Genomic DNA, 72,089 nt, shown 5'->3' with positions numbered 1-72,089 from the left:
TGGAACAAGTGCAAAGATGCTTTTATCTCTAAGTATTTTCCTCCCGCTAAGATCATCTCTCTTAGAAACGATATTATGAATTTTAAACAACTAGATCATGAACATGTTGCACAAGCTTGGGAGAGAATGAAATTAATAATACGTAATTACCCTACTCATGGTTTGAATTTGTGGATGATTATACAAAAAAAATTTGCTGGATTGAATTTTGCTTCTAGAAATCTTTTAGATTCGTCCGCGGGAGGCACTTTTATGGAAATCACTTTAGGAGATGCTACTAAACTCCTAGATAATATTATGGTTAATTATTCTCAATGGCACACTGAAAGATCCACTAATAAAAAAGTGCATGTGATAGAAGAAATTAATGTTTTGAGTGGAAAGATGGATGAACTTATGAAATTATTTGCTAATAAGAGTGTTTCATCCGATCCTAATGATATGCCTTTGTCTACTTTGATTGAGAATAATAATGAATCTATGGATGTGAATTTTGTTGGTAGGAACAATTTTGGTAACAACGCATATAGAGGAAATTTTAATCCTAGGCCTTATCCTAGTAATCCCTCTAATAATTATGGTAATTCCTACAACAATTCTGATGGAAATTATAATAAGATGCCCCCTTATTTTGAATCTAATATTAAAGAATTTATTTCTTCGCAAAACAATTTTAATGCTATGATTGAAGAAAAATTGCTTAAGATTGATGATTTGGCTAGGAACGTTGATAGAATTGCTCTTGATGTTGATTCTTTGAAACTTAGATCTATTCCACCTAAGCATGATATCAATGAGTCTCTCAAATCCATGAGAATTTCCATTAATGAGTGCAAAGAAAGAACCACTAGGACACGTGCTATGAAAGATGCCTTTATTAAAGCGTGTTCTTCTAGTTCCTATGAAAATAATGATGAAGATCTAAAAGTTATTGATGTGTCCCCTATTAAATCTTTGTTTTGCAATATTAATCTTGATAATGATGGGACTGAATATGATCTACCTTTACCTAGAAGGTGTTCTAAAAATTCGGAGTATTTAGATCTTGATGGTGAAATTGATAAAAGTGGGAATAAAAGAAATAAAACCCTAGATGATCCTAAACCCACTATATTGGATTTCAAGAAATTTAATTATGAAAATTTCTCTTTTATTGATTGTATTTCCTTTTTGCAATCCTTTCTAAAATCTCCTCATGCTTATAGTCAAAATAAAGCCTTTACCGAACATATCGTTGTTGCCTTGATGCAATCTTATGAAGAAAAACTTGAGTTGAAAGTTTCTATCCCTAGAAAAATTTATGATGAGTGGGAACCTACTATTAAAATTAAAATTAAAAATTATGAGTTTTATGCTTTGTGTGATTTGGGTGCTAGTGTCTCTACTATTCCCAAAACTTTGTGTGATTTGCTAGATTTCCGTGAATTTGGTGATTGCTCTCTAAACTTGCATCTTGCGGATTCCACTATTAAGAAACCTATGGGAAGAATGATGTTCTTATTGTTGCAAATAGGAATTATGTGCCCGTAGATTTTATCATTCTTGATATAGATTGCAATCCTTCTTGCCCTATTATTCTTGGTTGACCTTTCCTTAGAATGGTTGGTGCGATTATTGATATGAAGGAAGGGAATATTAGATTTCATTTTCCATTAAAAAAAGGTCATGGAACACTTCCCTAGAAATAAAATAAAATTACCATATGAATCTATCATGAGAGCCACTTATGGATTGCCTACCAAAGATGGCAATACCTAGATCTATTCTTGCTTCTTATGCCTAGCTAGGGGCGTTAAACAATAGCGCTTGTTGGGAGGCAACCCAATTTTATTTTTATTCCTTGTTATTTTGCTCCTGTTTAGTAATAAATAAATTATTTAGCCTCTGTTTTTGTTGTGTTTTTTGTGTTTAATTAGTGTTTGTGCCAAGTATAACCATTGGGAAGACTTGGGGAAAGTCTTGTTGAACTTGCTGTAAAAAACAGAAACTATAGCGCTCACGAGAACTGCTTTCATTTTTATTTGGAAAGTGATATTTAGTTAATTCTTTTCGCAGATGATTAATAGATAAATTACTCACGTCCAGAAATTTATTTTACAATTTTTGGGGTTCCAGATCTTGCTCTAGCTACAGATTACTACAGACTGTTCTGTTTTTGACAGATTCTGTTTTTCGTGTGTTGTTTGCTTATTTTGATGAATCTATGGCTAGTAAAATAGTTTATAATCCATAGAAAAGTTGGAATACAGTAGGTTTAACACCAATATAAATAAAGAATGATTTCATTACAGTACCTTGAAGTGGTCTTTTGTTTTCTTTCGCTAACGGAGCTCACGAGTTTTCTACTTTAAGTTTTGTGTTGTGAAGTTTCCAAGTTTTGGGTAAAGATTTGATGGATTATGGAACAAGTGGTGGCAAGAGACTAAGATTGGGGATTCCCATGGCACCCCCAAGATAATCTAAGGACACCTAAAATCCAAAGCTTGGGGATGCCCCGGAAGGCATCCCCTCTTTCGTCTACTTCTATCGGTAACTTTACTTGGAGCTATATTTTTATTCACCAGATGATATGTGTTTTGCTTGGAGTGTTTTTTATGATTTGATTATTTGCTTGTTAGTCTACCACAATCATACTTGCTGTACACAACTTTTGAGAGAGCCATACATAATTTGGAATTTGTTAGAATACTCTATGTGCTTCACTTATATCTTTTGAGCTTTATAGTTTTGCTCTAGTGCTTCACTTATATCTTTTAGAGCACGGTGGTGGATTTGTTTTATAGAAACTAATGCTTCACTTAGATTATTTTGAGAGTCTTAATAGCATGGTAATTTTCTTAAAATCCTAATATGCTTGGTATGCAAGATTAATAATAAAACTTTCTTATGAGTGTGTTGAATACTAAGAGAAGTTTGATGCTTGATGATTGTTTTGAGATATGGAGGTAATAATATCAAAGTCATGCTAGTTGAGTAGTTGTGAAATTGAGAAATACTTGTGTTGAGGTTTGCATGTCCCGTAGCATGCACGTATGGTAAACGTTATGCAACAAATTTGAAACATGAGGTGTTATTTGATTGTCTTCCTTATGAGTGGCGGTCGGGGACGAGCGATGGTCTTTTCCTACCAATCTATCCCCCTAGGAGCATGCACGTAGTGCCGAGGTTTTTGATGACTTGTAGATTTTTGCAATAAGTATGTGAGTTCTTTATGACTAATGTTGAGTCCATGGATTATACGCACTCTCACTCTTCCATCCTTGCTAGCCTCTTCGGTACCGTGCATTGCCCTTTCTCACATTGAGAGTTGGCGCAAACTTCGCCAGTACATCCAAACCCCGTGATATGATACACTCTTTCACACATAAACCTCCTTATATCTTCCTCAAAAAAGCCACCATACCTACCTATTATGGCATTTCCATAGCCATTCCGAGATATATTGCCATGCAACTTTCCATCATTCCGTTCATCATGACACATTCATCATTGTCATATTGCTTAGCATGATCATGTAGTTGACATAGTATTTGTGGCAAAGCCACCGTTCATAATTCTTTCATACATGTCACTCTTGGTTCATTGCATATCCCTGTACACCGCCGGAGGCATTCATATAGAGTCATCTTTGTTCTAGCATCGAGTTGTAATCATTGAGTTGTAAATAAATAGAAGTGTGATGACCATCATTATTAGAGCATTGTCCCAAGTGAGGAATAAAAAAAGGGAAGGCCATAAAAAAGAGAAGGCCCAAAAAAAGGAAAGGCCATAAAAAAAGAGAAGGCCCAAAAAAATGAGAGAAAAAGAGAGAAAGGACAATGTTACTATCCTTTTACCACACTTGTGCTTCAAAGTAGCACCATGATCTTCATAGTAGAGAGTCTCTCATAGTATCACTTCCATATACTAGTTGGAATTTTTCATTATAGAACTTGGCTTGTATATTCCAACAATGGGCCTCCTCAAGTGCCCTAGGTCTTCGTGAGCAAGCAAGTTGGATGCACACCTACTAATTTCTTTTGTTGAGCTTTCATACATTTATAGCTCTAGTGCATCTGTTGCATGGCAATCCCTACTCCTTGCATTAACATCAATCGGTGGGCATCTCCATACCCCATTAATTAGCCTCGTTGATGTGAGACTTTCTCCTTTTTTTGTCTTCTCCACATAACCCCCCTCATTATATTCTATTCCACCCATAGTGCTATGTCCATGGCTCGCGCTCATATATTGTGTCAAAGTTTATAGGTTTGAGATTACTAAAGTATGAAACAATTACTTGGCTTGTCATCGGGGTTGTGCATGATGAGAGCATTCTTGTGTGACGAAAATGAAACATGACTAAACTATATGATTTTTTAGGGATGAACTTTCTTTGGCCATGTTATTTGGAGAAGACATAATTGCTTAGTTAATATGCTTGAAGTATTATCATTTTTATGTCAATATGAACTTTTGTCTTGAATCTTTCGGATCTAAATATTCATACCACAATTAATAAGAATTACATTGAAATTATGCCAAGTAGCACTCCGCGTCAAAAATTCTGTTTTTATCATTTACCTACTCGAGGACGAGCAGGAATTAAGCTTGGGGATGCTTGATACGTCTCCAACGTATCTATAATTTTTGATTGCTCCATGCTATATTATCTACTGTTTTGGACGATATTGGGCTTTATTTTCCACTTTTATATTATTTTTGGGACTAACCTATTAACCGGAGGCCCAGCCCAGAATTGCTATTTTTTGCCTATTTCAGTGTTTCGGAGAAACAGGATATCAAACGGAGTCCAAACGGAATGAAACCTTCGGAAACGTGATTTTCTCATCAGATAAGATACAGGAGACTTGGACCCTCCGTCAAGAAAGCCACGAGGCGGCCACGAGGGTGGAGGGCGCCCCCCCCTAGGGCGCGCCCCCCTGCCTCGTGGGCCCCTCGAAGCTCCACCGACGTACTTCTTCCTCCCATATATATCCACGTACCCCCAAACGATCGAGGACGGAGCCAAAAACCTAATTCAACCACCGCAACTTTCTGTATCCACGAGATCCCATCTTGGGGTCTGTTCCGGAGCTCCGCCGGAGGGGGCATCGATCATGGAGGGCTTCTACATCATCATCCAAGCCCCTTCGATGAAGTGTGAATAGTTTTACTTCAGACCTACGGGTCCTTAGTTAGTAGCTAGATGGCTTCTTCTCTCTTTTTGGATCTCAATACAATGTTCTCCCCCTCTCTCATGGAGGTCTATTCGATGTAATCTTCTTTTTGCGGTGTGTTTGTTGAGACCGATGAATTGTGGGTTTATGATCAAGTCTATCTATGAATAATATTTGAATATTCTCTGAATTCTTTTACGTATGATTGGTTATCTTTGCAAGTCTCTTCGAATTATCAGTTTGGTTTGGCCTACTAGATTGGTTGTTCTTGCCATGGGAGAAGTGCTTAGCTTTGGGTTCGATCTTGCGGTGTCCTTTCCCAGTGACAGAAGGGGAAGCAAGGCACGTATTGTATCGTTGCCATCGAGGATAATAAGATGGGGTTTTTATCATATTGCATGAAACTATCCCTCTAGATCATGTCATCTTGCTTAAGGCGTTACTCTGTTTTTAACGTAATACTCTAGATGCATGCTGGATAGCGGTCAATGAGTGGAGTAATAGTAGTAGATGCAGGCAGGAGTCGGTCTACTTGTCTCGGACGTGATGCCTATATACATGATCATACCTAGATATTCTCATAACTATGCTCAATTCTGTCAATTCCTCAACAGTAATTTGTTCACCCACCGTAGAATACTTACGCTCTTGAGAGAAGCCACTAGTGAAACCTATGGCCCCCGGGTCTCTTTCTCATCATATCAATCTCCATTACTTTATTATTGCTTTGCTTTTACTTTGCTTTTACTTTTTACTTTGCATCTCTATACCAAAAATATTATTTATTTTCTCTATCAGATCTCACTTTCATAAGTGACCGTGAAGGGATTGACAACCCCTAAGCGCGTTGGTTGCATTGAGCTATTGTTTTTGTGTAGGTACAAGGGACTCGCGCATAGCCTCCTACTAGATTGATACCTTAGTTCTCAAAAACTGAGGGAAATACTTATGCTACTTTGCTGCATCATCCTCTCCTCTTTGGGGAAATCCAACGCAGTGCTCAAGAGGTAGCAACGTGGTGAGTACCCCCTAGTCTAGGACACCATCAGTAGCCCCCTGAACCGGTCTTCAAGTTAGGGACGCTCCTTGATTCTTCCGAACTGTTCTTCATCTTCGATCGTCGACCTTGAAAACTGGTTCAACAAATCTTCTCATCTTCGATCTTGAGGATCACCAAAGTGAATACGAAGAGTTTACACGTCAGGTATCCGAGGAGCCCCCTTAAGTTTCCGGCCTTTATCAATTCCTTGTTATTTTTATGCCACACCTCGGGTTTGAAGTTGTTCTCGGGAGGCAGTGTCCTCTTGCCTCCGAGCTCTAACGCCGGACTGCATTCGAGGTATCTTTTGCAGTCGAGCACCAATGTCGGACTGCTTCCGAGCTCCAACGCCGAAATGTATCCGAGGTCTAACGCCGGACTGTGTCCAAGCTCCAACGCCGGACTATATCCAAGATGTCATAGATCATCTTGGTCCAAAAAAGTTGAAGGAGTTTAGCCGAGCTTAATGCCGGAAATGCCCTCTATGGAGCTAGCCACTAGCGCCCGAGCTTTATGTCGGGCTGCTTCCAAGGTGGTGCACCACCCCGACCACGGGCTGATTTTTTTTGAATATTTTTAACTGGTGCAGTTTATTCTCTGTCGATGTATATCCAGTAGCCCTCAAGGTGTGTATCGGTCTAAAACCCGAGATGCACATTAAGGCAAGCATAAAACCGCTATTCCCAGTAGCCCCTGAGACTCAGGTCGATGCGCGAAATCGGCCTGAGGATCAACTCCTAGCTCGGCATCATACATAGGAATAAAAATGCAGTGTAATATATTAGAGATAATAGTGATCGGCGAATGGGCCCCTGAGAGAGGGTCGTGAGAAGTCACCGTGATATATTAGCTTGATGTTAGATAGGTCCAGATGGTACTTATTGTTGTCTGAAGACGCGTCTTCCCATAGTTTGATCAAGCCGAACACTGAGCCCTTTGAATTTTCTGCATTGAATAGGCCATGCAGTAGCCCCTGAGACACTGGTCGGGTGGCAACACCAGATCAGGGGATCGATGTGCCCCTTTAATATTTGTAAATAATGAGCGCAAAGCCCAGTAGCCCCCGAGCCTTAATGTGGGCATGGGTGGCCGAATTAAGGATCGATATCCAGAGTAAAATCACAGATTATGTGTAATGATTCTATGTATCCAAGTACTTTACATCATTATTCTGACTCCATTGCGACCGTTTATCAGTTGAAAGTGGCCCATTGTCGGCCTCTACCCCTTGGTAGATACTACGCATGGTGTTTCCACAATAACAAAACAACCCTTAGCCGACGTCTCGGTGCCCGAAGGCGGTTGTGTTAGCAGAAACGAGGCAATCAGATATGCGGGGTTTATAACTTTCGCTTAGTCATAGGAGCTTTAAACTAGGGAAGCTAGCTATGAGCCCCCGGTTAGTGTTCGGCGACATCCGAGGTCAAGCCGTAAACACTTCGGCCAATGTTGCCCGTCATTTTAACATAGTCATCGGATCGCTGACCAGTTTACGCCTATTGTGACAGTCAGTTTTCGGCTTTCTCCACTGAGGTGATCAACCATGCGAGCTGGAAGCACAATCGCAGTGGTTCTCCCTTTGCACACCTAGCCGAACAAAGCGGAACGTAGGAGGCAAGCACAGGAGTCGGGCAACCCAACTATTGATCGAAGACACAATTCGAAACCGATGCATATATAGTAGTGTCCGAGAATGTTTTTTGCCGAATCTCTAAAGGTGTCCGGCATTGCACTGCGATACTTATGCTGGAAACACACAAATAGTTAAAAAAGTGCCATAGGCTTGGAAAACCAAAAAGGTCAGTGAAAACCTGCCATCCAAACAAGATCAAGTGTTCGGTGCCAATCTGAAAATTGGACTTTAGAAAAAAAGTGCTTCTGTCGTGTTTTAACATGACACATCCTATCTAAAGACTTCAAGCGGGTCAGCCTACGGCTTCAACCTCCTATCCCAAAGGCAGAGTACTTCTCTTTAGGCCAGTTTAGCAAACTAAACTCTAGCGGCTTTGAGAGGAAAATTAGGCTCCCCGGCTAGTGACCACACACTCGTGTCGAAAAAAGGAGTGATAAATAATAATAATAATAATAATAATAATAATAATAATAATAATAATAATAACTTTGCAACAACTAAGAAGAAGAACACTTACTATAAAACGGCTCATATACATTTAAGAGCCCCCAAGTGACTTGGGTAAAAGAATTTTATGTATAATGATTGTATGTACCAAAGTACTTATATCATATCTGTGTTCACCAGAACTTTATACGCGTCTTAACCGACCGTCGGCTTCTCCCTCTTCGGTCAAGGGCCGAAAAATGTTATGTACTCCACCTGTCGAGAATATCGACGGTGTTTCCGATAACCAGGCAATCAAGCCATAAGGCTGTAACAGACAAAGCGCGCTTAGGGAATTATGCTATATTACTGACGAAGTGTAAGAAGCATCTTCGAAGAAAATAGTACCCCCACCGATACCTTTCTTCGGTGCTCATTATTACTATGAGACTTGTGCAATAGATTTTTTGTACTCATGAGTTCCGTTGTGTGCCGACCATAGTCGAAAACAATAAGAGCGCTAGCTTTCGGCTTCACCCAGTCTGAGGTCCGCCTCGGATGACCCGATCGTGACAATCGCAGAGGTGCCCCCTTTACTCCCTAGCGGAACATCGGGAACATAGGGGTAAACACAAGAGCGAGGCAACCCAGCTTGCAAATCGCTTAAGTCAATATGGTGCATATTGTGGCGTAGTACACGAACAAGGAACGAAGCCGTACAAGTATAATCATATGAAAGAGGAAAAGCTTCATAAAGGAAGCCCCCAAGTAAACGGGGTATTTGAATTTGTGTGTCACAAACAACGTTTTGACAAGGAGATTTTTTACAAGCAACTTTTTCCAAAAAGGTATAATGCTTGGTCGAACCGAACACAAGTTAAAAATTTAAAACTTTGAGCATGAAGGCAACTTAGCTGGTTAATGTGTTCGGTATTGATGACACTGTCCGAGCTTGATGCGGGACAAGGTTCCATTCCCCAAGCCAGTCCCAAGGTGGCGGAGCAAAGAGCTCGGCACTCCGAAGTGGTGACATAGCACGGTCAATGCAGGCCGGCAGAGTGATGCCGAAGTCCCCGGCATGGGGTAATGATATGTTGACGAAGCCCCCCGTCTAGCCGAGGTGGCATGGTATGTCAGTACGCCGGGTTGACGATATTGCCCAACCCAGATCATTTTCCTGTGCACAAAAAATGGTGCAAACCGGAGATAATAGTATAAAAAAATCATTGCATAATAAATAATTTATGCAAACTGAGCAATAAAAGAAATATGGCCTGGCGCCGAAGTCAATGTCGATGCCGGGCATCGGCGTGATGCAGTAAAGGCGTGGCAAAGTCTGAATTCACAGGTCGGTCCGAGTTCCGGATGCGGCGTTCGCCGGACTATATACGGGAACTGATCGAACCACCATGCAACCGTCGTTAATGTGGCCACCATTTGATAGATCTGCGTACATATGATGGACAAACCAGAGTAATAATTCCTTGGGAAAAATGAACCCAAACAAGCAAAAAAAATACTAGGATTAATAGCACCTGGTTTATTTGTTGTAGAAATCCGAAGAAAGGTGATTCCCAAAATTGGGACTCGATCCGCACACCCATTGCCTGATGGGCGATAAAGTGACGGCATGGCGATGCTGGCAAAGGTTGGCTTGCCGAGGCAAAGCCCTCGGTCCAGCTAACGTGACGAAGTTGGTCGGCTGGTGACGCCGAAGTCACCGGAGTATGTTGATGAAGAAATAGCCAAGTCCCCGGTCTAGCCGAGGTGACGGAGCAGGACGGTGAGGAGTAGTTGTAGCTTCCATGTCAGCCGAGGTGTTGAAGTAGTTCGGCGTGATGGACATTGGCTCGAAGAAGCAACGGTGCGGCCATGCCAACCCGGGTCGTAACTTGTGACGCGGCCAATGCTGGTTTGACGAAGTGACCATGCGGTGATGCCGGTGTGCCTGCTCCGTGTAATCCATGGGACGGCGATGTTGGTGATAATTTATCCTTCATGATGCCGAACTCTTGTTCGGCTTGCCGAGATGATGATCCGAAGAAGTTGAGCTCGGCTCAACAAAGCGACGACGTGTCTAGCGCAGGTCGGCAGCCTTGGGACAATATTGCCGGACTGGTTTGACACCAGCATGATGATGAAGATGACCTCAGGGGAGGCTTAAAAATTTACGGGCACGTGTTTAAAATGGCGCACAATACCCTAGAAGAGAATTCCTCTAAAAAGGTTGTCCACTATCACGTTCATAAAGAAACATGAATTCGGGTCAGATCCGTATTCACGCAGAAAACATATCCGAAAATTGGTCCACTCATCGAAAGGTTTCCGGAGTTTGAACCGTCGGATCGAGCTGAAATTCGGAGGGGTGGTAGATATGCGAATTCCGCAGTAGATGAACGGTTGGATCTTACAAAGGACCTCCGACCTGGGCTCTGGAGACCACGCCCTAAACTCGTCCAGATTCCCGTCCAGATTTGACAGGGCTCTGGTATATCGTAGATTGTCAGAGATTCCTCCATCGAAACTCGATGAAATTTTCCAGGGTTGTTGTAGACTCGACTCTGCACAATTTCACCGAAGCGATCGTTAAAACGACACTCGAGGAGGCGGTGGCGGCGGATACGCGTTCACTGTCTAGAAAAACAACACGGTCGCCCGAGGGCATTGTTGACGTTGAGCCCCCGGGCTCCATGGACGATTCATCCATGATCTTGATAGAGATCGGAGTTGGTGTTGATGAAGGACCTCGTCCGAACATGAAGATAGGAGGCAGAGCATAGTCCTCGGTCAAGCCAAGGTGACCAGTCGAGCCGGTAACAAAGATGTCGACATCGCAGTTAATCTACAGACGAGCCATCGATCCTTTTGCCGATCACACAGCGGAACTCTCAATGAAAGCACCAATGTCGGTGTCAAAACCGGCGGATCTCGAGTTGGGGGTCCCGAACTGTGCGTCTAAGGCGGATGGTAACAGGAAGTAGGGGACACGATGTTTACCCAGGTTCGGGCCCTCTTAATGGAGGTAATACCCTACGTCCTGCTTGATTGTTCTTGATGATATGAGTATTACAAGAGTTGATCTACCACGAGATCGTAGAAGCTAAACCCTAGAAGCTAGCCTATGGTATGATTGTTTGTATATCTATCGACTAGCCTGGCCCTGGCTTATAAAATGCAGCAGAGGCCTAGGATAACAAGAGTCCTAGCCGAATACGCCGGTGGGGAGGAGTCCTTGCCTTGATCGCCAAGTCTTGTGGAATCTTTCTTGTATGCGGCAGCTGTCCGAACTGGCCCATGAGTATATGGCCATGGGGGTCCTCGGCCCAATCTAACAGATCGGGAGATGACGTGGTGAGTACCCCCTAGTCTAGGACACCGTCAATAATACTTAAACACACTTGACCCAACGTACTGGTCCGTGAAGGAGGCGTTAGTGCGGCGAACTAGGCAATCGGACTATGCGGCTTTATCACCCTCACTTAGCCATAGGAGTTTTATAGTGAGAGTGCGGGCGCAGCCCCTAGTATTGCTCAATTATCCTAACTCAGGTGCTGTGAATGCCCGACTGGGTGGAGGCCGGCCTATCGCATAATGAGGAAAAAATCGCTAAAGATTTATCCTTCGTCACCGAATAGCTGACTAGCTCTCGCCGCATCATGGCAGTCAGTTTTCGGCTTTCTCTACTGAGGTGTTTGTCCGGGTGAACTAGAAACACAATCACGGTAGTTCTCCCATTACTACCCTAGCCGATCAGACAGAACGTAAGGTAGCAAGCACAGGAGCCGGGCAACCCAACTATTGACCAAAGACATGATTCAGAGCCAATGCATACAATGCTATATTCAGGATGCCGAATTGCACTATTAAAGTGTTCGGACTTTTTAATATTTAAAAGATGTACGCGGCTTAATAAAGCCCCTGGCGATTTAGGTCATACCAAGGTGTGCATGACAACCGGACAAAAACAGGGAAACATATGTTGAGAGATACGCCAATGCCATATAGGTTTGGGCAAAAAACTGTTTCCATAGTAGTCTGATTGATACGTCAAAACGTATTGATGAAAATAGTGCAATAAGCAACAAGGCTATTTTACATGCCGAACACAAGGGGAAGTCGTGCTTGCGTCCTGGAAGTGGACGGGGTGATCTTTAAGGATCCTTTAGGTACTCTGGCACGCATCTATGCTGCTTTTCTCCTCGGTGTATTGTCCTTCAAGAGGGTCACCGACCGGTGTTTTCACAATAGGCCACGGAAAGAGGCCTTGGTACCGTCGAAAGGGTGGTGTGCTTTGAGGGAACCTAAAAGAAAAATAAAATAAAAAAGGACGAAGAGGAATGTGAGTTTCCTGGTAGGGTCTAACCGTATTGCAGGCATTGTCCTTATTGTGCCTCCATCCTTTCCCATGGTATTTTTAGTGCGTAATTATGTACGCATGGTACATATGCCACAATTCGGTAGAGAATGAGATGGAGGCCGGATTGCTAATCGAGCTCCTGACGAGCTAGACTGTCGTACAATGGGGTAGTCCGGACTCGTTTGATAGTGTCCGAGGACTTGGCCGCCGACGTAATAGTTGGCTTGATGAGGCCACCCTGTACTTCCGCTTCCAGGGCCGCGGTGTGCTCCTTAGTGTGGAGGGAGCGCTCCATGTTTCCATTCACTGTTATAACGCCACGTGGTCCAGGCATCTCGAGTTTGAGATAGGCGTAGTGCGGGACTGCATTGAAACTAGTGAGCCTGGTTCGTCCGAGCAGTGCGTGGTAGCCACTGCGGAAGGGGGCGGTATCAAAGATCAAGTCCTCACTGCGGAAGTTGTCCGGCGAGCTGAAGACCACTTCTAATGTGATTGAGCCCGTGCAGTGGGCTTCTACACCGGGTATAACTCCTTTAAAGGTAGTTTTAGTGGGCTTGATTCTTGACGGATCAATACCCATCTTGTGGACTGTGTCCTGATAGAGCAGGTTAAGGCTGCTACCGCCGTCCATGAGGACTCGCGTAAGGTGGAATCCGTTGACGATTGGATCGAGGACTAATGTGGCCGAACCTCCGTGACGGATACTGGTCGGGTGGTCCCTGCGATTGAAGGTGATCGGACAGGCCGACCATGGGTTGAATTTTGGGGTGACTAGCTCTATCGCATAGGCGTCCCTTAGCGCGCGCTTGCGCTCCCTCTTGGGGATGTGGGTGATGTATATCATGTTCACCGTTTTGACTTCGGGGGGAAATTTCTTCTGACCCCCTGTTTTCTGTACGTGAGGTTCCTTGTCGTCATCCTCACTGGGCGACCCTTTCTCCTTATGTTCGGCATTTAACTTGTGGGCCTATTTGAAGACACAACAGCTTCTGTTGGTATGGTTGGCAGGCTTATTAGGAGTGTCGTGGATCTGGCAGGGTCGATCAAGTATTTGGTCCAGGCTTGACGAACCGTCTTTGTTTCATTTGAATGGCTTCTTCCGTTGACTGAATTTGGAGCCACTGAATCCGGCTTTGACTGTTGTATTATCTGTATCACCATTGTTGCTCCGATGGTTATGTTTGTTGCGTCGAGGCCTTCCATTGCCGTTTCAAGCTTCGGAAGTGCCGAGGTCACTGGTACTGTTACCGCTACGGGCTAGCCAGCTATCCTCGCCCGCGCAGAAGCGGGTCATTAGTGTTGTAAGGGCTGCCATGGACTACGGCTATTCTTGGCCGAGGTGTCGGGCGATCCATTCATCGCGGATGCTATGTTTGAAGGCCGCTAGGGCTTCGGCGTCCGGACAGTCGACAATCTGGCTCTTTTTAATTTGGAACCTGGTCCAGAATTTCCTGGCCGACTCTCCGGGCTGTTGGACTATATGGCTGAGGTCATCGGCATCCGGAGGCCGAACGTAAGTGCCTTGGAAGTTGTCTCTAAAGGCATCTTCCAAGTCTTCCCAGCTTCCAATAGAGTTTTCTGGGAGGCTGTTTAACCAGTGCCTAGCTGGCCCCTTAAGTTTTAGGGGAAGGTATTTGATGGCATGTAGATCATCACCACGAGCCATGTGAATGTGAAGAAGAAAATTTTCAATCCATACTGCGGGATCTGTTGTGCCATCGTATGATTCGATGTTCATGGGTTTAAACCCTTCAGGGAACTCGTGCTCCATTACCTCATTGGTGAAGCATAGTGGGTGTGTGGCGCTTCTGTATTGGGCCATGTCACGACGCAGTTCAGATGGAGTCCGTATGCGGTTTTCGGCCCGGGGTTGGCTATGCTTATCGCACCAGGCTCGATAGCCCTCCTCTCGCGCCGGAGCACGCCCCCGCGATCCGTAGATTGACCTTCCCTATTTTCCAGGTCCTCTCATAGGTCGTATGTGTATCCCTGAGCTGTTGTTTCTCTGCTTTTCCGGCGAGGTGGTGCGGGCTGGTGTTCGGCTTGAGTTGTCGTTCTGTCTCGGCCATGTGGTGGTCTATCGGGTCCGCCAGCCGTATTACGCACGGGTGGTATGGGCTCTAGTACCTCGTCGCCGAATTGGGGTAGCAGCTTGCGCTTTGGGTAACTCTTTTTCGGTCGCTCAAGGTCGTATTCTTCGGCTGCTAGGACATTAGTCCATCTGTCATTGAGCAGGTCTTGGTTAGCTTGAAGCTTCTGATGTTTCTTTTTTAGGCTTCTAGCCGTGGCTATTAGCCGGCGCTTGAAGCGCTCTTGTTCGAGGGGTTCCTCTGGCACGATAAAGTCTTCGTCGCCGAGGCTTATGTCGTCTTCGGAGAGTGGTAGATAGTTGTTGTCCTCTGAGTCGTTGTTCCTTGTTTGTTCGTCAGGGTCAACTTGCCCGTCCTCCCGATCGTCGTGTTCGATAGGGTTTTCTTGGTCTTCGGCGTTCTCCAGAGTATCATTGTCTACGGTGCCGGTATTGCTGTTCTTACCGCGACATGATTTAGAGTGGCACCGCTGGCGTTAACGTTCCGGCAGTATCTTAGGAGGTTCGTCCTCGACTGGGTTTTTCTCATCATCGTCGTCGTCGTTTTTAGGTGTATCCACCATGTATACGTCATACAAGGAGGTGGCCGTCCAACGTCCGGTGCCCGGCGGGTTTTGGGCCTGTTCCTCTCCGGCATCATCGTCCATACCGTCGATGTCTTCGAAGGCGTAGTCAAGCATGTCGATAAGTCCTTGACAGTGGCTATGAAGTGGGTGGTGGGTGGGAAGTAAAATTCCCTATTTCCAGCCCCTGGTCCGGGCTGGGCGTGGTTTAGAAGCGGTTCCTCTGTGATGACGAGGGATCGCATTAGGTCCAAAGCCTCGTTCAAGAGCGGGGTTTGGACATGGTCGAAAGTTTCTGGGCCGAGCTCACATGACGCGGGCCTCCAGGGTTCGGAAGTAGTATCCGGAGAATAGTCCGGCCTTGCAATGATTGTCGGAGACGCTGTTCTTTCGGTATTGAGCTCTAAGGCCGCAAAGAGTCTGGCGGGCTCTAGACTCCCGTCTTCGGACCTGATGACGTGCTCCGGATCTAAGGCCGGAGCGGTGGTTGAGGCCGCGAACCCGTGGTAGATCAAGTCTCCTCGGATATCAGCGACATAGTTCAGATTTCCAAAACTGATCTGGTGACCAGGTGCGTAGCTGTCGATCTGCTCCAGGTGGCCAACCGAGTTGGCACGCAGTGCAAAGCCGCCGAATACAGAGATCTGGCCGGGGAGAAAAATCCCCTTCGCGGTAGCATTGTTGTAGATGATTGATGGAGCCATTGAGCCTTTTAACGACGACACAGTGGAACTCTCAATGAAAGCACCAATGTCGGTGTCAAACCCGGCAGATCTCGGGTAGGGGGTCCCGAACTGTGCGTCTAAGGATCGATGGTAACAGGAGACAAGGGACACGATGTTTACCCAGGTTCGAGCCCTCTTGATGGAGGTAATACCCTGCGTCCTGCTTGATTGACTTTAATGCGTATAAGGGTTACAAGAGTTGATCTACCACGAGATCATAACGGCTAAACCCTAGATGTCTAGCCTGTATGATTATGATTGTGATTACCTCTACGGACTAAACCCTCCAGTTTATATAGACACCAGAGGGGGCTAGGGTTGTACAGAGTTGGTTTACAGAGAAAGGAATATTCATATCCGCATGCTAAGCTTGCCTGCCACGCCAAGGAGAGTCCCATCCGGACACGAGGGAAGGCCTTCTATCTTGTGTCTTCACAACCCATTTGTCCAGCCCATATCACGTAGCCCGGACACCCGAGGACCCCATAATCCAGGACTCCCTCAGCGAGCGTCGGGCTGCTAGCCACCGGTATAAGCGGGCGGGGCACCATATGGCGTAGGGGCAGTCCAGGGCATAGGCCACGCCTGGACCAACCCTGCCCATGGATTAGGAGATGGGCGCCATCCGGGCGGTGGTGGTGGTGCAGTTGATGAAGCCGGGGGCGGTGGTGGTGCAGTTGGTGGAGCCGGGGTGAAGCAGGAGTGGGCGTCGTGCGAAACTGCGGCAGCCGAGGGTTTTTGCCCCGGTAGTTGGGACTTGAACACCAGCCGGATGGTTGAGGAGGTGCTGTTGGTGGAGGTGGCGGTGGCGGCGTCGATGCAGATGGACGAGGAGAAGCAGTGAAGACCTGAGGACGGGAGTCCTTCGTAGTTAGGGCACGATCGGCCCGTTGGAGCATCGAGCGAACCTCGGCGAAGGAGGGACGCGGACGCATCATAGGGATGAAGGAGGCATGCTGCTCGAACTGCTCGTTGAGGCCGACGAGGAGGATGTTGATGAACCGGCGATCTTCGATCGGATCACCAAGTTCGTGGAGTTTATCCGCGATCGCCTTAAGGCATTGGCAGTAGACGCCGACTAGTGCATCACCTTGCACCGTATTCCGAAGCTCGGTGTGGAGGTTGTCGGCGCGAGCGTCGACGTTGTCCTGGAAGAGCCGACGAAGGGCCGCCCAAAGATCGGCGGCGAAGGCACCGTCACAGTGGACGAGATTGAAGATTTCTATGAAGACTCGCATGTAGATCCATTGAATAATGGCGAGATCATCCTTGACCCATTGCGGATCATGAAGTTGAGGAAGAGAGTCGTCGGCAACGTGAGAGCGGAGATTGCATCGCCCAATGTGAACGTCGAAGAGGTGACGCCAATGGTAGTAGTTGTGAGCAGCGAGGTCTAGGATTACAGGGATGTAGGGGCTAATATCAAAGAAGGTGTCGGTGAAGGAGATGGAAGGGGGTATTGATGGGGTAGAGATAGAGTAGAGGTAGAGGCGGAGGAGGCCGTATCCGCGGCGACCTTGGCGGCGATGATGACGGTGCGCCGCTCGAAGTAACTGGGCGGTGGCAGCGATGAAGGGCCTGACGGGTTAGCCATACCCTAGGATCATAAGGCTGATACCATGTAAAATTGTATTAAATAATTGTTGATGCAATATTGTGCCGGTACAAGAGGTATATATAAGAGCCAAGCCGCATCTGACCTAGCCCTATTACGAACCGAGTAAGAATCCTGATCATATCTCTACTCCTAATGAAGGAGTCCGTACGTCGTTTCGTTCGTTCGCTCACCCCCACCCTCCCTCGATAGATACCTCCACCAGATCCCATCCCCATCGATTTTTTATCTCCGCTGAAAAACCGGTACACATCAAACCAGGGAGAAAAACCCACGCTTTCCTAATCAAATCCCATTTTTATCTCCATTGAAAAACGGTAGGCATCATCCCAGGGAGGAAAAACCCACACTTTCCTAATTAGATCAATATATACTTCCACGCTTTCCTATAATCAAATCAAATCCGATTCGTTTCATTTGTTTCGTTCGCCTCCCCTTCTTCCGTCCATGTAGCGATAAAAGGAAACAAACTCAAAAGAATCCTAACAATAATTAGCCTGCCTTACAAAAAAACCCGAGAAACAATATTTGGCAGTGATTACATCCTAGAATAGCTGGCACAAGATATGGAAGCAATCACGTCCTAACAACCCCGCAAAAAAGCAACAATCAGCCTGATTTACTTCCTAAAACAGAAGACACCCCGTACTATTTGTTGTTTAAGTACAGGATAATCTCCTCAAATATCTCGGTCATATTGAGACTGTTATTTAAGTACGTACTATTTGTTACGGGCTTGGTCACTCAAGGACACCCCTGGATCAAGCGCTGCCCATCAAGCACAGCACAACGACAGATCATTGGGAGATCACACGAGGCACCTGTTGTGGAGATCACACGAGGTCACCTGTTGTGGCAATCACGAATTTATTGTCACCTAAGTCTGTTGTGGTCTATCTTCACATGGAGGACACATGTGCTTACAATCAACCAACCATGCAGTCTCGCTTTCATCGCCTCGAGGTGAGTTCAACTTTGACACCGGCTCTGCTATTCCCTTTTTGTCAAAGCAATCTAATTCTCTGGTTCCATGGTGTTGTTTCCCCGTGATCTTCATAGTACTGATACATGCAAGTGAATTATAAGCTTAGATGATGGCATTATTCATTTATATTTTTCACAAAAGAAAATGCATACCACTATGAAAATAGCCTCATAGTTTCTGCAATTCATGGTCAGATAGCTCTTATATCAAGTAATGGAAGCAATAACATTTGCTTATAAGATGTCACATGATAAGGGACAAGGAGTTCTCTACTTTCTAACAAACTGTGTATGTTTTGATTGGCAATTTGTATCTGAGCATGAAATAATCTTGACAATTGTTAGGTATGTTCCTATGTGAAACATCCACATACCAATGGATACAATGCTTCCCACAGCCAAGAGAGCATGTGGAAACATCAAACGGTATCACCCCTTCACACTGACATATTTTTATTTGTAGTATAGTTATCGATATATCTGGATTTATTAAATCCAACTATGCGCTGCGTATATTGATTCAAATCCAGACCTCGCAGCTAAGCGGAAGACCCCGTGTGTTGAATCCATTGCCATGCCTCTCCCAGATGCACATCTCTTATGAATCATCATGTTATGTTACTGAGGTTTCCATATGTCCTGTCTATATTTCTTAGTTACTTGTTAATCATGCTCTGTAGGATTCAGTTGTACTATATTCTTGGTTACATGTTAATCATGCTCTATATGAAAATGAAAATATTCCGAACAGGGTTCACAGCTAATGCAAACTTCAATTCGACACAGTTTCAATGAAAATGAAAATATTCATAACAGGGTTCCAATGTTATGTTCGAGCATCGATAATGTTAGCCTCTAACACGGCTTCATAAGGATCTATGTTACATAAACTGATTTTCTTTGTATGGACGTGTTGTCAACATGATTTATTTTCCCAGCTGTATTAAAGAAAATCAATGACAAAAGATATTCTGTCCAGGATCAACTGTGATACCTATGTCTATCCATTTTATTTCCTTCCTAATTTGAGTTTTTCCTTCCTAATAATGCCCACTAACTCTGCAATTATTGTTACAGGATCATCTTTCTATCCATTGTTGCATATCGACCTAATCCCACGCACAAAGGAGATCCGTATCCATTTTTGTAGCGAGAGTTAATTTCCATACGGCACACACTTGGTTTCAGATCGTAGCCCCGTTCTCCCGTTGATCTTTCCCCACCTCTGATACAGTCAGCGCAATGCCACACCGCTCAAGATTAACGGCACACAGACACCTACCGAAATGGGTTACAGTAAGTTGATTTATTTACTCATGTTTACCATTTATCATTACCATCATCATGTTTATCTGCATTGATTATTTCCAAAACACATCATGTTTACTATTCCAAAGCAGTGAATATTTGAGCCACGATGAAGAAACTGGAAGATAATATCCGGCTGGAAACCAATAGTACAAGAAGGAATGAATCATACCCATATAGAGACCATTGATCGGCATGCTCGACGACGACTCCATGGCCTTTGCGCTGCACGACTGTCGCTCCTCTCCACTCCACGTGTGTTTCCCTTTGGACGGCGGCAAGAGCAGCCTCCATCACCCAGCGACCGCACAGCGTCCGTCTCCTAGCCACCGTCTCCGCACATACCCCGTCTCCCGGCCACCGCGTCGTCACTGTATCGCGTGCAGCCTCCGTTTGCCGGCCACCGCACCTACCATTAATGGGCGGCGGCCCACGCATTCAGGGACGGCTTCCCGCGCATCCTCGACAAGCGGGGCGTGCAGAGCTCCGAGGAGCCAGCCGCAACGTCACATCAACCCAAACGTCGAGCGTGCCGACCATGCCGGCATGTAAATCGGCGCCGATGCCGACCACTATCTCCTTCCTTCCGTGAAAAGCGGCGAGATTGGGAGGACATTCTGCGTAGGGTTTCTATTGGAACCTTTTGTGCTCATCCGACGGCCGATCTGGGTCGTCCAGAAGGTCGAACATTGTGCACCGTGGGGTAACAGCGGTGGCGGGCCGAAGTTGGGCCAAATTGAATGGATGGCGGCCAACGTTATTTTAGCCCTTGGAACTTTTTTTTTGCGTGAGATCTCACGGCTGGGCCAAATGTTAGGCTGTGCGTTTTCTCTTGTTGAACTGGGCATTTTCGCCTATTCTTGTTTTTTTTGCTAATTTAGTCTTTCAACGTTGTCTTACACTAATATGGAAATAATGTTTACATTATCTGAAAATATTAACAGCAAGAAATTTATATTGCCATATGCTATTAATTTTATGGCAATTACTATGTATCATTTTAATATATCATAGATTAAAATCATTATTGATGTCACTGTACCAGAATTAATTTGGTACAAATGTGACTTATCTGAGATTAAAATGTAAATCATTTTTACAGTCTGCTATGAATTGTTTCAATTATAAAATTAATGATGTTGGGGTATATTAATAGCAAGTGCATTTCACTATTGTTGAAGGCTTTGTAAAATAGCATACTGCCAATGATATGGAATGATTGTATAATGTGGTGCTTACTTATATTTTCAAAATAAGAGAAACATTTTTTTCACACGATCTTCCTTGCAGATGAAGTCTCCGGCACGATCCAGTGAACATACTCCCTTCAAAGACACGTCAAACTCTATGAACACGAGTAATATTTATTGATCAAATGATGTGTAAGTATACTACATTCTGATGGGTGTCATCGATATTATACTAATGGAGGGAACCTATAGATGTGAAAGAACGTAAGCCGCAACATGCTACAGAATGATACACGCAAATGGATAATTTGTTTGCCAGTTCAAAACAAAGAAACGGCAGTTTCCTATTAGGCTCAACTTCGCCATGATGGTGAACGCCGATATTTACTTGCTCGAGCCAGTGTTTTCTCATGGGCAGTTGTGTGTTGCACTATCTACATCCATCGCTAGACAAAATGTCAGGATTCTTGCCATCCTGGGTTTTGGTAATAAGAAAAAGAACTCAGATGCAAAAAAAGTTCAAATTGCAGCAAAAACAAGAGATCCGATCGTCATGTTGATACGTACATGATGAACATCGTCTATAGAGAGATCCTTAATTACATCATAAGGGAGAAATTGGCACTTATACTACTCTATCTTTTTTATTATGTATAACTATGTTTTTAGAATAAAAATAGATAATTGTATGTTTTTTAATTTTGAGAGATTTATTTTGTGGTCACCTCCGTCATGGGGGCCATTTGTGTTTAATTTGCAACTTCATGTGTTATTGAGAGAAACAGAACCAGTTGTGATATCAAATAATTGTGCAATCATTTATGTTTTTTAGAATCTAAAGCTTTTTTTAGAATCATTAAAATGAGATTATTCAGTGATATGTCCATGATTTATACATGTACCATTGCCCGTGACAACGCACGGGCATTTTACTAGTTACAAGTTGTATTCTAACACAGCGAAAGAAAAGGGCCATGCCCGAGACGGAGGTTACGCACGCACAGAGGCGAGGGCTATTCCAAAAACTCAATGGCCCTGGATCGCAGCGGACTTCCACGCCGCCGGCCAGGCCGCCGTCCCTGCAACACTCTTGACAGAAAAGAAATCCAAAGAAGAGCGACATCAACTCAGGAATCTTCAATTCCATCTTCCAGACATCCCGTTCTATCCTCCCATGGAGCCATTAGCCTTCAGAATACCAAGAACGATGGAAGGATTAGGAATGAAATCAAAGATGGACAAGAAACAAGGTGCTTCCTTCTGATTTCTTTCCTGCACACAACAAATGCTACATGGAATCATTCCCTTCGGCGCTTACCTGGGATCTTCCTAGACGACGTCGGCTCTTCGCCAGACCACAACAGCCGACGGCGCTCGGTTTAGGCTTGCGACGGCGCTGCCACACATCGAGTCGCATCGCGACAATGGCATCAGCTTCCTCTGGCCTTGGCCCCGCGCTGGACCGGGACAACGGAACCACCATTTTCGCAGCCGCTCCACGACGCGGTCGCTGCCCGCGCGGAGGCACCCGAGGTCGTGGCTCCTAGACCGTCCTCCGCGGTGAAGCCCCCTGGCGCACGACGCGGCCACTGCATCTAACTCGGAGCAACTTCCTCCATGGCCTCGCCTGCCGAGGGAATTGTCCCGGCTTCCGGCCGGCGACACCTGGAGCGTGCGCGCTGCGGTGGCTCGTCCCTCCGGAGTCGATGACTTGCTCCATGCGCGTCAGCAAAGCAAGGCAAGGCGAGGCGACAGTCTCGCGGCTCCTTCGGGGGCGCACGCAGTGGCGTCCTTCGGCCTCGCCGCCCGCAAGGATGGCCCACAACCGTGACGCGGTATGGAAGACCGAGGCGACGACGCGGCCCTTGGCTCACATCCGCGCAGGCGGCGCCCGAGGCAACGGCCCTCGGCTGGCCCCCCGGCCCCGGAGCGGTGGCGCCCTCCGCGCGGCTCCCCGCAGCAGAGATGACGGCGCGCCGGGTTTTTCCCACTCCTCGCCGATGAGACGGTCGCCGGCAGCGGGGGTCGGGGGAGCGGTTGCTCCCGAGGAAGAAGAAACTGTCTCCTCCGCCTGCCTTATCCATCCACTCCTGGTGGTGGGCGGCTGGGCCGCCTGTAAGGCCGTATGGGCCAGAAGGCCCATGTGTTTTCGGTCCATTTTAAATCCTGGACGATTTTGCCAAATTAATCCTACATTTTTTTGATTAATTTCGCATTTTGTTCTATTAACAGCAGTTTAACTCTGTTTTAGACACTGTTAATTACAATACTTAAATTTCAGTACTGTAAATATGTTGAGTACTATGTATTCCATATAATATGTTAATGTAATATATCTCCATGTTTCTTACATGTTGAGATTAATTACATCTATTATTTACAATTGAGATTTTTTTTATCTCTTGCAAAGATAAATTCAGTACCTCTCTAGTATTGTTTCTCCGTTGAGTACAAGGTATTCCGGAATATTTCCTTGATGTATCTATTTCCATGTTCCCACATGTCGAGATTAATATGTCTATTTGCAATTGAGATTTCCAATTTCTTGCAAATACGGATGTAAAATTCAAGGTGATTTCTTCAAATTGATGCTTGAGATCACAAAGTAGTCATATGGATCTACTGGCTATGCAGATTATCGATGACTACTGGTAAAACCTATATTTTGTCGTTTCGACATTATGATTTCTTTACATAGTGCTCTCCCACACATTTTACTAAGTCATGACATAAGGCATCAGGCGTGAGTATCTACTGATTCCATCAGATTATACTCCCTATGCCGCAGATCTAATCTATTTTGGAGATTATCTTGATGGTGTCATACTTAACAATTTAAGATTCACACTAATGGTCTCAAGCCAATTTCTTGAAATACCCATTGATTTTGCTAAGTTCATTACAACATCAAACCATGATGGTCTTTAATTTATTGGTTGTAAATTAATTATCTTTGGTTTACCCATAGAGGTAGCATATGCCTATAGAGTTTGAGGTATTCGCCCTTAATGGCCACCACTGGTTTATCTGGGCTATGGACATCATGATTGCTCTTGTGTCTCGTGGGATAATGTGTGCAATCCTGGATTCACCTCTAGTCAGGATCACACCGCTAACAGAAAAATGATGTCTTATATATCATAAGGCATTAGATTCAGATCTCAGCATATGATTATTCTGTATTAGCAATTCCTGAGATACAATGAACCTCAAGGGCAAATGTTTAAATCTTACTTCAACCTTCAATCCAACATCACCAGCTGTGACGGGACCCTATGGCCAGGGAGAATGTGATGGTTGAATATGCCTCAACCGACATGTTTAGAGACTATTAATAGTCTTTCAATCTCCTGAGTGGTCAATATAATTAATGTCCATTTACGATGTTGTAACAACAACATATGTATTGTTGTCATCATATATTGTATATCACAATACATTGTATCAATATTTTGGTACAAATACATTTTTATGTATTCTATATATATATATCTCACAGTGATTTTCATATTGAGAATCTTCATGTCTATATATAGATTTCTATGAGAGTCAATTCGATGAAAAATGATGCGCCTTGTGGACATATGCACCACAAACTCTATACTCAGGGTCTCATGGAAGTCCAATGTTTCCACTCTCATTGAGAGAAAGGAGATATTTTAAAATCGCTAGACATGATGAGGTATTTGTTGGATCAACTCGAGTCATATTTACTATTCCTGTGGGTACTCGAGTAACATCGGGATGCTTTATTTCTTCCCAGGTTTAACTCGTACCCTACTAAACTATGGAAGTATCCGTCAAAATAGTTTCCATAGCGAAACTTATGATGGCAACAAAGAGAAATAACTTCTCTTTACCATATGAAATGGATATGGCAAGCACATTCTCTGTGTATCATTTGGATTGTACTACACATACGACACAACCCGTAGCACATGTTGCGTACGAGATAGCTTTCTAGAGTGTCTTGTACATGACAAATTTGGCATACTCGCCTTCGGTCATCTAGACATTGGGTTGAAACCGAAACTATCAGCAATTCCAATAGTTTATGATTATTATGATGCTAAATTCTAACAATATTTGGATTTTATGTGCACTACAAATGACACAAGGAAGCTAATTTTAAGTCCCGCACACCTTAAACTCTATGCTGAACCACTCAGACTCCTTGAATGCATCAAGTTGAGGTAAGTGGCTCTTCCCATTCATTGACTAGACTATTCAGGTATTCCATGGTTCTAAAAGACATATCTACATGATGGTCTGAAGTGTGTGCTTTATTCACATGAAACCATTGGCTCATTATTCTGACATCAATTTCAAGCAAATCGAATGGATAACATTGCAGAATTCTCCTTGAGTGCCTTCTCTATGGCCCTCAGATTGAAATTTAGCCAGTTGTCCTAATGTCTAGACTCAAAATGGTTTGATAGAATCCTATCCAAAGAGATAAGCTCATTGCATTATCTTTATTTTGGAATTGCAACTTACCAACTTTACGTCGGAGTCATGCAGTTTTACACGCTCATGACATAACTACATAATATTATTCCCCTCTATCGTTGATATATGGATATCTACCAAGTATTTCCTATCTGCGGTAATTCGGTTGCATACCGATATCACCACCCGGCGTACATCATTGGCCCCTCAATATGTGACGCCCCCGATCCGTGCACGACAGTGGGGTAGTAGTAGTCATCAGTGGTGTCGTCTGGCTCCTGGGATCCGTCATCTGGTTGCAACAATCAGATATGGGGGAAAAGAGGTAGCAAAGCAACCGTGAGTACTCATCCAAAGTACCCACAAGACTTACATCAGATCTAAACTAAGTATGCATCTATATTAAAGGAATGGGATGTATCTGTGGACTAAACTGCAGAATGCCAGAAGAGAAGGGGAAAGCCTAGCCTATCGAAGACTAGCATCTTCAAGCAGCTCCAAGCATCTTGCAACATTCAGAAGAGTATAGAATAGCAGTTTATATTTAGCAAACATGTTGTAACATTAGCGCCCAGAGATCACTTTGTCGAATCCCTACGAGGAAACGATCCCAGCGCCATCATATCCATTACATGCCTCAACATCCAGTATCCAGTTCTAGTTGTATCGATCGGGATACAACTCCGAGCATCCGTTACCATAGGACGGGCTATCGATAGATGTTTTCTTCCCTGCAGGGGTGCACCAACTTACCCACCACCCTCGATTAACTTCGGTCAGACACACTTTCCTGGGTCATACCCAGCCTCGGCCAAACGATACGCCGTAACCCGACCTAGGCTTAATAGAGAGGTCAAGCACGCCGGACTAAACCTATGCCCCCAGGGGTCTTGGGCCATCGCCCCGGGAACTCCTACACGTTGCGTGGGCGGCCGGTGAGTAGACCTAGCTACCTCCTTAAAAAGGCAGGTGCTTACACAGTCCAACCCGGCGTGCCCCGCTCAATCGCATGACGTCTAATAAGCTTCGGCTAATGCATACGACATAGAATGCCCATACTATGCCCACATGGTGGTTAGTGCTATCAGGCCAGAGGCCTCTCGGATCAAATATCCAAATTGTAGTGAATTAGGAACGCGCAGTAATAAGCAGAGACTCATGAAAGATGTGACCCCGTTGTCCCGTCTCGAGGACTTGCGGCAAGGGCTAAGAATGCCCGGTCATGCTCTGTAATTATCTCACGGGCACCTGCCAGGTCAACCCGACTCCACATCACTCGCAATTAAGCTCGCGCGGGTACCCCTCAGGGCCGACCCGTCTTTAGTAACATGGTCCAGTGTAAAGTCATAGTAACCATAGTAACTGTGTGTCTAACACCAAGGGCAACCCTGAGGAATCACCCTCGATGGAATTCCACCTGATGTTATGTTCAAGGTGAACGAAGGAGGAATCACCCTCGAGGTCCACTCTTGAGGAGTTGCAGACAGTGTCATTGTCGGGAGAGGAGAAGGAAGAATCACCCTCGATTACCATAACCGATGAACTAACCTACAAGGTTAACATCAGAAGTGATGATGAGGTATCACCCTCAGCACTTGATAGTAACCCAGTAGTGTCGAGCAACTAAGGGGAAAGTGATGTGCGGTGCCGGGGCCTGGTCTTCGATCCCGTTGATCGGATCTTCGAACATAAAGCAGGGCAACTGGGAAAAGGTGGGGGTCAATGATGGATCTCTAACCAACCTATACTAAGCAGTTTAGAATAAGCAGGTAAGGTATGAAAGCAGGTAACAAAAACAAGCTATGCATCAGAATAGGATCATACAAAAAGCAGTAGCAGTTCTAATGCAAGCTTGAGAGGGAAATAAATGGGCGATATCGAAATGCTCAAGGGGGGTTTGCTTGCCTGGAAGCTTTGCTGCAGAAGAAGGGTCGTCGACGAGGTAGTCAATCACAGGGGCAACATCGATCTCGGGGTCTACCGAAGAGAAGAGGGGAAGAAACAGTAAATACAGAGAAAACAGATGCAACACTAAGCATGACATGACGATATGCAGAACTAGGGTCGACCTAACGTAGTACTACATGTTGTAGACGAAGGGGATAAACTTCCAAGGATGAATTCCCGCGTTAGTCGGATTGCGGACAGAGGAAAAGAGGGGGAAAGTTCCATGTTCAAAATGCTAGGGGCATGTGACAGATGAACGGACCGTGGATTCGGATTCGTTGGATCTTTCTGAGAAACTTTCATGTAGAAAACACTTTCAACTGAGCTACGGTTTATTATCTACGATTTTCTAAAGATTTAAACATTTTTTGGAATTATTTAAATTAACGGAAATTCATTATGACATCAGCATTACGAGGGGATGACATCGGCAACAGACTCGCTGACCAGTTCAAACCTGACATGTGGGTCTAGTGGGACCCACATGTCATAGACACAGAGCTAACAGAGTTTCTAAAACTAACTAAACAAAGTTATTTAGCAGGTAGGCCCCACCTATCATAGGCTAATTAACTAAACTAATTATTTTTAATTAATAAAACATTTAATTAGCAGATTAAGCAGTGGGGCCCGCATGTCAGTGTCACATAGACGCCCAATCAGCACGTTGACTGGGTCAACACAATCAACGGGGCCTGCAGGGCCCGCTGGCAGTGACCCAGGGTGGCCCCAGGTGTCCCACGTTAGCGGCGGCCGGCGGCTCAACGCCGGCGACGCCAAACGCGGTGGCGCGGCATGGGACGACATCGCGTTTCGTCTACAGGCAGTCGTTTCACGCGCGAGAGGGCGCATTCGAACAAGCGGAGCTAGCCGCGTAGAACGGTGGCGGTTACGTGGCCGGATGTGGCCGGAAACGAGGCAGGCGACGAGCTACGGCGGCGGCGCATATGGGACCTCGACGGAAACGACACTACGAAGCTCGGCGGAGCGCGTGCGCGTGCTTGTTGTGCTCCTGGGAGAACCAGGAGCACGGTGCTGTGCTCAGGCGAGCGTGATAGTGCCTATGGCGACGGCCACGAGCTCGTCGGTGGCGGACATAATACGGGCGCGGTGGCAAGCTATCTACGGCACGCGAGCAAGCTAACGGAGAGGAGCAGGAGGTGGAGGAGCTCACCGCGTGGCTATGGAAAGCCTTCGAGAGCATAGTAGCAGCAGACGGTGGCCGGAGTGGAAGAATATTGGCGGCGGCCGAGACGGAAGGGGGCGGCTTGGTCTGTGCGTTGTGGAGCTCCTCGACTCCCGTTCGTGGACAGAGATGAAGTAGACGATGTCGGCGGAGACGAGGGACACGGCGGTGAGGCGAAGCGATGGCTATGGCCGCGTGTTTTACGACAGCGAGTCCATGACGACGCTCAGTAGCGGTGGATCTGGAGGGAGAGAGGGAAAGAGAGCCAGGGGCAAAGTGGGGGCGCTAGGGTTCGTCCGGGGCGGGGCGACCTAGTAGGTGCCGGGGAGCCGCCGAATGGCCGCCCCGTGGGCATTGGCGGCCACGGACGGCGCGCCCGCATCCACCCAGCCCCTAGTGAACAGAGGTAGGGGACGACAGGGATAAGTGGGCTAGGCTGCACTGTTGCGCGGCTGGGCCAAGTGCACAGTGCAGCCTGGCCTTTTCTTTTCCCCCTTTTTTTACATTTCTGTTTTTTTTTTACAGAAAGGGTTTTGTAAAATTTTAGGGGCCTAAATGATTTTTGTAAGATATGGGAATTGTCCACATAAATTCAATGCAATGTCTGGCACAACCACAAAAAGTTTGAGGGGCAACTGAATCCATTTAGATTTTTCACAAGTAAAATAGCATTTTAAAATGCTGAAAAGGCAGTTGTTTATATGCTATAGTCCATCTTGGCTTGGAGGTGATGATGTTTTCCTTAACAATCATCTGTTATGCAATTTTGACTAAATGATGAACTATTTTGCAGCAACTTCTCTGCAACTCCATATTTCACTTGCAAATTGAATTTGATTTGAAAGTGGAAATTTCAAAGGATATTTGAATCGAAGGTGATCAAGCACTGTTAAGTAAAATGATTAGCTTAATCATAAAATGTTACTGTAGCATGACACTGGGGGTGTTACAAATTTCCTCCACTACAAGAAATCTCGCCCCGAGATTTAAGTGGGGAAGTAAAGAGTAACTTCGGGAGAACTGACCCTCATAGGGTTAATTATCTCGTGAACAATTCAGGGAATGTGGCAGAAGTATCTCTCGAGTTGAAACTTAATAAAACATCGAGAGCAAAATATGAAGGTTCAATAGGAAGTTTCAAGCGAATGGACAAACGATCGATACTTGAACAGAGTGTGAGAAGGGGGTTCAGAGCATCGAGAATAGATCATCTCCTAAAGGGTGGCTCATGACAACACACAAAGCCAAGAGGAAATGATACTTCGGAATAAAGGATATACAGGAGAGTCAGGTTCCGATCCTGTGGAACTGTGAGCTATGGGCCCACCATGTCGGTTAAAAGTAGAAAGGGGGACGATAGCAAGGCATGTTAGATGATAGACTGTCAGTTATGTTCCCAACAACGTTGGTACCAAGGGCGAGGGACGAAGAGAACTATTTTCCTCCTCGTTGAACGAGGCGGACCAATAGGCAAAGTTCCCGTCCATCGGTGGTTACCGGAATGTCAACAGCAATAATAACAAGGTCTTACTGACAAATTGCACACCAAGGTGTTTACATAAGCAGGGAACTATTACTGCTTAGATCTCATAAACCACAAGAAAGGTTCAACAAAACAATGGAAAAGAAAAGGTGATCATTAGATTAATCAGAACATTGGAAAGGAAAATGTGTTTAAACACAAGTATTAGGAGTATATCCTCCACAAGAACAAGCGGAGCAGGATATACAAGATAGGACAGCATGCAGTTAACCACTACAGTAAAGGGGTGAGGAAATTCATGACGTTACCCATACAATGGTGTTTGGATAATCAATCATGAAACATTTAGCATTGTGCTTTGAATGCTCTTGTTGATGATCAGAGTACCACAGTCATGCTTCGGGATAGCATCGACTTGGTCATCAGGTAAAGGCCAGACTTTGGATTCGCAAAGGATCCATCAGAAACAATTTATAAATTAAGTCATACAATTTTAGCAAGAAAAATGATGAGGATAGGGCCCACAGGCTCAGTAACAATCCATCGAGGGGGCAAGGATGATATTTCTCATCATGAATTCGATTGATAACCTGGAAGAGCTCGGGATATTGATGATGATCACGACATATTTGTCGAGAGGTTTCATTTAGATGTAATCGATCGATGATGACATCAAGTCAAAGAAATGATGAAGCGAAAGGTTATTGGAACCATGGGTATGACACAAACTCGAAGTCAAGCTTGCTGTTCAAGGCGAAATGATATGATGAGGAAGATCGACGTAAGCTTAGCTCATCTCGAAAATTGTGCTTCGGAAAGGACCTGGTAGCACAATTAAAATTTAGCATGATAATGATATAACCGATCAGGCTAGGAATGACTTGAAGGATTATTAAACTCGTAAGCAACGAAAATTACTTGGAGTTATTGAATCGGAGTGAGGAATTGATTCACTTATCGGTTTCTCAAGTGACTAACAACTCAAAACCTGGGGAAATCTGAAATCGGTGAGAAGCAATACTAGAAGAAGACTCATAGAAAGAAACACGGTTCTTTGGTATTCTCGAGATACCGGAGGGTAATACTCGAAGGTAGACCGAAATAGAGGTTGTGGAGATGCATTTATTTGCAGAAGACAAGTGCTTTAACTTGTCCGAGAAATGGAATCAAAGGCGAACACTCATGGTCAGAACCACGGTTGCAAAGGATCAAATCCCAGATATAAGATGATCTTATACCATGGGGATAATTAATCTTAAGAGAAGCTTCCATGATAAGATCTACATCGTGTCCATGGGCATGAACACAAAGTTCAAGGTCGACTCCCACTTCTTCAATGCATATCATTTCATTTAATTCTCGCTTTCGATGAAGTTGTAGTGTTGAAATGTTATCTGGCAAAACACCAGAAGAGTAAGACTCGTTAAAACTCTTGGGTTCAAACGGATTATGGGAGGTGTCGTGGAGTTGTCACGACAGATGTCCTAGTGTGAGGACTTAGTCGTGAGGCCAACACATCTATGTGGTATCTTGAAAGGGGTTGAGCGGAATCGAGAGAGGCAACATAAGACAAGGATTTAGACAGCTTCGGGCCCCGGGAAACATCATCCGGTAATAGCCCTACGTGTTGTTTGTGGCTAGATCTCATTATGATCATGAGGAAGTCACCGTAAACCGGCTCTCCCAGTTAACCCTAACCCTTAAGATTGTTTCTTCTCACTTGTCCCTCTTTGGGAGCCCTGCCCCTCCTTATATAAGTTGAAGGGGCAGGTTACATGTAGAGTCCAACTCGGACTTAAGGCTTAACTATTATGACTTCTCTTCATGGGCTTCTTAACATCTTGGGCTTCATAACGTCTCGGGCTTCATAACTCCTGGCAACCCAGTTATCACTGTCTGCCGGGTTATAACTGGTGCCGGTTTAAGATGGTCTGCCGGTTTATGATTGTCTGCTGAGTTATCATCTGACTTGACTCCTGTCTTAACTGTCAGCCGGTTTAACAACCTGCCGGTTTACTGTCTGGGTTAATTGCCTGTTTTACCTGTCTGTCTTAACTATCAGCCGGTTTATCGTCTGACTTAACACCAACCGGTTTACCACCTGCCTTAACACCTGTTAGTTTACCACCTGCCATAACACCTGCCGGTTTACCACCCGCCGGTTTACCATCCGTCTTAGCCATCTATCTTAACTATCAGCCAGTTTACTAAGCCCCAGCCGGGTTATAACTCTGTCCGGATCATACCACAGGGTATATCCCCGACAGGAGGCGTAGGTTCAACCCATAGGGGCATCTTAGGAACCTATTCCACAAACTTCAGAAGTAAACAACACAAGCTCGAAAGCAGAGAATGGTTGACAAAAGGAGAGGATACAATTTACCAAAGGCATTATGTATCTGGGAAAGAACTTCACGAGGTTCTTTGAATATGAAGGACACTGTCGGATGGTAATCCAATAATGGATCCGGCGATCCACAATGGATCTCATGTGAGTATCGGTATTCAATCAGAAGAAGAGATAATGCAGAGGCATCAGATATTGGAAATATCTGATAATTCCAAAGCTTAAATGCAAAGGAATTATGATTTCCAATTCGGGGGATCAGAAGCAGATGCTCTGGTCAAAGATAAGCAAGTTGAAAAGACATAGATCGACAATCATTCAAGGTTTGATTTGCCAAGAACCAGCTCATGTCCGGAGTGGAGTCTGAGCCAGAAGGATAAATAATTACCAGGGAATAACTAATGAATGTGTGCATTCACGCACATGTCGAATCAGTAGGATAAGAATGACAATCTCACATGAGTTTAATGAATATTGTTAGACATATGGAATTAACCATAATGCAAGACGATAAGGAAGAACAGGAGCAATAGGCTACTGAGCATTATCGGAAGATCGAGTAGTATTCCAAAGAATTTGTGAAACACATGAACAACTGGGCACAAACGGATCCCCGGTAAGTGTGAGGAATTATTCATACATGTATTCATGCAGAAAAGGAGTTGCAAGGCAGCAGGCACAAAGGATTCTCGGAATATCCGAAGTATTTCAGGGTGTCTTGTAATAACAAGAACAATTGGAAACGAAGGTATGGACGACAAGTGTATGCATCTATCCTTAGGGATTTATCGGTGATTTGGAATTGCAACGCCGAAGGCACAAGGGTTTCGGGGAAACATCGGAGAGTATCTTCGATATCTTCTGGTGCAGCAAGCGATCATCTGGACTGAAGGGGATCTCCGGGAGAAGTATTTTCGAGAACCTAAAGTTAGATTTTAGCAAAATCATTTAACCTGAATAGAAGAGATATCAGAATCCCAGAGTATAGACAAGGAATAAAATATCCTAATACCACCCAATGGCGACGTGGGTCGGTAAGCCAAACAGCCATGTTCGTAAAAGTTTTTTGTAGTGACTAGACTCGACTTCGGCCAAGGAGTTGGAAGGGGGCTACCTATAGGCAGTCGGCTCTGATACCAACTTGTGATGCCCCCGTTTCAATCGTACACTAATCAAACACGCAAATGTGTATGGTCAAGAACAAGGACTCACGGGAAGATATCACAACACAACTATAGACACAAATCAAAATAATACAAGCTTTATATTACAAGCCAGGGGCCTCAAGCGCTCGAATACACAATAGTCAACGGAAGCAACAATATCTGAGTACATACATAAGTTAAACAAGTCTGGCTTAAGAAGGCTAGCACAAAAGCAACAACGATCGAGAAGGCGAGGCCTCTTGCCTCGGAGCCTCCTAACTACTCCAGGTCGTCAGCGGCCGTCACATAGTAGTAGGCACCCTCGGGGTAGTAGTAGTCATCAATGGTGTCGCCTGGCTCCTGGGATCCATCATCTGGTCGCAATAATTAGATATGGGGGAAAAGAGGTAGCAAAGCAACCGTGAGTACTCATCCAAAGTACTCGCAAGACTTACATCAGATCTAAACTAAGTATGCATCTATATCAAAGGAATGGGTTGTATCTGTGGACTAAATTGCAGAATGCCAGAAGAGAAGGGGAAAGCCTAGCCTATCGAAGACTAGCATCTTCAAGCAGCTCCAAGCATCTTGCAGCATTCAGAAGAGTATAGAATAGCAGTTTATATTTAGCAAACATGTTGTAACATTAGCGCCGAGAGCGCACTTCATCGACTCCCTGCGAGGAAACGATCCCAGAGCCATCATATCCATTACACGCCTCAGTGATACGTCTCCAACATATCTATAATTTTTTATTGTTCCATGCTATTATATTATCTGCTTTGGATGTTTAATGGGCTTTAATATGCTCTTTTATATTATTTTTGGGACTAAACTATTAACCGGAGGCCAAGTGCTAGTTTCTGGGTTTTTTCCTATTTTAGAGTTTCACGGAAAAGGAAACCAAACAGAGTCCAAACAGAATGAAACCTTCGCGGTGATCTTTCTTGGACCGAAAGCAAACCAGAAGACTTGGAGTTGAAGTCTGGAATGCCATGAGGCGGCCACGAGGCAGGAGGGCGCGCCCAGGGGGTAGGCGCGCCCCACACCCTCGTAGCTCCACCGACGTACTTCTTCGCCTATATATACTCTTATACCCTAGATCGACCACAGAGAGCCACGAAACCACTTTTCTACCGCCGCAACCTTCTGTACCCATGAGATCCCATCTTGGGGCCTTTTCCGGCGATCTGCCTGAGGGGGAATCGATCACGGAGGGCTTCTACATCAACATCATAGCCTCTCTGATGAATTGTGAGTAGTTTACCAAAGACCTTCGAGTCCATAGTTATTAGCTAGATGGCTTCTTCTCTATCTTTGATTCTCAATACAAAGTTCTCCTCGATGTTCTTGGAGATCTATTTGATGTAATACTCTTTTGCGGTGTGTTTGCCGAGATCCAGTGAATTGTGGGTTTATGAACAAGATTATGTATGAATATTATTTGGTTCTTCTCTGAATTATTATATGCATGATTTGATATCTTTACAAGTCTCTTCAAATTATCGGTTTAGTTTGGCCTACTAGATTGATCTTTCTTGCAATAGGAGAAGTGCTTAGCTTTGGGTTCAATCTTGCGGTGTCCTTTCCCAGTGATAGTAGGGGCATCAAGGCACGTATTGTATTGTTGCCATCGAGGATAAAAAGATGGGGTTTATATCATATTGCTTGAGTTTATCCCTCTACATCATGTCATCTTGCTTAAGGAGTTACTCTGTTCTTATGAACTTAATACTCCAGATGCATGTTGGATAGCAGTCGATGTGTGGAATAATAGTAGTAGATGCAGAATCGTTTCAATCTACTTGACACAGACGTGATGCCTATATTCATGAGCATTGCCTTAGATATTCTCATAACTATGCGCTTTTCTATCAATTGATCGGCAGTAATTTGTTCACCCACCGTAATACATGCTATCTTGAGAGAAGCCACTAGTGAAACCTATGGCCCCCGGGTCTCTTTCTTATTATATTGCATTTCTTTTATTTACATCGCATCTCATTTACTATTTTGCAATCTTTACTTTCCAATCTATACAACAAAAATACTAGAAATATTTACTTTACTATCTTTATCAGATCTCACTTTTGTGAGTGGCTATGAAGGGATTAACAACCCCTTTATCACGTTGGTTGCAAGGTTCTTGATTGTTTCTGCAGGTACTAGGTGACTTGTGCATTATCTCCTACTGGATTGATACTTTGGTTCTCAAAACTGAGGGAAATACTTACGCTACTTTGCTGCATCACCCTTTCCTCTTCAAAGGAAAACCAACGCATGCTCAAGAGGTAGCAAGAAGGATTTCTGGCATCGTTGCTGGGGAGATCTACGCCAAGTCAAGACGTACCAAGTACCCATCATAACTCTTCTCCCTCGCATTACATTGTTTGCCATTCGCCTCTCGTTTTCCTCTCCCCCACTTCTAAAACGATTTTCGAAAACCTTTGCCTTTTATTCGCCCCTTTTCTGTTCATCTCTTTTCACTTTCTTCTTGTGTGCTTGTGTGTTGGATTGCCTATTTGCTTTGATGGCTCTACCAAAAGGCGTTGATCCTCACCTTAGAAGGTTGGATGAAATTGAAAACAACATTAGAAGCTTTATGTCTTTGCAATTTGAGCATAATAATTTCTTCAGAAATGAGCTTAAAGAACAAAAAAGTTTTATGGAGTACATGAATAAAGAGCTCGATGATATGTCTAAAGAATTTTATGGTTTGAAATCTCAGTTTGCTCATCTTGAAAATTTAGTAGGCCAAATTTTTGATAAGCAAGCCACCTCAATTAATAAGATGGCCGCTAAACTGGAAGATCTACATGATAATAATGATGAAGATCTAAAAGTGATTTATGTGACTCCTATTAAATCTTTGTTTTCCAATATGAATCTTGATAAAGATGGGACTGGAGATGAGTCAACTTTAGTTAAAAGGCGTCCCAATGATTCGGAGTTTTTAGATCTTGATGCAAAAATAAATAAAAGTGGGATTGAAGAGGTCAAAACTTTACATAGCAATGAACCCACTATTTTGGATTTCAAGGAATTTAATTGTGATAAATGCTCTTTGATAGATTGTATTTCCTTGTTGCAATCCGTGTTAAATTCTCCTCATGCTTATAATCAAAATAAATCTTTTACTAAACATATCATTGATGCTTTAATGCAATCCTATGAAGAAAAACTTGAACTAGAAGTTTCTATCCCTAGAAAACTTTATGATGAGCGGGAACCTACTATTAAAATTAAGATTAAAGATTATGAATGCTATGCTTTGTATGATTTGGGTGCTAGTGTTTCCACGATTCCAAAAACTTTGTGTGATGTGCTAGGTTTCAGTGAAATTGATGATTGTTCTTTAAATTTGCATTTTGTGGATTCCACCATTAAGAAACCTATGGGAAGGATTAATGATGTTCTTATTGTTGCAAATAGGAATTATGTGCCCGTAGATTTCATTGTTCTTGACGTAGATTGCAATCCTACATGTCCTACTAGAAGAACGCCCGTGCGTTGCAACGGGGCCACATTAACTTTAAGAGTTTAATATTAGTATGCTCATACATATCAAGTGACATTGGCGACCTTTTTTACCATCAAATCCTCACACACACACTCTCTCCCTCCCTCTTCCTCACTCTCTCTCCCCTCCCCCCTCTCTCTCTAACACACACACACACATCCATCTTATTGGGTACGGGGCCATAATCCATCTATTTCACACACACACACGCTAGTGCATAACAATATGGATTATGTGTATTATATTTGCCACCACAACTGAGGGAATTAATTTCATGTAAATCGGCCAGCCACAGCTCCAAGAATACGTGGAAGAGGTGGCACTACAAGAAACTTGTTAATACATGACGGTCCTTGTCCGTCACGGACCAGCCAAAAACTGTCATGCGTGGCCCTCCATGACGGATTTAAAATCCGTCATGTATATCGCGTCATAATTTGACATTGTACCTTCCATGACGGTACTTGGCTGTCATGGATCTGCCACAGGCCGCCAAGCCCAAACTAGGACATGACGGAACAAACCATCACCGATTTACACGAGCTAGAAGGACATGACCTGACATGGCACCTACGTGTATCTGATGTGGAGGCCATGTGTATCTAACGTGGAGGCCAACACGACCGTGTATTAACGAGCCCAATTCCATTCCAATCAAACACATTAGCCATTTTTTAGTCCAACCTGTTTTCTCAATGCGTCACAATTTACAACAAGACCACCAAATCATATTCATTCAAAAAATAGCATTTGTACACAAGACAATATAGATTTCCAAAAATAGCATTTGTTCACAAGGCAATACAGATTTCCAACAATCTAGTATGGCTTCAAAAAGCAAACCTGAATATCAAACATCACAAGTATATCTAGAAAGAGCTATAAGCATTTTTTTGTAAGAAGTCGAGTAACATGAATTCATTGAAAATCCACTGGTAGCTAATTTTAATCTCCAACACTACACCACCAGTTCCAGGCAGCTATTCGGACCCAAGTAATTCCTGCTAAAAAATATTCAATCTCCAGTAACAAGGATAAACTTCGAAACCTGCATAGAATCGAAAACAAATACAAAATTATAATAAGTTATAACAGCCAGCTCCCATACAATACAATGTAGTCCATAGTTAACAAAACATGAAAATAGTAATACTGGAGGCATACTTTCTTCATCAATTAAAGGTAATTCTGTCAATAAACATGCTTTTTAAATGTCATGTAAAATAAAACAACTTGAAGAAAAGATCATTTTAGCCAATTAAATGAACCACTTATTGATCTATTATGCTAACAGTAAACTTCTTTTCAAAGAACAAATATTTGTGAGCATCATAATACTTCAGTTAAGCAAGATGAACCTAATGGTTAAATTTTATATATTCTGATGCTACAGACCATAACCTTCACATCTGGATTAACCACACTCACATCTGGATTAACCACACTGATATTTTGAGACTGAACAAATGCACTATATAGCAGATCAAACACTCTTAAATCTAAAGCATAAATAATATACCATCTATTAGTAATCTTAAAGAAAAACATGCAATCATCAATTCCATCGCTCGTTCAGATTGCAATACTGTGTATGCGTATTTTCGGAAATACAGTAGTAGAAAATCCATCACCTCTGTTGTAATAAGCGAAAAAACTAAGCATCAATTAAACTGTTGCTTGCAAACCCAAATAATTCAAGGGAAAATGGAAGGATTATTTGGACAATATTAAGAAGTCAGGCAATAAATGAATAATAAATCAAGGCTGTAATAAGTTCATTTCAAGGGTTTCACTTTGTTTCACCTATTTGAACGAAGCAGAAGCAATCAGACAAAGATTGGCATGCTAGAGAATCAATGAGTACAGCAGGATGAAGATATACTCTCATCCATGTTAGGAAGTAAAACGCAAAGTAAAAACTCCAGTCTTTGCATAAAATGCACCAGTCTAGCTTCTTGGCTTCTTGCATCAGCATTGTTTGCAACCATATTAATACAAAACTTAAAAGATTCAATTAGAAACGCAAAAGAACGAGGGAGGCACCTCCTCCTCCGCTGGCATCGAGTTGGTGCTTCTGCTGCGGAGATATCATAAACTGATGAGTATATGGCATGAGCAAAAGCACATGAAAAGAAAAATGAAATTTCTTGTGGAACTACAAACTATCCTGATTGTACTGCTGATGTACATTAGTACAGTGAGGCATATTTGTGGAACTGCTCCAACTAGTGATATCTGTTGGTTGTGCTACACCACGAATAGGTTTAGAAGCAAGAATGAGTGAACAAACAAAAAAAGGTGCTGCATTTTCACTCATACAATGCACTTAACATCCAAAAGGGATGGATTTACGTTGGAGTTTTATTTGAATTAGGTTAATGCATGCAGTTCATGGGGCTGTGGAGTTGCAGGCAGAATCCAGCTTGGATCTGGAGGGTAGAGAGAGAGAGAGCTCACTTGCACAAAGAGGATGGCAGGAGGAAGCAGCCACGAGTGATCCCCACCCCCATCCTTGGAGAGGCTCCTTTGGCCGCTGGTCGTGTGGTGTGAGGAGAAGGCCACCATCAGTCATCCATCGCCGGAGCAATCTGGTCACTCAAGTTTAAATAAATTTACTCTAAATGACCTAAACATTCCCATCAAGATATTGTACAGAAGATACATTCAATAGGTGATGACACATATATGCAATGCAACTTTCAGATTTACCATGAGATTCAGGAAGTAAAAATTATTGGGATAGTGGATCAAGTAATAACTTCCTGACACAAATTTCAAAGCATAAGCTGCTATACTTGTGTTTATTTAACTTGTAATAAAAGATCAAAACTACATGAGGAAATACAAATGCAACATATATTCTCTGGTTTACAATTGCATAGTCAACAACAACAAAAATTGTAGCACCTTCCTTCTCCCTCTCATTTCAACTAGAGAACACCTTCACTCAAGCCCAAACAACATCGAATCTATTTAATCAAGCTCAAACAGCAGCAATCCCTAACTATCCCTAGATACAATTCGGCTTGATGGCCATGAAACAGAGTATGGCACAGCCACAGGCTCGGAGCAGAGGAGAGATGCAGTGGTAGAAGTGCTCACCGCAGCGCAGGTCGGCCGCCACCGTCGCGCGGCAGAGGAGGTCGCCATAGGATGCAAGTGTCGCGCCAGAGATGCGGCAGAGGAGGTCTGGGTCACCTCATCTGGCCCAACGTGCGCGGGCATACTATGCTAGGGGACGCCATCCAGAAGGCGGAGAGGGCGCGAGGAGGCGCCGTGTGGACGGAGAGGAGCCGCCGGAGACGCGCCGGCGTTGGACATGACTCGGCAGCCGAAACCCTAGCCATGGCTAGGAGTCGCACGCGAGCGCTGGACAACGGAAGCGCCGGATCCAGCCGGACTAGAGGATGGAGGTGCCGAAGAATAGCTCGTGAGTGCGCTCCGTGGCGGCGGACGTCGCCGGAATCGGCCGGCGTGGTCACGACGCGAGTTGTCGCGCGAGAGAGATATGGGTAGCGAGAGGTATGGATGGGGTGGGGGATGCAGTGGATCTGGCAGTTGCCTGAGCTACGGGGTTAGAGGAGGGGAGGGGGAGCCGTCGGTGAGGTGTGGGAGGAGGCACGCGCTGAGACAGTGGGTGGCGGTGATGTGTGGACAGGGGGTTGCAGAGGAGGGAGAGAGAGGAGAGGCTGAGGAGGATTTAGGGTTAGCTTTTTATATGGGGATGGATAGGTGGGCTTTAGCGGGCTTTGAGCGGGCTTGCGGGATTGTACGAGTCCATCCATGACAGTTTTTGAAACTGTCATCCAAAATCCGTCATGCATTAACAAGTTTCTTGTAGTGTGGCCCGGGTCGGCGTCGGCGCCGTCCGGCGCGGGCCATGGCCCTGCTTCAAAGTGTGCCTGCGCACCGGCCACCCATGCTAGGTCCTTCAAGTGCCGCTTCCACCGCACCAACTCCCAGAGCCACGGCCATGGCCAGGGCTAGGGAAGCCGCCCTTATTTGCCCCCTTCACCGGTCACGCCCAACGCGGTGTCGCGACACCCGGTCTCGCCGTCCTCGTCCTCCGGCATAGTCGCGACCCAGTGACGCAGCCCAAGCATTGGCCTCGAGAATCAAGAACGCTCGACAACAGAGAGGGAAGGGAAGATCGTATACATGTCATAAGAAAGGGAGTTTATTTACTGCTCCCTCGATGTATTGTTTCCTTTGTTTGGAGATTGATTACCATCCGTGAGTTAAGGTAAGGTTAATGTGATTGAGTGATTTTTCTGAAAATCAAATATTTGTTTTCTAATTAATGTGATTGAGTGATTTAAGGTAAGGTTAATTAATTTAGATTTGATCTTTAGAGATTGTTCATGATTGATTCTACATTACTAAATAACTTGCGCCGGTATGGAAAGTTCTGATCTGTTCAGATTTCTTTCGTTGTGGGAGAGGGTGACGAGAAAATAAACCGATGAAGTGGGGGGAGGGGATGAAGGAAAATCTACGAAAAAAACCAGCGAAGGTGGGAGGAGGTACCAAAAAACCATGGGAGGTGGGACAGAAAAAACCTGTAAGCAAGACTACCAACTGCTCCATTAGTAGTAGAGATTATTCTTGGTAGATCTTTCCTTAAAACGATTGGTGCAATTATTGACATGAAAGAAGGAAATATTAGATTCCAATTTCCGTTAAGGAAAGGCATCGAACACTTTCCTATGAAGAAAATTAAATTGCCTTATGAATCTATTATGAGAGCCACTTATGGATTGCATACCAAAGATGATAATACCTAGATTTATTCTTGTTTTTATGCCTAGCCAGGGGCGTTAAACGATAGCGCTTGTTGGGAGGCAACCTAATTTTATTTTTGTTCTTTGCTTTTTGTTCTTGTTTAGTAATAAATAATTTATCTAGCCTCTGTTATTATTGTGTTTTTTATGTTTTAATTAGTGTCTGTGCCAAGTAAAGCCTTTAGGATCTTCTTGGGTAATTGTTGTTCGATCTTGCTGATAAAAACAGAAAGTATGCGCTCACGAAAATAATTTTCATTTCTTACCAGAGAGCGATAAAATACCAATTCAAACTACATTAGATCAACATACTTTTTGTCCTGGTCATCGTAATTTCTCAGTATTTTTGGAGTTCCAGAAGTATTCAAAACCTCTAGATTGCTATAGACGGTTCTATTTTTGACAGATTCTGTTTTTCGTGTGTTGTTTGCTTATTTTGATGAATCTATGGCTACTATCGGGGGGTATGAACCATAGGGAAGTTGGAATACAGTAGGTTTAACACCAATATAAATAAAGAATGAGTTCATTACAGTACCTTAAAGTGGTGGTTTATTTTCTTATACTAACGGAGCTCATGAGATTTTCTGTTGAAGTTTTGTGTTGTGAAGTTTTCAAGTTTTTGGGTAAAGATTTGATGGATTTTGGAATGAGGAGTGGCAAGAGCCTAAGCTTGGGGATGCCCAAGGAACCCCAAGGTAAAATTCAAGGACAACCAAAAGCCTAAGCTTGGGGATGCCCCGGAAGGCATCGCCTCTTTCATCTTTGTCTATCGATAACTTTACTTGAGACTATATTTTTATTCACCACATGATATGTGTTTTGCTTGGAGCGTCTTGTATGATTTGAGTCTTTTCTTTTTAGTTTACCACAATCATACTTGTTGTACACACATTTTGGGAGAGACACGCATGAATCAGAATTTATTAGAATACTCTATGTGCTTCACTTATATCTTTTGAGCTAGATAATTTTGCTCTAGTGCTTCACTTATATATTTTTAGAGCATGGTGGTGGTTTTATTTTATAGAAATTATTGATCTCTCATGCTTCACTTATATTATTTTGAGAGTCTTCTAGAACAACATGGTAATTTGCTTTGGCTATAAATTAGTCCTTATATGATGGGCATCCAAAATGGGTATAATAAAAACATTCATACAAAGTGCATTGAATACTATGAGAAGTTTGATTCCTTACGATTATTTTGAGATATGAAGATGGTGATATTAGAGTCATGCTAGTTGAGTAGTTGTGAATTTTAGAGATACTTGTGTTAAAGTTTGTGATTCTCGTAGCATGCACGTATGGTGAACCATTATGTGATGAAGTCTGAGCATGATTTATTTTTTGATTGTCTTCCTTATCACTGGCGGTCGGGGACGAGCGATGGTCTTTTCCTACCAATCTATCCCCCCTCGGAGCATGCGCGTATTACTTCGTTTTGATAACTAATAGATTTTTGCAATAAGTATGTGAGTTCTTTATGACTAATGTTGAGTCCCTGGATTATACACACTCTCACCCTTCCACCATTGCTAGCCTATCTAGTACCGCGCAACTTTCGCCAGTACCATAAACCCACCATTTACCTTCCTCAAAACAGCCACCATACCTACCTATGATGTCATTTCCATAGCCATTCCGAGATATATTGCCATGCAACTTTCCACCGTTCCGTTTATTATGACACGCTCCATCATTGCCATGTGGCTTTGCATGATCATGTAGTTGACATCGCATTTGTGGCAAAGCCACCTTCATAATTTTTCATACATGTCACTCTTGAATCATTGCACATCCTGGTACACCACCGGAGGCATTCACATAGAGTCATATTTTGTTCTAAGTATCGAGTTGTAATTCTTGAGTTGTAAGTAAATAAAAGTGTGATGATCATCATTATTAGAGCATTGTCCTAGTGAGGAAAGGATGATGGAGACTATGGTTCCCCCACAAGTCGGGATGAGACTCAGGATGAAAAAAAGAAAAAAAGAGGCCATAAAAAAGAGTAAAGGCCCAAAAAATGAGAGAAAAAGAGAGAAGGGACAATGCTACTATCCTTTTTCCACACTTGTGCTTCAAAGTAGCACCATGATCTTCATGATAGAGTCTCCTATGTTGTCACTTTCATATACTAGTGGGATTCTTTCATTATAGAACCTGGCTTGTATATTCCAATGATGGGCTTCCTCAAAATGCCCTAGGTCTTCGTGAGCAAGCAAGTTGGATGCACACCCACTTAGTTTCTTTTTGAGCTTTCATACACTTATAGCTCTAGTGCATCCGTTGCATGGCAATCCCTACTCACTTACATTGATATCTACTGATGGTCATCTCCATAGCCCGTTGATACGCCTAGTTGATGTGAGACTATCTTCTCCTTTTTGTCTTCTCCACAACCACCATTCTATTCCACCTATAGTGCTATGTCCATGGGTAACGCTCATGTATTGTGTGAGGATTGAAAAATTTTGAGAACATCAAAAGTATGAAACAATTGCTTGGCTTGTCATCGGGGTTGTGCATGATTTAAATATTTTGTGTGATGAAGACAGAGCATAGCCAGACTATATGATTTTGTAGGGATAGCTTTCTTTGGCCATGTTATTTTGAGAAGACATGATTGCTTTGTTAGTATGCTTGAAGTATTATTATTTTTATGTCAATATTAAACTTTTGTTTTGAATCTTACGGATATGACCATTCATGCCACAATAAAGAATATTACATTGATAATTATGTTAGGTGGCATTCCACATCAAAAATTTTGTTTTTATCATTTACCTACTCGAGGACGAGCAGGAATTAAGCTTGGGGATGCTTGATACGTCTCCAACGTATCTATAATTTTTTATTGTTCCATGCTATTATATTATCTGTATTGGATGTTTGACGGGCTTTAATGTGCTCTTTTATATTATTGTTGGGACTAACCTATTAACCGGAGGCCCAGTGCCAGTTTCTGTTTTTTTTGCCTATTTTAGAGTTTCGCAGAAAAGGAATACCAAACGGAGTCCAAACGGAATGAAACCTTCGCGATGATCTTTCTTGGACCGAAAGCAAACAAGAAGACTTAGAGTTGAAGTCTGGAATGCCACGAGGCGGCCACGAGGCAGGAGGGTGCGCCCCGGGGGTAGGCACGCCCCACCCTCGTGGGCCCCTCGTAGCTCCACCGACGTACTTCTTCTGCCTATATATACTCTTATACCCTAGATCGATTACAGAGAGCCACGAAACCACTTTTCCATCACCGCAACCTTCTGTACCCGTGAGATCCCATCTTGGGGCCTTACCCGGCGATCTGCCGGAGGGGGAATCGATCACGGAGGGCTTCTACATCAACACCATAGCCTCTCCGATGAAGTGTGAGTAGTTTACCAGAGACCTCCGGGTCCATAGTTATTAGCTAGATGGCTTCTTCTCTCTCTTTGATTCTCAATACAAAGTTCTCCTCGATGTTCATGGAGATCTATTTGATGTAATACTCTTTTGCGGTGTGTTTGCCGAGATCCGATGAATTATGGGTTTATGAACAAGATTATCTATGAATATTATTTAGTTCTTCTCTGAATTCTTATATGCATGATTTGGTATCTTTGCAAGTCTCTTTGAATTATCGGTTTAGTTTGGCCTACTAGATTGATCTTTCTTGCAATAGGAGAAGTGCTTAGCTTTGGGTTCAATCTTGCGGTGTCCTTTCCCAGTGACAGTAGGGGCAGCAAGGCACGTATTGTATTGTTGCCATCGAGGATAAAAATATGGGGTTTATATCATATTGCTTGGGTTTATCCCTCTACATCATGTCATCTTGCTTATTAAGGCGTTACTCTGTTCTTATGAACTTAATACTCTAGATGCATGCTGGATAGCGGTCGATGTGTGGACTAATAGTAGTAGATGCAGAATCGTTTCGATCTACTTGACACGGACGTGATGCATATATTCATGATCATTGCCTTAGATATTCTCATAACTATGCGCTTTTCTATCAATTGATCGGCAGTAATTTGTTCACCGACCATAATACATGCTATCTTGGGAGAAGCCACTAGTGAAACCTATGCCCCCCGGGTCTCTTTCTTATTATATTGCATCTCTTTTATTTACATCGCATCTTGTTTACTATTTTATAATCTTTACTTTCCAATCTATACAAAAAAATACCAAATATATTTAGTTTACTATCTTTATCAGATCTCACTTTTGCGAGTGACCATGAAGGGATTGACAACCCCTTTATCGTATTGGTTGCAAGGTTCTTGATTGTTTGTGCAGGTACTAGGTGACTTGTGCGTTGTCTCCTACTGGATTGATACCTTGGTTCTCAAAAACTGAGGGAAATACTTACGCTACTTTGCTGCATCACCCTTTCCTCTTCAAGGGAAAACCAACGCATGCTCAAGAGGTAGCACTCAGCATCCAATATCCAGGTCTAGTTGTATCGATCGGGATACAACTCCGAGCGTCCGTTACCATAGGACAGGCTATCGATAGATGTTTTCTTCCCTGCAGGGGTGCACCAACTTACCCACCACGCTCGATTAACTCCGGCCAAACACACTTTCCTAGGTCATGCCCGACCTCGGCCAAACGATACGCCGCAACCCGACCTAGGCTTAATAGAGAGGTCAACACACCGGACTAAACCATATTAATCAATCTATGCATCGTATGAATTTGAGCCCATGGAGTAATTTGAAGATTGCCATGTCTACTATATGCTCATTTATTTTTCATAAATATTAAAATTACTATTCTTGCTGTTATGTGCATCCCAAGTTAGCATCATGATATTAATGTTTGTGTTCCCAAATTTTCGAATTCACGTTTGCATATTGTTTTGATGACTCTCAGGAAGCTGTTGCTCGTATGATTATGCCATGTCATATTATTTGAGGTCGAAGATATGTAATGGCATGATATGCCTTTTGATGCCATGTTTAAGCACTGTAGCATATTTGTTTCATGTCGCCAACATGTCATCATATTAGCTTTGCTCATGTATATGCCTAGTTTTTTAGAACATTGCATTTTGCATGGACCATAGTAAATTGACCATGATGCTTATGAACCGAAACCTTAAAGCTGAATTGAAGTATATTATATAACCTCAGGCTAGCCCATCTAAACACATCCCACTAACCCTACCGTGGCCCAGCATCCCCCTCCTCCGCCCGAAGCCGTGTGATCATCATCGGAGGGTCCAAAAACCCCCCCTAAACCCAAACCCTAGCCGTCCTTGGCTATATATGGACACCCCTCGTCCATCTATGGAAAACTAGCCCTCCCCTAAACTCCAGCCGCTGCCACCTCCCACCTTCTCCTTGAAATCCAAATAGACATTGGTCGTGCCACCAACACACGCCACTCCCCTCCACTCGTGGCTTGCCGCGTCACCTCTCCAGCCTCCTCCCCCCCCCCCCCCCGCCGAGCCTGTGTGTGGCCCTTCCAAGCCCATCTGGCTGCGCCGCAAACCCGCTTGAGCACGAGTGCGCCCGCTCGCCTGTATCTGCTCTACCTCGCCCCGTAATTATCTCGCGGGCACCTTCCAAGTCAACTCGACTCCACATCACTCGCAATTAAGCTCGGGCGGGCACCCCTCAGGGCCGACCCGTCTTTAGTAACATGGTCCGGTGTAAGGTCATAGTAACCATAGTAACCGTGTGTCTAACACCAAGGGCAACCCTGAGGAATCACCCTTGATGGAATTCCACCTGATGTTATCGTCAAGGTGAACAAAGGAGGAATCACCCTCGAGGTCCACTCTTGAGGAGTTGCACGACAGTGTCATTATCGGGAGTGGAGAAGGAGGAATCACCCTCGATGACCATAACCGGTGAATTAACCTACAAGGTTAACATCAGAAGTGCCGATGAGGGCACTTGATAGTAACCTAGTAGTGTTGAGCAACTAAGGGGAAAGTGATGTGCGGTGCCTGGGCCTGGTCTTCGATCCCGTTGATCGGGTCTTCGAACATAAAGCAGGGCAACTTGGACAAGGTGGGGGTCACTGATGGATCTCTAACCAACCTATACTAAGCAGTTTAGAATAAGCAGGTAAGGTATGAAAGCAGGGAACAAAAATAGGCTATGCATCAGAATAGGATCATACAAAAAGCAGTAGCAGTTCTAATTCAAACATGAGAGGGAAAGAAATGGGCGATATCAAAATGCTCAAGGGGGTTTGCTTGCCTGGAAGCTTTGCTGCAAAAGAAGGGTCGTCGACGAGGTAGTCGAGCACAGGGGCAGCATCGGTCTCGGGGTCTACCGAAGAGAAGAGGGGGAAGAAATAGTAAATATAGAGCAAACAGATGCAACACTAAGCATGACATGACGATATGTAGAACCAGGGCCGACCTTCGTAGTACTACATGTTGCAGACGGAGGGGATAAACATCTGAGGATGAATTCCCGACGTTAGTCAGATTCCAGATAGAGGAAAAGAGGGGGAAAGTTCCATGTTCAGCATGCTAGGGGTATGTGACAGATGAACGGACCGCGTATTCGGATTCGTTGGATTTTTCTGAGCAACTTTCATGTAGAGAACATTTTCAACTGAGCTACGGTTTATTATCTACGGTTTTCTAAAGATTTAAACATTTTCTAGAATTATTTAAATTAATAGAAATTCATTATGATGTCAGCATTGCGTGGGGATGACGTCAGCAACCAACAGACTCGCTGACTAGGTCAAACCTGACCTGTAGGTCCAATGGGACCCACATGTCATAGACACAGAGCCAACAAAGTTTTTAAAACTAACTAAACAGAGTTATTTAGCAGGTAGGCCCCACCTGTCATAGACTAATTAACTAAACTAATTAGTTTTAATTAATAAAACATTTTAATTAGCGGATTAAGTGGTGGGGCCCGCACGTTAGTGTCACAAAGACGCCCAGTTAGCATGTTGACTGGGTCAACCCAGTCAACAGGGCCTGTGGGGCCCGCTGGCAATGACCCAGGGGTGGCCCCAGGTGTGCCACATTAGCGGCGGCCGGCGGCTCAACGCCAGCGACGCCAAACGCGGCAGCGCGGCACGGGACGACATCGGGTTTCGTCTACAGGCGGCTGTTTCACGCGCGAGAGGGCGCGTTCGAACGAGCAGAGCTAGCCGCGTCGAACGGTGGCGGTTACATGGCCGGAGGTGGCTGGAAACGAGGCCAGCGACGAGCTACGGCGGCGACGCGTATGGGACCTCGACGTAAACGATGCTACAGAGCTCAGCGGGGCGCGTGCGCGTGCTCGTTGTGCTCCTGGGAGCACCAGGAGCACGGTGCTATGCTCAGGCGAGGGTGACAGTGGCTATGGCGACGTCGATGAGCTCGTAGGCGGCGGACATAATACGGGCACGGTGGCAAGCTATCTACGGCGCACGAGGAAGCTAATGGAGAGGACCAGGAGGTGGAGGAGCTCACCGTGTGGCTAAGGAAAGCCTTCGAGAGCTTAGTAGCAGCAGACGGTGGCCGGAGTGGAAGAAGATCAATGGCGGCCGAGGCGGAAGGGGGCGGCTCGATCCGCGTGTTGTGGAGCTCCCTGACTCCCGTTCGTGGACGTAGACGAAGTAGACGACGTCGGCGGAGACGAGGGACACGACGGTGAGGCGAAGCGATGGCTGTGGCCGCGCGTTTTATGGCGGCGAGTCCATGGCGGCGCTCGGTAGCAGTGGATCTGGAGGGAGAGAGGGAAAGAGAGCGAGGGGCAAAGTGGGGGGACGCTAGGGTTCGTCCGGGGCGGGGCGACCTAGTAGGCGCCGGGGAGCCGCCGGATGGCCGCCCTGTGGGCATTTGCGGCCACGGACGGCGCGCACGCATCAACCCAACCCCTGGTGAACAGAGGTAGGGGACGGCAGGGATAAGTGGGCTAGACTGCACTGTTGCGTGGCTGGGCCAAGTGCACAGTGCAGCCTGGCCTTTTCTTTCCCCCTTCTTTTACATTTTTGTTTTATTTTTTTACAGAAAGGGTTTTGTAATATTTTGGGGGCCAAAATGATTTTTTAAGATATGGTAATTGTCCACATAAATTCAATGCAATGTCTGGCACAACCACAAAAAGTTTGAGGGGCAACTGAATCCATTTAGATTTTTCACAAGTAAAATAGCATTTTAAAATGCTGAAAAGGCACTGTTTTATTTGCTATAGTCCATCTTGGCTTGGAGGTGATGTTGTTTTCCTTAACAATCATTTGTTATGGAATTTTGACTAAATGATGAACTATTTTGCGGCAACTTGTGTGCAACTCCATATTTCACTTGCAAATTGAATTTGATTTGAAAGTGGAAATTTCAAAGGATATTTGAATCGAAGGTTACTGTAGCATGACACTGGGGGTGTTACACAACATATAGTTGGGATCTATATGAGGAATAACTGTATTTCCGTCAATACCTCAAGCCCCTCACATGGAGAGTTACTCAAGGACAGTATGTTGATTCAATGAGGAACATTTCCAGGCATTAGTGGGAGATTTCAAGTACCATAAATAATGCCAGGAAATTAGTAGAATGTTCAACACATTTCTGCCTCAATTCCATGTACTCAAAGATCTGAACCATGCGTTTAGAAGATTTGCAACTCATTGCAAATAACCTGCCACATTTATTTACTGACTATAAAGGTGTCATACAATCCTACAATCCTGGAAAAATATGTCAGAAAGAGTGTAGGTACCAACTAAAACCACTCAACTCCTCGTTCAAAGCAACATGGGGAGAAGTACGACAACAGTACATCAGGATTCAGCTTCTTGTAAGCAAGGATATTAAGGCCTCTGAATCAGTAAATGTAGGTCAACTTCACGTTGACAAACACCTAATGGGTAGTATACACCCAGTGGACAGGAAACCTCCACCAACCCAGGTCACAGTGCACAAAATGACCAGGACATCAGAATACCCGACTCAGCCGCATTGAGAAATCGCGAGCATTCACCATGGGTAACGATATTTCCATCAACTCTATATTGATATATAGATTCTGGAGAAACATATAACGGAAGTCTACAATTATTGATATATATTTCTCAACTAGATTCCAAAAACCTTTCAAATGATTCAGATCCAAAGACCATGGCCATGGCAAAGTGTGAATAACACTCGGACTGAACTCAAGCAAAGGGTATAATCTAGGTAGAAATAATCTTGCTCGATAATGGGAAGGTATTCGTAAGCAATACCTACACCGGTTTTTCTTCTGGAAACAGAATTGAGAACAACGAGGTGGTGAAACATAGAGCAAATATTGTAGCACAGTAGTTCACGCAGATACCCAACTATTCTCCAGAGGTGGAATCTCTTTCTGATAACTTATATCATTGGCAGCACAAAATCATCTATCTTTACAGTTGATAGATGTAGTGATTACATATCCATGTGGATCACTAGATTCAGACATATATGATTGATTCCCAATGGAATCTCAGTTCTGAATCGAAATACAAAATGCAACATACATTGTGTAAAATGAGTAAGTCACCATACGACTTATTGTTGTCAGTACATATGGTACAACTGACATAGTGAGATCCTTATACTCAAGGATTACTCCTACAATGATGATTATCGATGTTTGTGTGTCTGCAATGACGACACATGTAATCATCTAAATGACGGAGTTTAAAATAAAGGATTTGAGTAAACCAAAATATCGCTCGTTACTACAAATTGAGCACCTTCATTCATACATTATGGTATACTATGTTGTCTATATCCATAATATATTGGAGAAATTCATTGTGGACAAATCTTATCCATCCATAACTCTCATGGTAGTTCATTCTCTAGACGTAGAGAATAATCTATTTAGACCAAAAGATGACGGAAATGAGATATTGGGACTCAACGTTCCATAATGTCATTGGATCCACCAAACACAAATGGTTGGTACTCAAGAATATCTTTCGATATCTCCAAGGCATCAAACCTCTTGTCCTGGTTTTTCAGTTTCACAGAAATGTGAACACCGATATCATTGGATACATCAATCATATCCCCACTATGGCAGATCGTAGACAAGTTTAGTGTTCCTACCAGGTGTGGTAGCCCTCTCATGAAGAGTCTTCGAAACAGACCTCATGGCTACATCCACCAACCATTATCTCAACGATAATGTTTCTTGTGTTGTCCGGATGCAAACATGTTACATAATAAGCAATATTTCTATATTGCATATCTTGCAAGTCAAATCATGTGACTGATTTCTTCACCAAGTCTCTACCAACTTATACATTCCAGAAATATGTTCATGGAGTTGATACTTGACGGCTTCGGAATATGCAAGAAACAGGGGGAGTATCTTCCTGAATTGTTCCTCTTAAAAGCATCATATTATACTCTTTTTTCCTTCATGAGTTTACTTTATAGGTTCTCATAAAGGTTTTTTTATGAGGTAATATCAACAGAAGACCATATGTCATATGTTCTGTTTTCCCCATCAGGTTTTTTTAAGAAAGTATATGTGACATATTTATTGTCCTCTAAACTCTATGAATTTTCTCGTATTGAGTTAAAGCGCCAGTGCGGTCGGGAGCGCTTGAAGCACTGTATAGCCGCTCCCATAAATAGGTTGACCTTTTTACGTGGTTTTCTTCTAAATCACTAATTAAGAAGCACTCTTTGCAAAGATCACTCTCATACTAGATTGCAACAAGTCGTAAGGAAGTTTTAGTTTTTTTGTTGATCCATTTATTTAAAATATTTTTAAACAGTTCATTCAAATCTCAAGCTGTTTTAACCATTAGATTTCTTGCATCGAGATCTTCATTATTGATAGATTTTGACGAACCTTTTATTTCACGAAAAAAATCAGACGAAATAATCAAACTGGGAGCATACTTTTTTTTCTTTCCTAAAGAGACAAAACTATGCCTCTCATGGAAGCAAACCTGTGCCTCTCGTGGGATGAAAAAAAAGAGAACATATTTTTTTTCCCGAAAGGAACGACCAGCTTTCGCGGAAGTAAACCTCCCGCGGGAGCAAATCTGTCTCTTGCGGAAGAAAAAACGCATTTTCCCGTTTCCAAGAGGCACGGCTATGCCTCTCACGGAAGCAAACATATTTTTTTCATTTCCAGAGACACGGCCCGCAGAAGCAAACCCGTGGCTCTCGCGGAAGAAAAAAAACATATCTTTTTTGTTTTCGAGAGGCACGGTCATGCCTCCCACGAAAATAAATCCGTGGCTCTCGTGGAAGAAAAAAAAACATATCTTTTTTTGTTTCCGAGAGGCATAGTCATGCCTCCCACGAAAATAAACCCGTGCCTTTCGCGGAAGCAAATTCGTGCCTCTCGCGAAAGGCAAAAACTTTTTTTTTCGTTTTCAAGAGGCACGCCTGTGCATCTCACAAAAAAAGAAAAATACGCGATTTTTTGTGCAAAATATTAAGGGCCGGTGAAAAACAAAAGGCCAAAGAACCGACAAAAAACCATTTAAAAGGCCAAAAAGCATGTGCGGAAAATGAAAAAATAAAATCTAAAGAGGTCGTCCGGAGCGTGACACGTGACAGCGGCTGAGTGCGCGCCACTTGCTCCTGGTTTTCTCGAAATGGCTGAGCGTCTTAAACTCAGAAGCAGACTGAAAAACCTAAAATAATGGCGCACCTGAGCCTCTTGAGCTCAGAAGCAGACTGAAAGGCCTAAAATAATGGCCGAGGCGCCGGCCCACATTTGGGCCGATCGGCTGCCGAGCGTATACAGCTTTTTTAAACCGTTTGATTGCTTCCTCCCAAAAAGTCAAACACAGGAAAAGGAGAATGGAGCCTCAGCAGGAATTGTTGAAACGAGTCAAAGCAAACGCACGCAGAAAAAAAAATTGACAAGTCAAATATAATCCTTCACATAGCTAAATACATATAACTAATACTTTACCGGTTAGTGTCATCCCATATAGAACACTAACAGTCTCAGATGCTGGAGGGTTTCATCGCACACACGAATAAAGTAGCAGCCAGCCCAGCCATGGACGACGAACAACTGCTGGTAGCCACTTAATTACCGCAGAAAGCACAAGTTGCTGCAGCACCATTTCCCTCTACTTAATACATGAGCAAACATAGAAAGGCGTCCTGCTTAGTTAGGGTCGGTTCTACAGGAGCCATAGTGTTGAGCAGCTCAACGCCGTCTCTTGCTCGCCTTGAACAGCTTGATGGCATGCTGGACCGCTTCCTTGGATTTTGCTTTCCTCCCCTCCCTCTGGTTCCATAGCTCCGGGAAAGGAACCCTGCTCCCGCTGCCGCTGCCATTCAGCTCCATCAGCGCCGTCACCACCGCAGCATATGCTTCCTCGCCGTACACCTCTTTCAGCTCCTTGAGCTTCATGTCATCCTCATTGATCACTTCCTACAAAGAATATGCACCAGGTGCAGCATCAGCAATCCTAATAAATGTTTGTATGCAAGAAGATGTATAAAGCTTAGAAATTCAGAAGTAGTACCAACCAGGTGAGATGCTTGAAGGTGCAATACAAAAAGATGGTGTTGCACTCGTCAATTGCAGAGAGTCTAAATATGCAATGGCAAGGATTTAGGGATGCAAGCGGGCACGTCCGTGCTGTCAGCAACTGTCCACGAAGGCTAAAAGAAGCTAATCACTGATGCTTTAAAAACCAAGCTAACACAAAAACCATAAATGCGGACATTCGCCGACGCGTCCGCCTGCATCCCTACAAGGATTGCTAAGCAGATTGGGATCCTCCTTTTTTTCAAGAAAACGCAAAGGACCTTTGCGTTTCATTTCATTGAAAAGATAGAACAGTCCTCCTAGGAGGTGAGCGTTAAAGTGTCATGCGTCCGATCAATGGACGTCCCAGGATGTGGGCAGAACAACCCGAAGCCCCTGGGCCCCTGTCTTTGCCCAACATCAGGCCTCGTCTTTGATTCAATGGATGGTTGTGGTAAGGTAACAAACAGAGAAGGATTTCTTACCGATTCTTTTCCATTAAAAGGACGCCATTCTGGATTTTTAATTTCGTTCTGCCACTTTGAACAAATCTTAACACTTTCAACTTCCGCATCATCGTTTGGAAAATATTTCCTGCACACATTTAAAAATGCCTTTGAGTCAAGCTCACCCATCATCCTGATGCCTACGTGTGCTTTGTCACTGGTCTGACCACCCAAGTCCTGTAGAGCCTGCAATCGAACAAAACATGAATACAAAAACCAACAAGTGCACTCACTCAAATTACACAGTAGAGCATTAGAAGCAGCATACATCTAACACAAATTTCCGAGCTTCTTGCAACTCAACAGCAGCCTTTTTTTCTTGCAAGATCAGACCTTGGTTGTAGTTTTCTGTATATTCCATCTCATCGATCTTATCTTGCAGCTCCTCTGTCAGTTCAGCTATTCTTTTCCCTGTTTCTGAAGTTTCATTGCCTGGTGTGAGCTTTATCACTTGCAATTTTCCTGTCAGGTGCTTTATTTCTAGTTGAAGATTGTGCTTCACATGAAACTGTTCCTCCAACTTCTTAGCATTGTTTAAAGCAGTTTCTTTCTCTTTCTGCAGTTTATACACAGGATGGACATCTTTAAAACTTGTGTCATCGAAAACAAACAGCTTGAAAATGTATTCGCACAGCAGGGACTAACCTGTTGTTGTTCGAGAAGCTTGCGAACATTCTCATTAGCTTTCTGATACTCCATTTCTGCCAGCATAAGATGATTGGACTTCGTCGCATTCTGTACAAGAATAAAACACAACTTAAATGACATTTTAATGGAAGTGATTTAGTTACATTATTATGCTTCCATCCTCAGATGGTAGATTCAGATACATCAATTATATACTAAAAGAACATGATGGGTCAACCAGGAAAAAGAGAGGACGACTAGAAAATAACACAACAAAAGCAAAAATCAGTTCAATAATCTACATTATCGTTAAATCATAATCCTTGAATCTCATTATATGGGACTCCACTTGACTTGGCCCATCAAGCCCTACTACCCCTAAGTAGAAAAGAAAACCAACTACATGTATTGAAAACTAAACCAATTAGTGACTTAAACCTAAACCTGCTTCTGCTTATTTGAGTTACATATCATGTCATATTTGAGTGTTACATGGATATTTAAGTAAAAGAATATAAAAGTATGACGCTAACAAAAAAAGACATGACCTTATTGAACAAAGGCCAAGTATGCCACTACAAACAAGACTAACACACCACATATTCTCGTAACTAACTGTAAATAAAATGATTGCATTATGAAGTATACATAGTTACTTAAACTCAGACGATAAAAAATAAAAGTGCACCTGGTGTATGTATGGTAATAGGCAAAATCTATAAATTTAACAAAGAATGAACGACTAAAAAAGATGAGGCATGCCATATAGGACCCGAACATTGGCACATAGCAAAATTAACCTGGACTCCTGAGCAACGATCCAACCAGGCAACCACTATGCTGCTCCGAGTGATACCCATCCCATTCATGCAGTTGCCTCAGGCCCGTCGATGAGGGCGGCCAAGGTGGCCGACCGCACATGGCCCCCAAAATCATGGGGCCACCGATCAGGGGAGAAACTGCCGCGCAGGTCCGTGTGTGCGAGCCGCCTGAGTCTGATGCGATCGCCCCCTCAATCTCTGCACAAGACTGCCGCAAGCCCTAGGGCCGCAGCTCTCCCCTAGTCCCCAACCCCCACCCCAGTCGTCCCGCTTGCTAGCGCCGCCTCTAGTCCCGCTGACGGTCTAATGCAATCTGCTGCCGGCCGCTGCTATCCTCTAATCCAGCTCGGCCTGCTAGCTGCTCCCTGCTGGTGCCATCATGTCGTTCCCGCAAGTGCTCCCCAGCGTATGGCCGACCTGCCCAGCCCCCGTACTGCTGCTGATGGGCGCCTTACCCTGCCTCCCCCCTCGCCCATGATTGGATGCACCTCGGAAGCCAAGAGCAAACGTCTGGGTAATTTCTTGGACCAAGACAGACATATAATTAACAATAGCAGATGCATTTGAACTGACATGTTGTATGTGTTGATTTCCAAATTGATGTTGTATGTGTTGATTTATAAATTGATGCACTTAAACATTGAACTGAAATTGAAGTGAAAACAAATCATTTACCATTGAACTCAATTTTCCTCCATTTTTATTTCAATTTGATTTCATGTTATAGAAAAACAAGATGATGATATTTTCCATCGATGTCCGCAACAGGAGTGTCTACACATATAGGATGCACGGATGAAGCAACCTGTTGATCAGGTACCCTTTTGTATCCCCGTATTATTTTTTGTCATATTTTATCTATTTTGTCTGATCTTTCAACATAGATTTTCAGTTCTACTCATATTTTGTATTCCAGCAAATATTTGGCTGCTTTAGCATGATGTATTTCTTGGGTAGGTATGAGACTTTTTCAAGATAGTCCATTAGTTATACTATATAAAAAAGAATTGGAGCTGCAATTTGAAGTTCGCCCCGGGCCCCAAATTCCTGGAGACGCCCCTCCAGTAATAATATCAATCAAACAGAAATAGTCTTCCTTGTACAATTGCCATCTAGTTTCTCTTGTTTGTTCACTTTGACATCTAATCATATTCTGCACCGATTTTGACCATGCCATATAGTCATCTTAGCCACCCGTACAAATTAAGTGTCTTTTTGAAGTTTATGACTTCCTTAAATTTTCATTTTTTACAGGCTCAATCTTGCAACCAAAATGGCACAATATTGAAACAAAAATTTCAACAAGTCACGGAGCATCGAGTTCTCTGGGAACTAATGACACCACCGAGTTGGGTATAACAATTTCATATCCCACCATGGACAGAACATCCAAGAAAAGTTCGGTAGAACCGAGGGAACGGGGCTCCACACGTGGTGGCCGTCCGATCTTGCATAAGAATCTAAGCGGTGCATGGTTAATTAAGTTCACGAATAATTTTTACAAGGTTGTTTTATTTCCATCTAGTATATTGATTTTCCATGAAAGGATATTACTCTTTCAGAAAAAATATACACATTAAAGAAGTTGCACGTGCATTTGTGTGGACAGCATGCTAGTTCTGTATAACAATCCGAACACCAAAAGTTCTGCTCCATGATATCTAGAACAAAAGGTGACGCCCAATGCCAGTTTTTATTTAAGTCAACAAAGAATATACTAAACTAGTTTTATTTTTATGGAATGCCAGTTGAAGATCCGATAGTAACCGACAGCTGTAAGAAGTACATGGACAGAAGAAGCTACACGCTACACTAACTTACAAGTCGCTATATGGGCTTGTTGATTGAAAAATATCATACGAAGACAAAGATGCCTCACCCTTTGCTTCTCCAGTTCAAGCTTCCTTCTATCGCAATCAGTCTGTGCAGCCAACTCATCAAGTTCTTTGGACCTTGCATCAAGCTCATGCGTCATAGACTGAAGATCAAAGCGCAGCTTCTTGTTCTCGTCAACAATCTTTTGTGTATGTTCGACAGAGCACTGTCGCATCTTTTGGAGTTCTAAGACAGATGAAATTCAAAACATACATCAGCCTTTTTGTAACGCTTAAACACCACATGATCAACAAGAGGGTAGAAACCAGCTGGTGCATATAGTTACTTGACATTGATAATATATCACATATAAATTACAAGAAGGTTAGCAAGCACCTTGGCTGTATGACTGGAGCTGATGTTCCCTCTGTTCCATCATCCTTTGCAATGACACAGTTCTCTCCTGATACTCACATTCAAGTGCTTCTAAATGCATATTCTTTTCAATAACCTTAGAAGATAAACTGGCCACAAGTTTCTCATTTTTATTTTTTTCTTCATTCTCAACGCCGTCAACCGTCTTCAGATCGCCATTTTTCCTTAGAAAGTCCCCTATTGCCCCTGGAGCATTGTAATCATCTGCCCTAGCGATCCATCCAAAAGGCTCTGACCCTCTGCGCTCTTTTTCCTGCCAGCCCATTTTCCCATACCCATTCTTCTCAAACTGATTCTCAAATATTCGTGCATTCCTAAACCCACCAAAGTCCTTGCCAAACTCAACAATAGCATTACCTGTAGGAAAACCTTTACTGTACACATGATGTGCTTTAACTGGATGAAAACAGGAGAAATGCTCCTTCAGCCGGTTTGCACTTTTTCCAACATATTCAGAAGGCATATTGACTATGATACCCATCCAGGGCCAGACAAACAGCTCATCCCTTTTATGTTGAGGAGGCTGTGGATCCATAATGATTGGCCTCAGCAGTGGACTATGTGATTTAGCTGGTTCATCCTTCAAATGCTTGGCAAGGGCTCGATGGTCTACCTTCTGTTTTGCTTCCTGGTCATGGGCAGCCCCCACACTCAAGGCATGCTGCAGTAATTCATGTATGTTATAGTCACCATTTCCAACCGAACAAAAGGGGCACTTGTATGAACTCCCATCATGCATCACTTTTATATCTCCTGATAGCAGAAGTGCATAAGTGTCAGAACCATAAGCTTCAAGCTCTGAGTCTCCATCCGATGTATAGTCCATTGCGAAGGGACGTGAGAAGCCCAACAACCTTGAGAGAAATAAAGAAAGGGAAGGTGTGTTCATCAAGTTATATTAAGAACTGTTTCTAATAAATATTACAGAAAGCTAAAGATGTAGTTGCATATACATGAGCAATATACTAGAATGACGCCTAACACAGGAAACAAGAGACAAAAAGAGAAGCTGGGTACATGTACAGTCACACATTCCATACAAGCCTCTTGCTGTACTAAATCTAAGCATAGCACGAACTTGATGAACTCAATAATCTGTATTCCGTACTACAGCGAGCATCAATGTGGTTGTAATCACTCACGTATACAGCTAATCACCCCATCATTACATTGGTTTCTGTTCCAACAAGGTTTAACAAGTTTGATACTGTGTAAGTCATGTGATTTAATAAGATGTGTGTGGATAATATTACACAATCTTACAATATGCAGCATATACCAGGAGCAATAGTCAATACAAGAATAACACCTAGTGCCCGTATTCCACAAGCCTCTTTCAGAAATCAAAGGAAGCTTAATCTGTGTTGACCACCGGCGGACAAGGTCGCAATAGCTTACACAAACAGCCAATCATCCATGTCGTAAGTCCTAACATAGGTGTCTGTTCCAACAATGTTTAACAAGTGTGGTAATGCAATTGATTAAGCTACAGGACAGGTTCAGCATGCACGAGGGTTTGTGTAACAGGGCTCCTCCCAAACTGAAGAACAGAGGAGCCGGCCGGGAAGAAGAAAATAAACACACTCCCGCAAAATTTGGGGCCACCTGCTCTGATCCTCCTGCATTTGTTCGTTTCTTGCAAGCCCTCCCCAGTCCCGTCAATCATGTCACATAAAAAAGTTGAAAAAAAAAGAAGTTGAAGAATCGAGCTCCCCCGAAAGGGATCGAGGAAAGTACAAGAGCCAGGAATCAAAGTACACAAGGAGATACCGAAAGGGAACTGATGAAATCCACCGTCGCCGGGTCCAAAATCGCACGCAGACCAAAAAAAAAAAGGAAGCGATTTTGCGGCGGCCGGTTCGATCGGAGCAGAGCAGAAAACCCCAACGAAGAAAGAGGACAGATAAACTAGGCACCACGCCCCGAACGAGGCAAATGTTCTTGAAGAGGAAAGAAAGGAAGAACCTCCCCGGCTCAAGGGTAAAAGGTAGGGTTTGAGGGTTTTGCGCCAATGGTCGACGGGGGGTGGTAATGCGGTGTCGAGGGAGGAAGGAGAGAGGTTCCGTCCGTCCGTCCGTTCTCACCTGGGGCGAAGCAAAGCGGCGCGGCGGGGGTTTGCGCGTGTGTGGCCTCGTCGCGCCGGCCGATGAGCTTTCTTGGCCGGAAGGGGAACAGACTGGAAGCGAGCAGGGGAATTGCTGCGAACGAGCGAAGGTGGTGGGAGCCTGGGAGGGGAGGGGGGAGTCGTTCGGTGTGGTAAATTGGATGACGGAAAGCGGAGGGGAGCGGCACGTGGGCTGTGCGCTTGAAATTCGATCTCTTTTTTTTTGCCACTGGAATTAATACTCCCCATTTTCTACCCAGAGAAGATTTTTACTGGCTTTCTTTCCGCAGGCTTCGCAAATATTGAGAAATAAAATATGTGATCAATTATATGAAAGGAATGCTTTTCAAGAGATGTATGTCAGAAAGAGATGTCTCTCCAACACATCCTTTTATCATGTATATAAGTCGGTCAGGTCAACTACACAAGGAAAAAGGTGGCATAACCCTTTGCTCACTCCCATGCCGCTCCTGGCGGCACCGGGCGTCTAACATAGCTGCCAGAGGAGGGCCAAATCCGTTCTTACCCCTGCCGCCGGCGTTGGCCGCGGGGGCGGCGGGTTCTGCCTCAAAGGGGGAGGGGCGCCCGTGCGTCGTTTTGGCGGCGATGTTGGGGACTTGGGGCGGCAGCCCCGGGGACGATCGCGAGTTCAGCGCGGTTGTGGGCGGCGGCGTTCCACTTCGGCTGTCTGGGCAGTGACAAGGACGCCGGCCGATGGGTGTCCCTGCTGGTTGTTGTGGTGACTTGAGATGCGTCTTGGCGTGCTCTTCGCCTCACATGAGATCCGGCAGGGACGACCAGATGGAGGGCTTGGCGTGTAACACCCCGGATGTAACTTGCCATAATTGTAACTCCGACTCTGCCATTTCCGGCGTTAAGTTATGAGATTCCCTTCGTGGTTGGGTTTTTGTCTTCGTTTTGCATTTTGTTTATGCATTTTATATCATGTCATCATGTGCATCGCATTTGCATTCGTGTTCGTCTCATGCATCCGAGCATTTTCCCCATTGTCTGTTTTGCAATCCGACACTCCTACGTGCACCGGCGTCCCCCTCTTGTCTCTTTTCGTGAGCGGGTGTTAAACGTTCTCGGAATGGACCGAGATTTTCCAAGTGGCCTTGGTACACCACCGGTAGACCGCCTGTCAAATTTCGTGTCATTTGGAGTCCGTTTGTTACTCCAACGGTTAACCGGGTAACCGAAAAGGCCTCTTGTGTGTTGCGGCTCAACACCCCTCCAAAACGGCCCAATAACCCATCCAAACCTCTTCCATGTCCTCCATCGTCGGATCACGATCGCGTGGGCGAAAACTACACCTCATTTGGACACTCCTACATCCTCCTAGCTATAAATATGTGCACCTCGTCAAATTTCCGGGTCCCGAAACCCTAATTTTCTTCCTCTCCGCCGCCGGACGTGTCCGCTCCCGCCGGACCCGCCCCGCGCCGCCGCTCGCAGCCAGTCTCGCGCCGCCGCCTCCCGGAGCTCGCACCGCCACCACGCGCCACCGCGCCACCCGACGCCGCCCCGTCCTTCTCCGGCGAGCACCCCCTCCTCTCCGGCGAGAGCTCGGGTCGTCCTCAGTTCACGCGCCGTGCGACGAACCCTAGATCTGGTTTTCGCGCGAGGTCATTTTTCCACCAAGTCTTTTCCTTGTTAAATTTTATGCCCCTGTTCATTGCATAATAACTCCATGATCGTAGCTCCGTTTCATGCGCATGATATATCAAAATGTTCATTGGGAGATGCTCTTTATTACATTCCATTGTGACATGCTTGTTTGATTCCATCTTGATGCCCAAATCATTGATGCAAGAGTGCTATAAATTATTAGGTGCTGTTACTTATCAGAGTATGAGGATTTGTCATTTTTGCCACATTTGATGTGTGCTTCTTATGGGTATGAGCTCTACATGTGTTTTGATCTATGCCCTGCCATCTTTACAGAGGTGCTTGATATGTATTTCTGTGATATTTGTGATGACTATCACAAGCATGCAAAGTAGTCTTCATGATATTGCCGAATTCAGGGACTTAGGATTTTGCTAAGTCCTTGCTCTGCTATTATTTTTATGCCATGTAAACATGATGCTACAGTGAGATCAGTGCTTGTTTTGAGTATCTTCAGTAAGGATGTTATGAACATATAGTTATGCTCTATCCATCCATGCCCCCGTTTGCAATTATGGAGTGCCCTAGCATGTCTTAACCTTGCTCTACTTTTGCTATAAAATATTCCTGGCAGATTGTTTACATGTTAATCAATTTTTCCATGGTTGTTGTAGTTGATCCATGCATGCTATGAACTTGCTCTTGCCATGGTTAGCTTCATGAACATGTCATATTGCTGATGATATGCTTACCTTATCATGCAAGGCTTTGTGATGAGTGATTTGAGCTCGCAAAGATGCCTTCATAATTTTGTTTATACCATGCTCTGTTTTCTGCTAAGTCTGAAACTGATAATAAAACTTGCTATGTTTACATGGGTGCCATCATATCTTCTGTGCCTTTTTGGCTCATGATCAGTAAGGGACTTGATCTATGTTTTTAGTAGGTTCATGCCATGCCTTTGTTTGCTATGATATGTTCCTATAGCATGTTGTTTGCTTGCCCTAAACATGGCTTCCCGATGTTATTCTCTGGCATGTTAGTTTTTTCACTAAGTCTGTGATGCTGATATCTTTTGCACTTTTGCCATGCTTGTTTGAACCTGATCTTGTGTGATTTAGCCGTAGCTCAGTGTTCATGTTTTGTCAAGCATCTTGAGTACATCACTCCCATGGGCTTTGTTGCTATGTTAGAGTGTAGTAGCTTAGTTTCTTGTTGCATTCTAGATGGCATCGTGCTGTTAATCGCAGAATTGTGCCATTTTTGTTTTGCTTGCCATTTGCAAACCGTGTATCCGATTCCGGCGATCTTTATATCGATTTCGACCGAAATCGTCTCATCTTTCCAGCGGCACACTTGGTTTGCCAAGTTGATGCCTTGGTTAATCTTTCCCTTCCGGAGCACGCATATGCTTTGCATATCACATCTCGCATATCATGCAATGTTTTGCATCATGTTGTTTGTGCATTACACCGTGATTGATTGTTGTCCCTTTGCTCGTGTTCTTGATTTGGGTAGAGCCGGGAGACGAGTACGTGATCGAGGAACCTATTGAGTACGCTAACGAGGGTCAAGCTTTCGTCAACTATGAGAACTTTGCAGGCAAGATGACCATACCCTCGAAATCACTTCTATCTTTGCTTGCTAGTTGTTCGCTCTATTGCTATGCCGCGTTACCTACCACTTGCTATATCATGCCTCCCATATTGCCATGTCAAGCCTCTAACCCACCTTTCCTAGCAAACCGTTGTTTGGCTATGTTACCGCTTTGCTCAGCCCCTCTTATAACGTTGCTAGTTGAAGGTGAAGATGAAGTTTGTTCCATGTTGAAACATGGATATTGTTGGGATATCATTATTATCTCTTATTTACTTTAATGCATCTATACACTTGGTAAAGGATGGAAGGCTCAGCCTTATGCCTGGTGTTTTGTTCCACTCTTGTCGCCCTAGTTTCCGTCATACCGGTGTTATGTTCTTTGATTTTGCGTTCCTTATGCGGTTGGGTGTTATGGGAACCCCTTGATAGTTCGCCTTGAATAAAACTCCTTCAGCAAGGCCCAACCTTGGTTTTACCATTTGCCACCTAGCCTTTTTCCCTTGGGTTCCGCAGACTCAAGGGTCATCTTTATTTTAAACCCCCGGGCCAGTGCTCCTCTGAGTGTTGGTCCAAACTGGGCGATGTCCGGCGCCCCCTGGGCAACCAGGGTCTATGCCAACCCGACGTCTGGCCATCTGGTGTGCCCTGAGAACGAGATACGTGCGACTCCTATCGGGATTTGTCGGCACATCGAGAGGCTTTTGTAACACCCACGATGCAAATGAGATGCACATGATGACATGATATGAAATGCATGACATGGATAAAAAGCAAAACGAAGACAAAACCCAACCACGAGGGAAAAACATAACTTAGAGCCGAAAATGGCAAGAGTTGGAGTACAAATATGGTAAATTACATCCGGGGCGTTACAACACTCCACCACTACGAAAGGATCTCGTCCTGAGATCTAGGACTGAAAGAACTCCGTATATTCGGAACGGAGGTGGTCCTCGCGTTCCCAGGTGGCTTCTCGGTCGAAATGATGTGACCACTTCACTTTCAGGAATTTGATAGACTTGTTGTGAGTCTTGCGCTCAGTTTCTTCAAGAATAGCAATGGGATGCCCATGATAAGACATGTCTTCTTGGAGATCAATCTCTTCGAAGTTGATGGTGTGGTCAGGAGTCTTGAAACACTTGCGAAACTGAGACACGTGAAACATGTCATGCACGTTTGCAAAGTTGGATGGAAGCTCAAGTTAATAGGCAAGGTCGCCTCTTTTGCCAATGATCTTGAAAGGACCCACGTATCTAGGGGCAAGCTTCCCTTTGATACCGAAGCGACGAGTACCTTTCATTGGAGAGACGCGGAGGTAGACATGGTCTTCGATCTCGAAAGTCAAGTCACGATGCTTGCTATCATAGTAGCTCTTCTGGCGCGATTGCGCGGCTTTGAGATTTTCACGAATGACTTTGCACATTTCTTTAGCCTCTGTGATCAAGTCATTGCCAAGAAGTTGGCGTTCACCAGTCTCTGACCTATTAAGAGGAGTACGACACTTTCTGCCATAGAGAATCTTGAATGGGGCCTTGCCCGAACTCGCTTGGAAGCTGTTGTTGTAGGAGAACTCGACATATGGAAGACAATCTTCCCACTTCATACCGAAGGAAATGACACAAGCCCTGAGCATATCTTCAAGAATTTGATTTACTCGCTCGACTTGTCCACTGGTTTGAGGATGAAAGGCTGTGTTGAACCGAATGTTGGTGCCCATGGCCTTCTGGAAGGAGTCCCAGAACTTAGAAGTAAAGATGCTTCCACGATCTGAAGGTATCAACTGCGGAATGTCGTGCAAAGAGACAATCCTGGAGGTATATAGCTCTGCCAACTGAGCTGATGTGATAGATTCTTTGATAGGAAGAAAATGAGCCACTTTTGTGAGCTTGTCGATGACAACAAATATAGCATCATTTCCACGCTTGGACTTGGGAAATCCAGTCACGAAGTCCATCTCAATATGGTCAAACTTCCATTCTGGAATGGCAAGAGGTTGGAGGAGACCAGCTGGCCGTTGGTGTTCTGCTTTCACTCTTCTGCAGACATCACATTCATTCACGAACTGAGCAATCTCGCGCTTCATTCGAGTCCACTAATACGACTGCTTGAGGCCATGGTACATCTTTGTACTTCCAGGATGAATAGATAGGAGTGAATTTTGAGCCTTGTTCATAATGACTTTACGAAGGTCACCCTTAGGAACAACAATGTGATCCTCGAAGAATAGAGTATCTTTGTCATCAAGGCGATAGCACTTGTACTTGGGTTGGCTCTTGGCAATCCCAATCTCCACCTTCTTCACCACGGCATCAAGAAGTTGTGCCTTACGAATTTGATCTTCCAAAGTAGGAGAGACTTTGAGGTTGGCGAGAAATCCTTTAGGAACAACTTGAAGATTAAGCTTGTGGAAAGCTTCACAAAGATCCGGTTGGAAGGGCTTGAGAATCAAACTGTTGCAGTAAGCCTTCCTGCTCAAAGCGTCGGCAATGACATTGGCCTTGCCTGGAGTATATTCGATACTCGGATTATACTCTTGAATCATCTCGACCCAACGAGTCTGCCTGAGGTTGAGGTTGGGTTGAGTGAAGATGTACTTGAGACTCTTATGATTAGTGAAGATGTCCACTTTCCTTCCCAGCAAGAGATGTCTCCATGTTAAAAGAGCATGGACAACTGCCGCCAACTCGAGGTCATGAGTGGGGTAGTTCTTTTCGTTAGGCTTCAACTAGCGAGAGGTATAGGCCACAACTTTCTTCTCTTGCATTAATACAACACCGAGACCTTGAAGGGAAGCATCACAGAAAACTTTGAATGGTTTGGATTCATCAAGAGGAGTCAGAACTGGAGCTGTGACTAACTTCTCTTTGAGGGTGTTGAAAGCGACGTCACATTCAGGCGTCCAGACATACTTCACATGCTTCTGGAGGAGGTTGGAAAGAGGCTTCGCGATCTTAGAGAAATTCTCAATGAATCTTCGACAATAGCTTGCAAGCCCAAGGAAACTGCGGAGCTGCTTCACATTCTGAGGCAGTTCCCAATTCACAATTGCAGACACCTTCTCAGGATTAATAGCTATGCCCTTGGCGGAGATGATATGCCCAAGGTAGAGAACCTCATCGAGCCAAAACCCGCACTTTGAAAACTTCGCATAGAACTGATGTTCTCTGAGTTTGTCCAACACTAATCTCAAGTGCTTGGCATGATCCTCTTTGTTCTTGGAAAAGACCAAAATATCATCGAGATACACCAAGACGAAGCCATTTGTGTAAGGGTTGAAGATGAAGTTCATCATGCGAGAGAACATTGGAGGAGCATTGACAAGGCCGAAAGACATGACAGTGTATTCATAGGAACCATAGCTTGTTCTGAATGTTGTCTTGGGGATATCTTGTTCACGAATACGAATCTGATGATAGCCCATACGAAGGTCAAGCTTGGAGAATACTTGAGCACCTTTGAGTTGTTCGAAAAGCTCGTTGATGTTGGGAAGTGGGTACTTGTTCTTTATGGTCTTCTTGTTCAATGGGCGGTAGTCGACACAAAGTCGGTCCATGCCATCTTTCTTCTTGACAAAAAGAACACCACAACCCCAAGGAGAAGAACTTGGTCGGATGAGACCCATACGCTCTTGTATATCGAGTTGTTTCTTCAGCTCCTTCAACTCTTCTGGTACAAGCTTGTAAGGACGTTTGCAAACAGGTTCCATGCTAGGCTCAAGATCAATGACGAATTCAACTGGCTGGTGAGGAGGCATTCCTGGAAGCTCTTCTGGAAAGACGTCTTGATATTCACAAACGACTGGAATCTGAGAGATGGCATTCAACTCGCCCTTCTCATTGAGAGAAAACCATCGAATGCTATCATCACGAGCTGCATAGATGATCACATCCTCAGACGAGTGTGTCAATTGAATCTGCCTGACAGAACAATCAAGCTGAGCCTTGTGCTTAGAAAGCCAGTCAATGCCGAGAATTAGATCAATATCCGAGTTACCAAGAACAATTGGAGAGGACAGAAACTTATAGTCGCCCATCTTGATAGAAACATTTGGAACCATAGAGCTTGCGTTCATGAATTTACCCGGAGAGACAACTGATAATTGCCTAGGCAAATCTTGGAAAAGCAACTCATGCTTAGATGCAAATGGTCTTGAGATGAAACAATGCGATGCACCAGTATCAAAAAGGACTTTTGCAGGAATATCATTAACAGGAAGATTGCCCATGATCACTTCTGAAGAGTCCTTTGCCTGAGCTGCGTTCATCATGTTGACCTTTGCAGACTTGGGATTATGCTTGGCCACTACATTACTGGCAGATCTCACAGGAGAAGGAGGCGGAAGACGCCTCTGGTTGAAGCATTTGTTCGCATAGTGCCCATTCTGCTGACACTTGTTGCACGTAACCTCTGAGAGCGGCCGGTGATACGGAGCACTTGATTTTGGAGCATGAGATGAAGCTTTGTTCTGATAGTCTGGGTTGGGTGGGTGGGAAGATCCATTGCCACCTTTGCTCTTCTGCTGATAAGGCTGACGGAATGGAGGAGGAGGAGGCAACCAGAACTTTTGCTGCTTAGCTGCCACTTGAGTTGAAGAAGAAGAAGGAGTTGCATCCCTGACTCTCTTCTTGGAAGCATCGCACTTGATCTGAGCACCTTCTTGCTTTAGTGCCATGTTGTAGAATTCATCATACTTTTTTGGCTCAAAAAGCACGAGAGCTAGTTGCAGATCTTCTCTGAGGCCACCTCTGAATTGATAAATCATGCTCTTCTCGTCAGGGACGTCTTGTTTGGCGAAGCGAGCGGGCCTCTGGAACAGGATGTTGTATTGGTAAACAGACAAGCTGCCTTGCTTCAGATTGCGGAACTCCTCGCGCTCAACAACACTTTGAGGAATGTGGTGAGCTTTGAAGTCTCGGCGGAAATCATCCCAGGTAATCACATGACCTCCTCTGGAATCTTTGTATTGTTGATACCACTCAGCAGCTTGGTCTTTGAGTTGGAACGAAGCAAACTTGACAAAGTCCTCAGGCCTGACGTTGCTACACTCAAAATGTTTGTAGATATCCACGAGCCAATCGTCAGCGTTTGTGGCCTCGACACAGTTATTGAAGGACTTCGGCTAGTTTGCGAGGAACTGGTTGAGGGTAGCAAACTGAGCTTGATTGTTGCCATGGCCTTGATTTCCTTGGTTACGCTCTTGCAAGAGTTGCATAAGCATCTGCGTGTTGGCGTTGGTGGCGGCCATGACAGCTTGACATGCCTCCGGAGATGGAGGTGGTGGCGGTGGTTCCGGATTCTGACGCGTTGGAGGAGCCATCTTGAAGAGGTTGACATCCGTTAGCATCTTGACAGACATATATTCAAGCTGAATCAATGGATCAAAATTGCAACATATAGCCTTAACATTCGAACAAGGATGAACGAATGAATTCCAAAGTAAATGATCACACTTCCATAAGTTGAGAAGCCACCTAGATAAAGGTAGATGAATAAAACCACAAGGTACGGACATGAAAAAATAATTGGTAAGGATTACCCAATCACAAACCAAATATATGCAGGAAGAAATACTAGAGCTACATGAATTCCCACCTACAAAACTCCCGAAACTTTCTGGTTATGCAATCAAGTGTTGGGGATATAGGGGAAGCATAATATCTCACCCAAAACTAGCAAATCCTACATCCAGCTTTATCCATCCTTCAACACATAACCAAGAAACCTTCGAAAATCATTTACCTCAACCTTCGAAAAGCATCCGTTATACGAGTTATGGCAATACTCCCGAACTCCTGCCACAGTACTAGGTGGCGTCTAGGTTATCTCACCAACAACTGCATAAAGGAGATTTTCGATGTCGGCGAACTCAGGTATTCCAGAATTGCAACGATAAAATTGTGACGACAACACCTCGGAGCTCAACTCCCCGGGACACTGCCACAACCCCTAAATGTCAGGAGGCACCAAGAACAATGTTCTTGTCACAAAACCATCAGAATGATTCCAAGATACCCGCGTGATCCGAAAAAAAAATTCATGAAATTTGAGAAGAGAAGAGTCAAAACTCTACGTCAGGAGGCCTCACCAGAGCGACGAAGGGACTGAGGAGTAAAAAGAATCCTACTCTCCGATATATATAATCCTATAAGACTCAAAACATTTTTCTAGACTCAACAACGCCAGCGATTCGATCAAGCAGGGGGCTCCTAAGTCGGAGAAGGCTCTGATTACCAACTTGTAACACCCATGATGCAAATGAGATGCACATGATGACATGATATGAAATGCATGACATGGACAAAAGCAAAACGAAGACAAAACCCAACCACGAGGGAAAACATAACTTAGAGCTGAAAATGGCAAGAGTTGGAGTACAAATATGGTAAATTACATCCGGGGCGTTACAACTTTGCTTGTCTTGTTTTACCATTGTCGAAATGTCTTGTAACCTGGATTCCGAGTCTGATCGGGTCTTCCTGGGAGAAGGAATATCCTTTGTTGACCGTGAGAGTTTGTGATGGGCTAAGTTGGGACACCCCTGCAGGGTTTTGAACTTTCGAAATCCGTGCCCGCGGTTATGGGCAGATGGGAATTTGTTAATGTCCAGTTGTAGTGAACTTTACACTTAACTTAATTAAAATGAATCAACCGCGTGTGTAGCCGTGATGGTCTCTTTTCGGCGGAGTCCGGGAAGAGAACACAATCTCGTGTTTTGCTTGAACGTAAGTAGCTTCAGGATCACTTCTTGATCACTATTAGCTTCTCGACCGTGCTTTGCTTCTCTTCTCGCTCTCATTTGCGTAAGTTAGCCACCATATATGCTTAGTGATTTGCTGCAGCTCCACCTCACTACCCTTTTCTACCTTTAAGCTTAAATAGTCTTGATCGCGAGGGTGTGAGATTGCTAAGTCCCTGTGACTCACAGATACTTCCAAACAGATGTAGGTGCCGATGATGCCAGTGCAGGGGACGCTACCGAACTCAAGTGGGAGTTCGACGAGGATTTGGGCCGTTACGATGTTTCTTTTCCAGATGATCAGTAGAGGAGCCCAGCTGGGACGATCAGGGATCTAGCATTTGGGGTTGTCTTTCTTTATTTTGGTTCCGTAGTCGGACCTTGATTGTATTCTGGATGATGTATGTCTATTTATGTATTGTGTGAAGTGGCGATTATAAGCCGACTCTTTATCCCTTTCTTATTCAGTACATGGGATGTGTAAAGATTACCCCTCTTGCGACATGCCTACCATGCGGCCATGCCTCTAAGTCGTGCCCCGACACGTGGGAGATATAGCCGCATTGTGGGTGTTACATGGCGGCAGCGTGTTATACATTTGCGTGGGATGGCCAGAGCGCCCTGGACTTGGCAACTTGCTGCTGGTCTGATAGCCTACCTCTGGTGGGCTCGCTCCATTGTGGTGAGCGCATGTGTTGGCGTCGGAGCACGTGTTGCTGGACGGCGTTGGCTATGATGAGGTGGTGTAAGTGCATCTAGTGCCCCTTAGTGATTTTGGTGTATTGAAGACTTATAGGTTAAGGGACTAATGCGTTTGTGAGTGTACACCGGTCTATAAGTCTATGAGGAGTTTGATATTTACAGGAAAAGTCGACCCCTAAAAATGAATATCTTCGACTGAAGATTTTGGTATTTCTGAAGACTTTCATGAAGTCTTTGAAAGTGAAGAAATTGGTGTGTCCGTGAAGACTTGATATTCATGCGAGGAATATGAAGCTTGAAGACTTTCGTTTTCATAGTTTTGTTTTTCTCTTTCTTGAGTCATAGGAAACACCGTACTGTTAAAGGGGGTCGAGGAAATACTAAGGAAAAATTTCCATGTGATGCTCAACTCAAAATCCTACACCTACCAATCCCTTCGAGTGAAGCCATTGGAAATCTCATATAGTTGAGGCAATTTCTTCAGTGACAGATTCGAAGTTCTTCTGGTCTCTGAGGAATTTGTCCTGACCGAGGAGTTAGGAATTCGCCAGTGCGGATTGCCTACACAGTGAGGAACATGATAGCCCTGAGGATTTTGCTACTCAAAATTCCGACCGTTGCTGTGCTATGCGCCAGCTGTCCCAAAATATCTATCCACCTAACGGTCATATCATTGAAGGGCATTTATGTCTTATCATGTCGGGCTGCTCCCTAGGCTATAAATAGCCGCCCCCTACAACCACTAGCTGGTTGGCT

At 44.2% G+C, this 72,089-nt stretch overlaps 1 protein-coding gene and 3 long non-coding RNA genes across 4 annotated transcripts; all 4 read right to left on the bottom strand.

Moving 5' to 3' along the window:
- Positions 1-18,098: 18,098 nt before the first annotated feature.
- Positions 18,099-20,543, bottom strand: LOC125512691. The gene is made up of 2 exons (XR_007285508.1): positions 20,071-20,543; positions 18,099-18,667 (listed from the first exon to the last, which is right to left on the bottom strand). It is a non-coding gene; the product is annotated as an uncharacterized LOC125512691 (long non-coding RNA).
- Positions 20,544-21,963: 1,420 nt separating this feature from the next.
- LOC125549909 lies at positions 21,964-23,333 on the bottom strand. The gene is made up of 2 exons (XR_007301527.1): positions 22,407-23,333; positions 21,964-22,276 (listed from the first exon to the last, which is right to left on the bottom strand). It is a non-coding gene; the product is annotated as an uncharacterized LOC125549909 (long non-coding RNA).
- Positions 23,334-37,914: 14,581 nt separating this feature from the next.
- LOC125549897 lies at positions 37,915-40,858 on the bottom strand. The gene is made up of 2 exons (XR_007301526.1): positions 40,268-40,858; positions 37,915-39,753 (listed from the first exon to the last, which is right to left on the bottom strand). It is a non-coding gene; the product is annotated as an uncharacterized LOC125549897 (long non-coding RNA).
- Positions 40,859-53,744: 12,886 nt separating this feature from the next.
- Positions 53,745-60,827, bottom strand: LOC125549881 (factor of DNA methylation 1-like). The gene is made up of 7 exons (XM_048712992.1): positions 60,666-60,827; positions 58,543-59,435; positions 58,211-58,392; positions 55,529-55,618; positions 55,152-55,439; positions 54,863-55,069; positions 53,745-54,278 (listed from the first exon to the last, which is right to left on the bottom strand). Exons 2-7 carry the CDS (start codon positions 59,405-59,407, stop codon positions 54,051-54,053), a joined length of 1,860 nt encoding a protein of 619 aa, XP_048568949.1. The 5' UTR covers positions 59,408-59,435; positions 60,666-60,827; the 3' UTR covers positions 53,745-54,050.
- Positions 60,828-72,089: the final 11,262 nt, after the last annotated feature.

The sequence above is a fragment of the Triticum urartu genome, chromosome 1 (assembly GCF_003073215.2).
Source record: "Triticum urartu cultivar G1812 chromosome 1, Tu2.1, whole genome shotgun sequence".
NCBI classification, from domain to species: domain Eukaryota; kingdom Viridiplantae; phylum Streptophyta; class Magnoliopsida; order Poales; family Poaceae; genus Triticum; species Triticum urartu.
This window is presented reverse-complemented; position numbering and strand designations above follow the sequence as displayed.

Bases quoted from the DNA above. Each gene is read 5' to 3' on its own strand.
- LOC125549881 (XM_048712992.1), bottom strand. From the start codon at position 59,407: ATGGACTATACATCGGATGGAGACTCAGAGCTTGAAGCTTATGGTTCT. The intron at 55,619-58,210 runs GTGAGGCATCTT...ATTCTTGTACAG, and splicing joins TTGAACTGGAGAAGCAAAGG to AATGCGACGAAGTCCAATCA. The intron at 54,279-54,862 runs GTAAGAAATCCT...TATTCTTTGTAG, and splicing joins CTTTTAATGGAAAAGAATCG to GAAGTGATCAATGAGGATGA.